The 72089-nt window shown below is 35.3% G+C and overlaps 1 protein-coding gene across 1 annotated transcript; it reads right to left on the reverse strand.

Moving 5' to 3' along the window:
* Positions 1-5233: 5233 nt before the first annotated feature.
* Positions 5234-8742, reverse strand: LOC131051884 (G-type lectin S-receptor-like serine/threonine-protein kinase SD2-5). The gene has a single exon (XM_057986472.2). The coding sequence runs from the start codon at positions 7875-7877 to the stop codon at positions 5418-5420; it is 2460 nt and encodes an 819-aa protein (XP_057842455.2). The 5' UTR covers positions 7878-8742; the 3' UTR covers positions 5234-5417.
* Between the last annotated feature and the right edge of the window lie 63347 nt (positions 8743-72089).

Here is a 72089-nt window from a genome sequence, read left to right on the forward strand (position 1 = left end):
TTTGATTTCCCTCCAGTTCCCTCCTTTTTGACGTGTTTTGTTTTATCATCTTGGTTTCTCGACTTTGTCATCATTAGGTTTACACTTCATCGAGTGGGCATTTCTAAAATTGCCACCATATTTTCACCCATCTTCTGAGCTTTCTAACCATATTTAAAAAAAAAAATTTGAACAACAATAACATTATTATTGAATTTCTTTTACCAGTGTATCTATAGTTCTCAGAGACATACGTGTACCATTTTTTTAATAACTTTTGATCGAATTATCCAAATTTATAAAACTTTATATATTATTGTAGTGCACTTGATTCTTTACAATTTAAAAAAAATAAAATTGTATTTTCGATTATTTTGGTACAAGTTATGCTTCACGCATGAACATGCACCTAATTTTCAGGATGTGCGCGATTGGAAAAATCATAAAAAAAATACTCAACAAAAAATTACAAAAAAATACACAACTTCTAGTGCTCACTCTTAACTATCTTTCTGCCAAAGGATTTGTCAAAATACTAAATCTAACTATGACTTTTTGCACACCATCTTTGTGCACTTACCCTATAATCAAAATCTAAAAATTATAACACTTAGGGGTAGGGTTAAGGTTAAGGTTTACTTAGGTTAGGACTAAGGTTAGCATTTAATTTGGCTTAAGGTTAGATAAGAGTTTAATCAAATTCATAGTTAGGATTTAACTAGGGCTAATGTTAGGGTTTAGTTATGGTTAAGGTTTAATTAGGATTGGGGTCCAATTATAGTTATGTTTAAGATTATACTTCAATTAGGGTTAGACTTAGGGTCTCCATTAAGGCTCAATTAGATTAGGTTTAGGGTTAAAATAGGATTAATGTTTTGATATGGTTAGGGTTAGAGCTAAGGTTTAGTTAGGGTAAAATTGTGATTATGGTTGAAATAATGTTAGAATTAGGGTTTAATTAGGGTTAGTGTTTAGGTTCAATTTTCGTTAGGGTTCAATTACGAGAAAATATTTTTAGTTACCTAGTTAGGGTTCAATTAGGATAACTATTCGATTAGGGTTATGGTTAGGGTTTAATTATGGTAGGGGTTAGAGTTAGTGTTAAGGTTAGTCTTGGTATTATATTAGTGCTAGGGAACAATTAAGGTTAGGTTTAGATTTTAGATAGAGAGTAAGTAGGGTTTAATTAAGGTTAGGGTTAGTGTTAGTGTTAAATTAGAGTTAGGATACAATTAAAGTTATAGTATAGTTAGGGTTAGGGTTATATTTTAACCCTAACTTTATCCCAAACCATAACCATAGTCCTAACCTTAACCCAACACCAACACCAACACCAACACCAACACCAACACCAACACCAACACCAACACCAACCTTCACCACAACCCTACCACTTACCCTAATTTTGATCTCTAATCCTAACCCTAACCTTCTCCACAACCCTAAGCTAGATCCTAACTTTAACGTTGATTCATCTGCAAGCTTAGCCCTAGTTCTATCTTTAACTCTAACCCTAAGGTTCCCTAATATTAAGCATAACTCCACTACTAACCCTAGTTATATGTGTGATCCTAATTTTATTTGTAATTAGGGTATAAGTATTAGGGTTATATTTCAATTAGGATTAGGGTCAGTGTTAGGTTTAGGTTTAGAGTTAGGGTTAGTATTAAGTTTAGTGTTAGTTTTAGTATTACATTAGGGTTATAAAATATTTAGGTTTAGAGTTGTATTTCAATTGGATTTTGATTACATTTAGTTTTAACTTAGGGTTAGTGTACAATTGGGGCACACACACACGCACACATGCACGCACGCGCGCGCGCACACACACACGCACACATGCACGCACGCGCGCGCGCACACACACACACACAAGTATTTAGGTTATAGAAGTAATTTCAAGACCATATTTATGTGAAAGCCTATCAAGATATTGTGATGTTATGACATGTAAAATAACACTTTTAATAACAATCCAAGTAGTACCTTTCTTTATTAAATTAGTTGATTATAAAACTTAGAAAGTTTGAAATATTTTTCAATATAAATAATTTTAATAAACAATAAATAAAATGTTGAATAATCATATATATTTGATTAATATAGATTTATTTAAAAAATGCTAAAAGATATTATTCTTAAGTGTTTATGATAGATCCATTATCTTATTTATACATATACATATAATTTTAACTTTTACCAAATAATTATTTATTTAATTTATAGTTTCTGAAAAATTATCATTTTATTATATCAAATGATTTGTCACTAATGATTTTTTAAAATTTATTTTCCTTCACAATTATGACAACCTCTAAACATAATTGGCATTAACCCTCATCCCAGTTCATAATACGTATATACTACATACATTATTAATTTTTTAATTGAATAAAAGCAAAAAAATATTGTTACAATTGTCTTGTGAATTAATATTTTTACGCTGAAGGGTCTCCTACAATGAAATGCACCGAGCTTATTTTTAGCATCAACTGTTGATATTGCATAATATCAATGCAAGACGATTCAAACGTTTTAAACCGTCGAAGGATTCGGTCGTTCGATTTTTGCGCGAAATAAGTAAGTGGAAGACCTGTTTTCTGCAGTGACGTGTTTGCCATAAGTCACGCGATTGACATGTCTTCTCACATATATAGGTGAGATAGAGCTGCGGGTCACCCCTACACCGATGAGACTGGAAGACTAAGTAAATGCTCAATAGACCAATGGGCATGCTCCTCCACAGAACTCAGTTTAGACTCTCATCTAGCCCTCCCAATTGCCTTCACCTATTATTATGAAAAACAAAAGTTTGATTCGATTTGCAATTACCATGAGCATGGATACAACGGTAGCAGCCACGACTATTACCAGAATCCTCCCTATTCTATAGTTGTAGACAATGCATCTTGCAGCATAATGTAATGTTATTCACTTATTGTACAGAAAGTTTCCCTATTTGGGGAACATTTTTATTTACAGAGTTCTTTTTCTTAATAACGAAGGAACTCAGGAAATGTGTCATTGAAAGAAGACATTAGAAAGCATAACGAAATGTGATGGTTCTTTATATGAAAGGGACATGCCATCTCATAGACTGAAATCATTGCAGGATACACACAAAATGGATGTGTTGATAAAGCTTTAGAAATTTTTAATCAGATTCAATTGGCAGGTGTAAATCAGAATTCCACAACCTTTGCCAGCATCCTCCCTGCCTGTGCCAAATTGGGAGCTTTGGAATAGGGTATGGACATCCATCAAAGCATAAGGGAAGGGGGATTTTTATCAGACGTTATAGTTGCGATTGCCTTGGTAGACATATAAGCAAAATGTGGAAGCATAGATAACGCATGTGAATTGTTTGACAGAATGTCTCAAAGAGATTTTGTCACATGGAATGCAATGATTGCAGGATATGCACAAAACTGATTTGTTGATAAGGCTTTAGAAACTTTTAAGCAAGTGCAATTGGCAGATACAAAACCAACTCTAAAATCTTTGCCGACATCCTCCCTGCCTGTGCCAAAATCAGAGCTTTGGACCAGGGTATGGATATACATAATAGCATAATGGAAGGGGGATTTTGGTTAGATATTATGGTTGGAAATGCTCCGGTAGACATGTATGCAAAATATAGATGCATATACAAGGCGCGTGAAGTGTTTGACAAAATGCCTAGCGAAAATGTGGTTTCATGAACTGCATGATTGGAGGATATGAACAAAATAGACTTGTTGAAAAAGCTTTTAGAAACGTTCAAACAAATGCAATTGGCAGGTATAAGCCAGACTCGACAACCTTTGCCACCTGCCTGCGCCAAAATGGGAGCTTATTACCATTTAAACTCATTATTTAGAATTCATAGAAGTAGGATTTAATAAGTAATCGGTGCCACATCATATATAATTTGGTCTTTGAGATCATCCTTTAAAAATCTACAGATTTCTTATGGCCTTTGAGATAATCCTTTAAAAATCTACAGATTTCTTATGGCTTGATTTTCTATTTTCACATCTCATCATATATAATTTGGTCTTTGAGATAATTCTTTAACAACCTACAAATTTCTTATGGATTGATTTTTTATTTTTACATCTGATCTCTACTAAATTAATGTTGTCTTTTACTGTGATGAGGATGGGTAAGAATTTAATTCAAGAAGCTAAGGAAGAAGGTAAGGAGGTGACACTTTTGGGAAAGATGAGGTATAGTAAAGAGTGTGAGACTAGCGATATGATGCTAAACGATTTCATTGCTTATTATGAGAAAGACATCGAGAATTTGAATATGCACTTGTGGGTCTTGAGAATCTAAGGATTAGACACAGAATTAATTGGCACCCTACACAAGGATGATTAAGTGGGAAATGAACATCAAACTTTCTGTCAGATTATCTGTCCAATGTATTCCACTTCATAAATATGAAGAAAGATAATGTTTAATCAAGGCATTTTGTATTACAAATCTCTCTCTCTCTCTCTCTCTCTCTCCATCTTTCTTCCTCTCTATTTATCTCTCCCCCCCTCTCTCTCTCTCTCTCTCTCTCACACACACACACACTCTCTCTCTCTCTCTCTCTCTCTCTCTCTCTCTCTCTCTCTCTCTTGTTTCTCCCTCCCTATCTCTATATCTATATCTATCTTTTAATCTCTCCGCCCCCTCTCTCTATCACTTAACACACACACACACACACACACACACACTTGTTTCTCCCTCCCTATCTCTATATCTATATCTATCTCTTAATCTCTCCGCCCCCTCTCTCTATCACTTAATTTCGTAATAACAAGATATTAATTGAAACAAAATTGGATGAACAATTTTTTTCATTGTAAGTGACATTCACACTATGCATTACAAACCAATATGCACACAAGGTATCATGGCAAGCACAACAACACATAGGATGACATCACCACTGCATCAAGCATGGTGCCACAATGAAAAGGGTTTCACTAATCATGTGAAAGGTAATTGTTAGCTTTGTTGCACAAACACCATCATTTTCTGAATGGCCTACCAATTGAACTCATGTGTTGCATAGATGTATGCAATTAATAGGCCAAATATTTTCTAATTGCTCTTCCACACCTTTTCGGCGTACCCATTTCACACCAAGATGCAATTGCTAGTTTTATTATCTGCAACTTTACAATTTTGTTTCAATATAGATAAAATACGCACATCCCAATGAATATATATATTTAAGAACATCCCAAAACCAGACAATTTATGGAACGAAAGAGCAATATCAAAATCAAATTATATACAAGCAGCCACAAGAACGAAACAGGTAATACTTTATCGGCTTGCGCCGCTCATAACACGGGGATTCTCTGCGTAAGCCATTACGACAAAACAAAGCTTACATATAAATATATATCAGAAGCAAATACAAAAGAAACCGAACAGAAAACAAAAAAACCAGTAAGATATCACGACGATGGTTGCTCTGCATTTCCATCCTCAACGGCGATCCAGATATTCCGCTGTTTTGCAAGCGCAGCTTGCAAAGGAAGCAATGGCGGCTCCTGGATTTTCATATGACCTTCCAGCATACGGGTGATAGAGCTAGCCTTGGGTCTCATGCCGCCAGCCTCCTGAATGCACCAAAGCGCCACCGCCACCACATTTTTTACCTCCTCCATGCCGATTCCGCCGCTATCCAAGCGAGGATCCAGAAGCTCCGCCAAGTTTCCTTCCTGGAACCCTCTAATGGCGGCGGCGGGAAGATAACAGTCTTCTGCCGGCGCCGTCAAATCCACGCAGCGGCGGCCGGAAACCATTTCGAGGAGAACAATGCCGAAGCTGTAGATATCGCTTTTGCTGCTCACGCCCGTTTCCATGAGCCATTCCGGCGCCAGGTAGCCTGGTGTGCCTCTCATGCCTGTCAAAATGCGGCTTTGTTGAGATCTGTCGATGAGCTTTGATAAGCCGAAGTCGGAAAGCTTGGCTGTGAATTGATCATCGAGAAGGATGTTTTCCGGCTTGATGTCCAGGTGGACGATGCATTCGCGGGATTCTTCGTGCAGAAATGTGAGGCCGCGGGCTGTATTTAAGGCGATGTTGAGTCTTGTGGTCCAGCTTAAAACCCTAGCTTCGTCCCTGGTAAATAACCAGGTGTCGAGGGATCGATTCGCCATGTAATCGTAGACAAGAAGATGATGCGCGTCCTCTGCGCAGAAGCCGCGGAGGCGGACGAGATTGACGTGGCTGAGACTGCCGAGGGTAGCGATCTCGGTTTGAAACTCGCCGTAGCCCTGGGAGCTGTCTTCGAGTTGTTTTACGGCGACCAGGGTTCGATCCTCGAGGACTCCTGCGTACACAGAGCCGAAGCCGCCGGATCCAAGTTTTTCGCTGAAGTCGCTGGTGATTGCTTTGAGCTCGGCGAAGGTGAATCTTGGAGGCAGCACCGGGAGCGCTTTGAGAAAACTGTCTTCTTGTTCAGGGTTTATTATTTTCCGCTTTGCTTTCTTAAGACGGGGAAAGATGATGCAGAGCAGGGCAATGAACAAAGCCCCGCCTAAAGCCACTCCGACGACATTTCCTGGCCGTTTCCAGAAACCTTTACTGTGTTTTGTAGCAATGTTTTCAGATTGGCCTTCGACTTTGAGAAACCCTAGCTGTGTTTGATCTGATGAAGCTCTCATTGACAGAAGCTCCTGGTAGATAAAACAGGAGCTTGAAGACTGGTAATAAAAGGCTGCTACGCAGGAGCAGTCGGCTAAGCACTGGGCCTTGCATTCGTCTAATGTTATGTTGAGCGGATCCAGGTAGCGGCTGGGAAAATAATCCACTGATTGGATCTCCACCATTGTATGGCTTGAATTGCAGCTTAAGCTTTTCTTTGGTTTGCAGGAGCCCTGAGAAGGAAAATATTGGGGAAATGCGGGACAGCTGCACTGAGCTCCCGGCTGGCTGCAAATACCGTAGGGTCCGCATATGTTGGGAAGCCTGCACAGATCTGTGAAGAAATCTTGGAAGAAATCCTTTTCGAGGATCAGATTTTCAGGCGACTGCAAATACAGCCTCAGGTTTCCGTCAGTCTCCATTCTGATGTAGCGAAAGCCTTCGCTTGAATTCGACGAGACGGTAATCGAGAATCCATTTGGATTCCCGCCGGTTTCTCGTCTGCATTCGTCGGAAATCGATCCCTCTTGCTTCCAGATCAGTTTCAGGCCGTCATCGGAGAACACTACAATAGTGTGATTGCAGGTTGAGTTCTGCAGACTGATGAGGGCTTCTCGGGCGTTTAACCTCATCGGGTTGAACTCGAGAATACCGTAGGGGAAAAACTGCGGCGCGTTGGCGAAAAACCCTGCTCCGCCTGGTAACACGCCGGCCTGGTAAGCGCTTTCAGATGTATTGGAAGATGAAATACTGGAGACCAGAAATGTTCCGGCCCTAACGATTTGCCCTGGGATGAGTGTATCGGTCGGATGATCGAAACTCTGCCACAGAATCCGGCCGCCCCTGTTGTACACAATCAGATTACCATTTTCGCCCAAAGTAACATTTGATGCCCCCGTGAAATTTGTAGACCACACCGATTTCCCGTCCGCATCACGCAGCACCAGATTGCTCTCTGCATTCACCATTAATGTTGCATTGCGAGAAACTGGGAAGTTCCTGTTTGCCGACCACACCGTTGTCTCGTTGTATAGGAGAAAAACAATAGCCAGCAGAAAAGACTTACCCACAGCATTGAATTTCAAGCCAAATTTTCCATCTGTGGTCTGAAGAATCGTCTCAGAGGCATTTCCGGTTGCGATTCCAATGGGATTTGCAGAAGATGAGAGGCTAATCGCATTGCTTGCACCACAGGCAGTGTACACAAAGCTTAACCACAAGCAGGCTACGAAAAACAGAGCAGCAGATCCCTTGAAGATCCCCATTGAAGATCTCTGGAGATCTTCAAATGAAAAATATAGCCTATCTTAAAAAAAGGTGGGAAACGTGGGCTGAGTCGAATCACCTCTTTAAACCATACTAAACCCAGGAAGTAAGTACCAGCAACCCCAAAAACAAATCTCAACCATAAGTGAAAAACAACCAATCAAAATATCATAATGAGATTTACAATGAGAGGCCGATTTCATTGCTAGCACCAGACAAAACATAAGCACAAGCAGGCTACCAGAAAAATACCAGCATTTCCCTTAAGAATCGCCATTGAAGACCTTGGAAGATTGTTTCCAATCAAACAAATCCAAAGTATGGGTATGAAAAACCGGGATTGAATAGAATTATGGTTCAAAGGTACACAGCGGCTAGACAGAAACAGTTACAACAACAAACTTCAGCTCTAAAAAGGAAACAGCTGATCACAACATCATAAGCTCCCCAAAAAAACCAAAATTTTGAAAAGAGAATCAGCCATTGGAGATTCTCAGTTAATATCAAAATTTATGGCGATCTGATATCAAAGAGAAAACCTCAGCCATTGGAGATTCTCAGTTAATATCAAGTTTATGATGATCTGATATCAATGAGCGAATCTCCTCTGAATCAGAAAGTATGTGATCTGAAATATCGATTCAAAAACATAATTTGAATCCTTTTGAAACAGCAAACCCATGCTGCTTAAGCCTGATCATCTATCCAAAGAGAAAGGACATTAATAAGGCAGGCAAACTTCGAACTTGCAGCTGGTCAACCGATACAGAAGGTAATTCTTTTCTGTCATGATGGCGATTGACGGGACTTTTTTAAGGAAACAGAAGGATTTGCGTTGAATTTAAGGCCATGGGCCCAGCAGCCGCTACGAGAAAATACAGGCAATGGGCACTGGTAAGCCTTTTACTTGTTTTCCATTAACGATAAGCTCAAAGACTTGGGATATCTTTTGGGAGAGTCAAAGCACGCTTAGAAATCATTTTAAAACTCCATGATCTGAGACGCATGATACACGTCTTCCTCTATAGATTTGTTCAATAATCCAGTGGACATGACGCGCAGCTTTGAAACTATACGGCCAAGTTGGCCACATGATTTTGTCACTGCTGGGCTTCGATGCTCTTTTCTTTGTCAGTGCTCGGTTTCGATGGGTGGTTGAAGGATTTGGAATATTTATATATATATTTTTGAAATAAAGAAACTAGGGAAGGGGAAAGGTGGCAATCCCCAATAGTCGTGGTGAATCCAAGTGCTTTATTTATTTTGCAAAAAATTAAGGTTAAGGTCTATTTGAATAACGACGGTTTTAGATTATAATATTTCTATTATGTCAAAGAAAATTTAGTGTCAATATATGGTTGATTCTTTAATTAATTTTAAAGTATTTATTTATTTAATTAATTGAAGAATGAAAGTTACTAGTTTTTAAGAAAAAAATTGTTTTGTATTTTCATTATACAAGGGCATTATCTTAATATTTATTCATTATTTAAGAATATGGTCAATAATTTATTTATTAAATCATATTTTTTTATTGCTATCAGATTCAACTGTGTAGTTTTTGAGTCAAACTCATTGACCCATATTTCATGAGTAGTGGTTCACAAGAACCCATCTCTTGTGTGAATAAATGGTCTACTTAACACTCATTGCATCTAGGTGATGCTCATAGAGGTGAAACATTGGGCCTTCCCGGGAGGTCACCCATCCTAATACTACTCCAACTCAAGCGTGCTTAACTACTTACCTTGCAACCCCATTTGCAAAACCTTTAGCAAGTGTTGCGCCTTACAAACCATTCATTATAGAACCCCTTTAGCTCATAAATTGATATCTCCTCCATATTTTTTAGTTAGTATATTCACATGTTTTTGTAATTATAAAAATTAATATTTATGTCTTTTTTATATGTTTTTTATAATTACAAAAAATGTTTATTTTTTTTCACTATATTTGAAAAGTAGACTCAAAATCCTCCATTTCATATTGTTGTTCACTTTTTAAAGATTCTATGTGTTAGTCCAACTGTGGCAAACTTTGATTTTAGGACAAAGACTTTCACTTTTTGGCCAAAAAGAGGACTCACTTTCTTGCACCTTCGCCCCATAATCTACCCAACTCATTTCCTCTATTTATCCTCCAAGTTATTTTCTTTAGTTTAATTTGCCTCTTTCCACTCTCCTCACTTAAGTGGTGGGCATTATTGTTATGCCTATCTCCCATCTTGAATTTTATGCACTAATTATTCTTCCTCTCATCCTACTATTGTCTCACCTACTTTTCATGATATTCCTACTATTCTTGTAACTCCCCATGTTCTTAGTATTCTCTCTACTACTTCCATTCCCTTCACAATTTTTATGTCTTCTCCCCCATTGCTAGTTCTATTCCTACAGGCCTACCCTCCCATAACTCATTCTGTAACTCCTTTTGTCTCTCAATGAATATACCACATTCCATTCTTCTAACTATTGCCATGTCTATGCCTTATCAACCTATCTTCTATCAACTTACCTATATCTACCTTTTATGTTTCATGATCCTACTATCACTACTCCTACATCTATGTTAGATGTGATTATTCAAAAGATAGATAAATTATAGCGTAAGGTTGGATGTTGTACCTAATGCTCAAGGTAAAAGTAGGCATGTTGGGGAATGAAATACACTACTTGCATTCTAGATTGTTATTTATCCTTTAGTTTTATAGAACCTCAATATAAAGTACATACAATGGTAGAGATGATCCTAATATACATTTGAGATTGTCATATTTAGACTATGCATTAAGAAAAAGTTTTGGCTAAGCTTTTTTTTAATGTACTTAGATGAAAGCACAATATTATATCACTTGTTAGCATTATTAGGCATAGTGCATCCCACTTATTAGCATCATTGAGCCACCAAAGTTACATTTGATTAATTATATCAAGCAAACTATCAAGAATTCAAAGCTTAGAAATAAACTAATATTTTGTGTCATTTTCTTTATAGATTCAATTTTTAATTTTTAATTTTTTAAAAAAATATCTATTATTATTTTCATACTTTTAAATAAAATTTATAATTACTTTTCTATTATTTTATCGTAATGCATATCTTTTACTACAAATAAAATATTTCCAATATTTCTTAGGATTAGATTGAACTTAAATTGAAATATTTAATGTATATTTTTCTTGACCATATATAATTTTTAATTGATACTAACAAAAACTTGGACCTAGATTTTACCAAAACATGTTTCTCTTTGCATATTTATTATGATTTTTTTTTGATGAAATTAAGACATTGTTATAAAAAATGTAATATATTTTTTTAATTTATTTTTAACCTAGTTTGTAAATTTTATTTGCGTCATGAATAGAGTTCTTATTTTTTTATATCTTTGGATTAGTCAAGGGCAATTTTTAAGGTGTCAAACACTATTTATATTCAAATTTGAGAGCTCACCAGCGTGACAAAAGTACAAAGTCTGCAAGCATAGCTATCCAATGGGGATTTGAGCCTTGGCGACAATTTCACTGAGCAAGTGTTTTAACCATTGCATTACATGGGTCACCCCATTGAATAGAGTTCTTATTATTCATAATGGATCTATCTATCTTATAACATAAAAAAAAAACATAATATTTGAAATAAATATTATATATTATACTTTTTAGTTCAAGTTAATTTTGAGGGCTATGTATTTTTAAAATGTCAACTTGTAGTGATTTTGTTTGACCTTCATGTGCAGATTGTGAAGTTACCTTTATGTCCTCTAAAATTGTGTCATGTGGACATGAGGGGACAAGGCTACCATGAGTGTGCCACACTAATAGGTTTGATCTAATGGGGTTTGATTGAACTCACTCTACATATTTCAAACACTACTCCTCTACCTTATATATAGCTTTCCAAGGGGTTTTTATTGAACCCCCTCATGCCATAAGTTAAAATGCAACATCAATATCATGAAGTTACTTCAAATTTAAGGTCTCTTAGATCAAACCTAAATGAGCTTGACATAATCTTGACCATATGATTCTTAATTTTGTCCGAAAAGTGAAATTCACTATTATGCTTCCACCCACCTTTAAATAAATTTTATTGATTTTTTTTTTCTTTACCTTATGGATCTCTTCATTATTTTACAGAATTGGAGATAAAGTATATGAAAGTTAACATGAACAATTTAAAACCTACTACTTCACATAAATGGGTTTATGGCTAAGGATTAAGGTAACGTGGTCACCAATCCAAGATAGTGTCTAGGTGAATAGTTTTTCTTCTTTTATACATGTGTGATCATGTAAATAATATTGAATTGAAGTTTCTTACTTCTAATGCACTTGATGGTTCAATTTTCATAGTTTTTTTACACCTTATCATTTTAAGTTTTAAAATTTATAATTTTATAGATGGTAATAATAATACACAAAAAAATTAATATTCACAATATTGTTAATGCTTCAAATGTGTCTAATTTTAAACCTGTATAATTTAATTACTCTTCAACCTATCCATTTAGTAGATCTAATTAGATGGATACCTAATAAGAATACATTTGTAACTTTCGTGAAGTTAATGCTCACCATACTCAAAAGATGCATTTCTTTGAAACATAAAGTATATAATTTGGACAAAAAATAATATGATTCATGTAGTGAGTAAATAATCCTTGCAATTATCCCATAATCAAAATTTCAATTAACATTTTTTTCCTAATCATGCTAGAACAATATTGATACATATCATTGATATGATGTTTCTACTTTAAAATATGTGCACATGTTGGCAAAGAGCTTATGGATTATTTTTATAGTAAGTTTCATGCATAATTATATATAAATGTTTTTTGTGGAGATGATGAATGATACAAATACAACTTATTCCTTTGATATTTCTCTATTGATTATTTTTTTTTGATGACCAGACTCCATATAAGTATTATTGTCATTTGCTATATGTTCTTGGTCATGTTCGTGGTTGATCACCTACATGATTTATCATTTATTCCACTTGTTAATTCAACATATTCACTAAATATATATTTTTTTAATTATTACAAAATGATTTGTTATGATGTTGTTAGATCTACTTTGATCATATGACATGTCCTACATATGAATAGAATGTATAACTATAGATCATGTGTGCCCTTTGCAATTGATGTAACATTGAATGAATCGCTTTCTTTAGAAGAGATAAGTAACAAACGATATTCACATATGATTGAAGTAAGAGTATCTAATAGAGGAGTGAAAGTAATTATCAAATCCCTACATAAAAAAATGAGCATTAGTAGAGATACAATTCTTCCATAAAAAAAGTGATCCCATTTGTATTATAGAATGTCATATAATTGAATCAAAGATAATGGATCATATGTCACAACTTGTATAAACATATCAAAATTAGTAAGAGAAGCACATATACATAGTATATGTTAAGAATAGAGAATCATGATAATTCATGATATAAAAATAAAGAAACATGATACCTTTTGACTTTTTGAATTCTCTAACAATTGATGGTAGATCCGATATGTTGATACAAAAATACAATCAAATTCAAAAACAATAGAAAAATAAAAATAAAGAATTATACTAAAATGTAGAGTTCCCAAGAATATGTAATGAAGATATATTCCAAGAGATGAAGCCCATTAATTAGGGTTTGATGAACTTGAAGTTTGCCCCGTTCCCACGTCAATGGACGGAAAAATGGATTTTTTTTTTTGTCCTTGCGACGGCGATTGACGTGAATTATTGAAGAAAGACAAGTATTCAAATAACCTACGGCTTGGAATACCACGTCGCTATCTTTCAGATTGAGTCAAAGTGGCCTTTTAAGAATTATAAATTTTATGTCAATTGATGTGAAACGTCTAGTTGACTACTACTCCTGTACAAAGTTCAAATGTTCAAATGAGACAATTCACACGCAACTTCTCATTACTTGGAAATGTAACGGCTAAGTCGGCCGAGGATTGACGTCAGTGCATAGCTTTCAATGTCCGTCAATTGACCGACTTTATGTACGGTAAAGCGACAAAGTAGTTGTTTATTCAAATAATTCTTAATTTATAGAGTTGTTAGACTTTGAGTAGGGCCCACCTCGCGGACAAATTGTTTTAGTTTAACATTTTATAATATTTGGTATTAATATTTATAAAGTCGTTCAATAATGTATACCAATCACGTTTTTCTCGGCACTTAATGTGGAAACATCTTACATTTTTTTAATCTTAGAACTTATGTAAATATTGTTTATTATTTAATTACAATGATTAAGAATAAAGTTATATTTATCAAAGTCTTTATGGATATGACTGCCTACCTAATGATTTGATATATTTTTTAAGAAAATAACTAATATATATAATATACATTGAGAGATTTTTTAAGGCATTTATTGTAATTTAATGTGAGAAATTGATTAAAAAATAGTCACTTGGAGAAGGATATCTTTCGACATATATTTTATATATTATTAGATATATATGCTAGTAGCAATCGCGACTCAACAGGTAAGACATTAAATAGATTAATATATAATTATATTAAAATATGCCATCCTTTCATGATCAAACTTGGCAGTGATTCCCACAAGCCAAGCGATGTAGTGTGCGTAATGGCAAGGGAGAGTAAAGGTTATTGTAGATGGAACCAAAAGAAGTGTAAGACCACGCTTAATGCTTCCAACATCAATCTATCTAATATGATGCGCAAGCATGGATATGAGAAAACATGGTCAAGAGTTAATCTAAAAGATGACACTAATGACCACATGTCCAAATGTGTAATGGTGAAGTGATGCATGGGTGTGTGCACCAAGATGGTGTGCAAAAAAGTGGTCACACCCCCCCCAAAAACTTGAAAAAACAACAAACACGTACGAGGTATTTCAAATTAAAAAACCCCGTATGCGTTTAGGCTCGTTTTGCTGAGCCTAAACGAAGCTAAACCGCGTACGAGGTTTATACTATACTAACCGTGCACGCGGTTTAGTTTATAAAACCTCGTACGTGGTATAGAAACTAAAACCGTGTACACGCTTCTCTGTCAATATATTTTTTTCACTGCGGCCGACTGGGTCATTTTAATGCACGACCGCAAGAATGAAGTAGGGCTTGTAATATGCAAAAGCACGCACGGGATCACCAAATTCACACAAAAATGCCACAACCAAACCCTTAAGATACACCTCGAGCTCCTCCTGTAGACCGTTCACAAGCTACACAAGAGCATTTGATAAACCAGTTAGCCCAAAACACTGCCAAAATAAATAGACTGGTGAATAGACTGAAAACATCCAAGCATGAGAATCATTCATCCCTTGCCACTACCCTAGAAACATTGGCTAGTAGTGCCAATGCAGTTTCCAGTCAAATTACAAAATGGGGAAGCTATAGGGATAGATGTCATGCTTTTTATACTGATGTCTTGTCATATAATGATGTGAAAAAGAAAAACATAGGTAAAGTACAAATATGTTCTCTTTTTGTTGATCCTAAAATGGGTGAGACCTTACCTCTTAATATAAAGAGGTTTCCTATACACTGGTGTAGCCATTTGCCGCTGAAAACTTCTTTTTGGGATAGGTGGTGGATGGTCTTTTACCAACCACCTTGTAATAATCATGAGGTTCCATTATATTTTTTGAGGAAACTATATTATGAGTTTATCCTCAATGAGCGGTCGAACTATTTTGATACGAGAGAGTTCCATGGTAGAGGTGGCGGCTCTACCAAGATAGACCTAGAGCCTGGAGGGTATTAGACCTGTAGAGTCGCATCCACCTAGCACCCAAACTCGTGGTGCATATGATGATCCCCGTAGCCCCGAAAGAGTCGATGGAGCTATAGACTCTTCAGGTAGCCACAACATTCACTGATTTCATCATTCAGCTCACACCCTCTTGGCCCAAACGATGATCCATTAGTTGAGCCACTTGGCCTTGGTCAACCCATTCAACATGTGTGTCCTAGTTGTTCAGGTATATGCTCTGGGATGGATGTCGAGGCCAGTGCAGATGGTTCCATATCCTATCTGTGTATGATTTGTGAGAGTAGATGTCACACTAGCATTGCAGAGGATGTGGCGCTAACCGATGATTTGATGGATATGGTGTTTGGTGGTCAGGCACAAATATAGGTGTGTTGATTTGAATTGATAACATTTTATTTATCAATCACTTAAAATTTGTAATTTTAGATAAATTTTCATTTATAGATCGATTTAAATTGATACAAACAATATGCATTTCAAGATGCAACAATGGGTGTTAATACACCATCTGATATTCCTCCCGCAGTTGTTGCAGCTGCAACTTCGACGCCTCAGGTATAATTTTGTAACATGTTAAAATAGAGTATTACTTTGAAGTTAAAAAAAATTATAAGATATACTAACTCTCTTTAATGCATATTTATTTTATGTTTTGTAGGCATTGTCAGGGGACCAAATGTCCCAGATTGATAATGTAACGCTCTCGATGATCGATTTTGGCCTAGAAAGCTATGCGGTATCATATTTTCCACACCTTATTTTATGCATTCTTTTAATTTAATATGCAAGTCATTTAATTTTAGATTTGTAAAAATATGTTTAATATTATCTACTAATATCTCTCGTGCTCATTTTGTTTGTTTTAGGGTACCCCACGCGTGTCTAAGACTCCTGCTAGGTGAAAGAAATCCTCGAGGACACCTAAACATCAAAATGTAATTGAACACATTTTTAATTGACACAATTATTTGTAAAGGTTAAAATTGTCTTAATTGGAACTTGTAGATTGATTAGTGTTTTTTGTTTGTTTTATATACAATGACAATTGGGATTTGTAGAATTGTTGAATACACCTGATACGCCAGAGGATCGAGAGAGGGAAGAGGTATGTATCTCTACTTTATTTTCTTGATTTGATGATTATATGCACGTGTACATGTGAACTTTAGATAAATTATAATCTTATCATTTTTCATATAGGAAATACCCATAGCTGCTTCATCAATGACGAGCCCTCCTAAATCTACTAGAGAAGCATCTTAGGCTCCGATACACTTTTGTTCTATATATTGTAGATTTTTAGTGTTTTTAATCTATATATATTATTACCTTGTATTAATTGTATTTAACCTACAATACTTATCATTATATTAATTGTATTTAATCTTTAATCATTTTTCATACAGGAAATAGCCACAACTGTTCCATTAATGACAAGCCCTCCTAAGTCTGCTGGAGAAGCATCTCAAGCTCCGATACGCTTTTGTTCTATATATATATTGTAGATTTTTAGTGTTTTTGATCTATATATGTTAGTACCTTGTATTAATTATATTTAATCTACAATAGGCCCATTCACGGTTCGGCCATAACTTGGATCCTTTGAAGTTCCATTTTAAGAAAACTCCCAAGTCTGACAAGGAAAAGAGAAAGAAGACAGTAGATCCCAAATTAGTAGATGAGATTTAATCTACAATTAAATTGCAAAGAAATTATAGTTAAATGCATAGTTATGTTGATAATTGTGAAATATTTTCTACAAAAGGATTCTAACTTGGCTTTTGAATTATGGTTGTGCAGCGATCTACAGAGCCGCATACTGCATCGAGGAGGCTCGATTTTGCTGATCCACCACAAGTATAGGATCATATAGTGTTAGATGTAGTCATTGAATGACCAATACATCTAGATATATTCTACATTTTTATTGTATATCGATTTGGACATGGCATACGCTACAATTTTGTAAAACTTGTATTGATTTGGCATATATGCTTTTTTTTGTATACATACACAATCATTGCGCATTTTGATATATATAAATGTTGATATTCGATCCAATAAATGTGTATTGTGTTCATTATTGTGCATTTTGTTGATATTGATAGGCATATTCGATACATACACAATTTGTTCATTGTGTTCATTATTGTGCATTTTGATATATATAAATATTGATTTATAATTGATATAGTTAATTTTTGCTCAATCTATTCGGTGTATTTGGTGGCTGCCCTTTTATAAAGTTAAATGAATATTTTCCTATGTAATCAACAATATGAATATAAACAACAAAAATCTATGATATAAAGCCTTGCAATTGTGGAATATGATTTGATAAGATTTCTAAAATATTGAATTAACCCTACAAAACCTCTTGCCTCAATCAAAATGAAATTCAATGGTAATGGTCAGATTTGATCCATGGTAATCATCACTGGATGCTTTTGATTCCTTTCCTTTATATTTATCATTGTGAGTGGTGCGAGAGCACCCTCATGCCCACAATGGTCAAATTTGGGTTTTTGCCTTGTTTCCATTGTTCATCTAAATAAGGTGATTTGGGACCATTAAGGATCATTTGGAGTCATTTGTGAAAGTTTGGGGTCATTTGGATAAAATATGTAAAAGTTGCTCAGTTGTTGTCAAAGTTGTCAAAGTTTGGAGCCATTTGTGAAAGTTTGGAGTCATTTGGATAAAATATGTAAAATTTGCTCAGTTGTTGTCAAATTTTGGAGCCATTTGTGAAAGTTTGGGGTCATTTGGATAAAAGATGTAAAAGTTGCTCAGTTGTTGTCAAAGTTGCAAGATAGGATAGATTTGATTCTATTCATCATGGGCACAAACCAACATCACGAGTACATCCAAGTGTGTAGGTTTACACTAGGAATGCTCCTGTTGTGCCTCCCAATGAGCCAGAACATTGAGAGACATACCCTACTAGTGCGATCTCTTAAGTGCCCTGAGTCCAAAAAATTGTCAAAACTTGATGGATTGTTTCTCACAATCCAGAATGTATATGATTTATTTGTTTGAACCTAGAGGGTCATATGAGGCTTATTTATAATGACCTATCTTAGTTTTTGACGACTCAGAGCCATTTTCAAATGGTAGCATTTTTTCACTTGGTGCAAAAACCGTCAATTACATGCAATGCAAAGTTGCACAATAGGCTAGATTTGATTCCATTCGTCGTGGGCACAAAATAACATTACAAGCATGTCTGGGTGGGCAAGTTTACACTAGGCATGGTCCTACATGTTGTGCATCCCAACAAGTTGTAATGTCGAGAGCCATACCCTACCGGTGAGATCTCTCAAGTGCCTTAAGTCCCAAAAAATGTCAAATTTTGACAAACTGTTTCTTGCAATATAGGATGCATATGATTCATCTGTTTGAACCTATAGGGTCATATGAGGTTTGTCAACAATGACCTATCTTAGTTTTCAACTACTTGGAGCCATTTTCAAATGGTAGCATTTTTCAACTTGGTGCAAAAACCGTCAGTTGTATGCAATGCAAAGTTGCACGATAGGCTAGATTTGATTCCGTTTGTCGTGGGCACAAACCAACATCATGAGAACATCTAGGTGGGCAAGTTTACGCTAGGAATGCTCCTATTTTTCCTCCCAACGATCCAAAACATTGAGATCCATACCCTCCCGTTGTGATCTCTCAAGTGCCCTGAGGCCAAAAAATTGTCAAACTTTGAAGGACTGTTTCTTGCAATCTAGGATGCATATGATTTATTTGTTTAAACATATAAGGTCACGTGAGGCTCATCTATAGTGACCTCTCGGGTTTTGACGAGTCAGAACCATTTTTAAATGGTAGCATTTTTTCACTTGGTGCGAACGCCGTCAGTTGCATGCAATGCAAAGTTGCATTATAGGCTAGTTTTGATTCCATTCATCGTGGGCACAAACCAGCATCACGAGCGCATCCAGGTGGGAAAGTTTACACTAATTATTCTCCTGTTGTGCCTCCCAATGAGTCAGAATGTTGAGATCTATACCCTACCGGTGTGATCTGGAAGTTGCACTTAATAAAATGGCCATAACTTGCAAAGTACATCATGAAAACACACAAGAATGGATTCATTGGAAATAAAATTTATTATATTATCATTCAAAAACCTTTTCCAACCTCTTATAAAATCATAAAAGGAACATTACAAATAGTTACAAATGCAATATGACCTTATAGGTCATCTCAATGGCTAGGTGCTCCTGCACCAAATAGTCATACAAAATTTGAAGTATAATAAAAAAATACAAAATGTGTCACAAAATATAGTCACATATATTCAAAAATTTGCCTCTAAATATGGACAAATCAACTCTTGGATATTTAAATGTACAAAAAAATATTTTACAAATCAGCTCATGGGCTTTTATACAAAATTTGGCATTTAAATATGTACAAACTAGCTCATGGCCATTTAGATATATAATTTTTGGCATTTAAATATGTGTGAATCAACTCATCCTTATTTAAATATACAAAATTTTGCATCTAAATATTTATAAATCAGCTCATGGCCATTTAAGTATACAAAATTTTGCCTCTAAATATGTACAAATCAACTCATGGGCATTTATATATAGTAAAATGAATATAGAACAATTCGATGACGATATATAGAGAATTCTCAAAATCATTCTACCTTGAACCATAGAATCAATCAAGTGAGCCTTTTGGATCGGCTCTAAGCCGTATTGTGTCAAGTATTATCTTGTGGTCAAATTCACAAACTTTCCATAGATTCTTGTTATGAGGTCTACCACGATACTTAATCAATTGAATATTTGTTGCAACGACAAGGTAAGGAGAAATGGAAAATATGTCTGTGTGTTTCAAAGTCCTCGAACAAGAAAACATCAAAATTATTGGTAGGGTATCTCCTAAGTGATGTGCCTGTCACGACAACAAACCCTACTGGATACTCAATACCCTCTCCATCAATGATTGTGGTTGTGAATTTTCTCTTAGGCTCAATACAATGACACAAAAAGTAATTCGTTCCTTGTTCCTTGTTCTCTTCTGCAACAACTGCGTACACATGAGCTACATTTTATAGAATGATAATTAATACCAAAAATAATGTTTGATGTAACAAAATGAGCAAAAAAAAAATCCTGCAATAAAATTAATCAAAAAAATCACCTAGTTCCACTAGATCGGATACATTGTTGAAATCAATTGATGCTTCCATCTGGTTCAACTGCAGTGCTTTGGGAATTTTATAGGTATCAATGGGAGCCAACAGTCTATGAGACCATTTGTCAACCCACTCTTGTGATTCACATTCTTCCCACAAAAAGTGCATACATGAAGAGAAAAAACATACAATCTGTCTAATATAAATTACTAGTGAACTTGCATTTGAACTTCTAAATGAGTGCATGTCACTCAATCCTGCAATTGTACAACAATATTGATAGTTTTCAATGTTTGATTCAGTGATCAACCAAAAATATCTATGAACCATTGACGTACCTGCATTACCTGTTCCCATTGTAGAGTTACACAATCATACAATTTTTGCTTCATCTGTCAACTTAGCACCACCTTCGTACTTCAATTCTTCTCTAGCTAGGACTCTTTTACTTACGCATGCTCCTACACCATCGTGGTCTCCCTTTCCATGTCAAACCTAAGTGAAATTTCAAAAATGTTGTACACTGCTTGTCACATGCATCCTAGTCAATCAATAGAACATCCTTGCATTCTTGAATTGTGAGGTGCAATTATTTGACCATATTATGTGTTGGTTGTATCGTATGTTCCTTTCCCTTAAATTATCATTAAAAAATTTAAATCATCCTTGCACAAATCCTGATGAATGTGTATGATCTTCACTTATTTAGAAGTGATACTCTCTTACAACCTTTCTATCGTCCTCTGTGCTATCATCTGCATGCATGAATGCTATGTCAAAAATAGATACTTATATAGAATGGTAATACATAGATTGTACTTCATTTTGAGGTTGTAGTGTATAATTTTGAGCAAAATAAATGATAGAGACAATGGTACCAAGAGGAAATGTGTCCTTACATAACTTGAATTGCTCATCTAACCACCGAGCTCTATGTGTATGCAGTATGTACTCATAAACTATTTTCTCTTGAAATGTTCTCATAAATTCAGCTACACATCATTTTTCACTAACTCACATCTCTTCAATTCTTTTCTATCTTTAACCCTATATGTAATTGTCTTATACTTTCCAAAAGAACTAGTTTCTCACCAATTTCATATGTGCTATCCAAATGTAGACATCTTGGCAAATGTTACAAACCACCACATGTAGCATAAGCACCTTTCAAACACACCATCTTATAATAAATGTAACCGTCATCTCTTTTACATAGCACACTTGAAATAAATTCTCTTGGTGACTTAGGAGGTGCTTGTATATTGCATTCTTGCAAAACGTCGTTAGTGTAAAAAATACAACATATATGATGATAAATATCATAGCGCATGGAAAATTCAATATGCATCCTACAACAACATGTGGTGTGCACATGATTAATCTTAAAAAAAAAAGGTTTTACCATTTCAAAAAATCTTTGACTAATTCTTATTTGAGGAAACTTTTGAAGGAATCTTTCATAAAATTTTGTTTGAGTCATATCCAAATAGTGTTTGGCATGTGGCTCACGATTTCTAGATCCAATTCGCCTTCTAACAACATCTCTTTGGCTAGGCGAAACCCTTGTGTTGCCATGCCAAAAATTTTCAATTAATGTTCTTAGTGCATCAACAACAACCTTGTCTTTGTGTGGTAGTCTACCTGAGAACACCCGAAGAGAATTATTGTTAGGATCCTCTATTTTCTCCTGCCTCTCTAATGCTTTACGTAATTTTGTTCTACTTATGTTTAATGAATTACTTGTTTTGCTTATCAAACAATCTTTTTTAATTTTCTTGCTCATTATGGTTGATGTAATAACATGTCGAGTAACATTAGAATCTTTAGTATGTGATTTTGAACCAATAACTTGATATACAAAAAATAGATTTCTCACAATATTTCTTTCACTATTACTTTCAGATGATCTTAGGCCTAGAATTTTCATTCTCTCCTAAATTCAAATTTTTAATCATTTCAACAATTAATTGGCATCTTGTAGTTTGATTTAAGTTTTCAAAATAATTTTGCCATATTCTTTTAACCATTCTTCTACAAGTTCGTTCATTTATTTTATTGGGCATTGGCTTCAAAATATTCTCATTGATGTCAATTAGATACTTTGGTTTCCTACGAATGATTCTAGAAGGTGTTAACATTGGTGCATTGTGTGCATTAGGTATATTCATTGCATCAAATAGAGTTGGTGTATGTTCATCATTGATTATTCATTGTGGTATCTTCTTCAATTAAATTAGGTTCATTCGGTAAATCAAATGTTGTTGGTGCATCTTCATCGTTTGTTTGATTATTGATTATTGATTTCTTCTTCAATTGCATTAGGTTTATTTGGTACATTGAATTGAGATGTTGTGGATGACGTACCTTCTTGTCCCATTGTTCTCAGGTCACTTAATTTCTTCATACGTTTCCTTTGTCTTTCCTTTTCAGCCTCTCGTTGTTCCGCTGTTCCTCACTTGTTCTTTCCCATCATTAATAACAGTTGTCCTAAATAGAATCATATTACATATATATGTAAAGAAACACTCAAACAATCAAATAACCATAAAATTGAGTATTATCATTATTTAAAAAAATCAAAACTATTAAACAATCACAATAACATTGACCAAACTAATTAGAACAACAATTCAATCATTTGAAATCATGCAAAACAAAAATTTCACTTAATTCCACATATAAAACTGTCACAAAATCATAGTATCAGTTGTAGTGTGGCCTTCAACAACTTCAAAAACTCCTTTTGAGGCCATTGGGAAACTAAGAGTATGTCCAAAAAATGCGTATGAGTTATGTTTAGTTAACCCATATGTACTATTACTCCCTAAAAATGCCCAGTAGGCCAACGTTCATATTTCCCATACCCTGTATGTGCTTTTACCTATCAAAACCCTATATGCGGTCTAATTTTAAACCTCGTACATGCTACTTATAGTAAAAAAAAAGGTGAAATAAAAGGGGGGGAGAGAGAGAAAGGCAAAGGGAAATAGAGTTGGGGAGGGAGGAGAGAGAGAGAGAGAGAGAGAGAGAGAGAGAGAGAGAGAGAGAGAGAGAGAGAGAGATTTGGGGAGGGAGGAAGGGAGAGAGAGAGAGAGGATGTAAAATGGAGGGAGGGAGATTGGGGAGAGGAGGAGAGAGAGGATGGGAAAAGAAGGGAGATAGAGGGGGAGGGAAAGAGAAAGAATGAGAAGGGAGGGAGAGGGAGAGAGATAGTGAGAGGGAGGGAGAGTGAGAGGGAGAGGGGGGAGAGAGAGAGAGGATGGAAAAGGGAGGGAGGAAGAGGGGGATAGAGAGAGGGTGGGGGAGGGAGAGTGAGAGGGAGAGATTAGAGAGAGAGATTAGAGAGAGAGAGAGAGAGAGAGAGAGAGAGAGAGAGAGAGAGAGAGAGGATGGGAAAGGAAGGGAGATAGAGGGGGAGGGAGAGAGAAAGAGTGGGGAGGGAGATAAGAAGAGAGAGAGGGATGGGGTATGAAGGAAGGGAGAGGGGGAGAGCATGTTGGTTTGTTATTTTTGCAAGCATTATTGGTACTGCTTTTTATATTGTAATAATGGTTCATTTTGCCACCTTAGGACACCATATGACCCCTTAGGACATCATATGCTCCTAAAGGGTCATGTGGTGTGCTAAGGGGTCACATGATGTCATTAGGTATTATGTTGGGTCCTAAGGGAGTGTGGAGGCAGGAAAAGCGAGATCAGGTGACAAGGACCTAATCCTACTTTTGTCAACACATTGGGAATACGAAAGAGCCTAGGGAGATATCTCACTTTGGCTAATTATTGTGAGAAAGAGAGAGCCAATGATTATCTCTTAGGGTTTCTATTCCTCTTGTTGTAAATGATGAGAAAAACTAGGGTTTGAATGATCAACTAGATTAGGAGATAAAGAATTAAGCATAAATGAACTTAGAATTGAACAAAACTGTAGATCTGAAACTGAGATACTGAAAGCATGAAAGGGGGAGGATTCTGGATGTGTACCTGATGCTGGAAATTGAACAAAATTGACCTAGACCAGGGTGCCACACCACTATCCTGTTTCTATAGACAGGAGGCTGCAACTGAGACATTGCAAACTGGAGGTCCTGAGTCTGCAACCTGTCAAATTTCATTGCAAACTGGAGGGACTAGGGCGCCATGCCCTTTTCCTTAACAAATTTATGCACTTTTGAGACTTATGAGTGGTGTTGATGCCTTTTCCAGATCTGAAACTACCTCCGAATGCCTGTTTCTATACTTGCAACTAAAAAGGGAAGGTTTGGCTGGCTATATGGGTTTTACCTTAGTCAAATCCCTGTGTTGGAGATTTCCACCTCCACAAATAATCGATCATGTACTGAAAATGTGTGTGCTAGAACCTTGTGTGTATGCAAGATTCTAAATGATAAGAAACTAGAGCTACCCTACGCATGAGAGTAAACCCTAACTGTAAATGTGAATGTAAATAACAATGCTTCAAACCAAATATGCTAAATGATCTAAAGCTTTAATGCAAATGTGTCAATTGATGTAAAGAAACTCATACAAAGACATGAAAATAACATGAAATCACACCAATCCCCAAGGGAGAGATATTGCCACTAGATCTCCTATTACTCTTCAATGTCTTCAAGGCTCCTAATTGATGATGAATGCTTGATGAAATATTATTGAAGACTCCACATAGGCCTCTCTTTCACTACATAGAAGGGTCCTTATGCTTGCGTTGGTGAAATCTCCTTAGATTAGATAGATCTTCGTCCCCTTCAAATGAAGAAAGAGAGCTCTTATGTATGAAACCCTAGATCTTAATTTTGACTTAATTCTACCTTTAGGCCGACCTAGGAATTGAATTTTTTGCCAATCTTTTGGGGTTAAGAATTATAATATCATCTAATTATGCTCCCAAAATTTCGGGAAAAAAGCCGAGGACCATGTGCACTCCCGCCATAGTCTGACCAACTTTTCAAGACCATTAGGTATGATGATATTAGAGCAAATCCCAAAGTTACAACTTATTTCGAGGTGTTTTGATATGTGAAATCGGGCCTTAAAGGTCGAAATATGACAAATTAGGGTTTATGATTAAATGATTTACTAGAGGAATAAAATAAAAAAGGGGCACACTTAGGGTAAAGGGCCCAATTTTATAATGTATGAAGTGATGAAATACGACTTTAGATTTAATTAAATTAATTAATTAAATGCTTAAAGGGAAATAAGAAATGCAAGATGCAAGACACACTAAGGCAGGTGCTAACCTAAGTGTGAAATTGTACCACCCTAGAAAGGGTGTACAACTTACGACACTATAGGGAGAGAGAGAGGGAGAGAGAGAGAGATATCATACGACTCCTTATGATATCTTATGGTCCTACTTGGAGTTGTATGGTGTGATAAGGGGTCATATGGTGTGGTTAGGGGTCATGTAGGGTCCTAAGGGGTCATGTGGGGTCCTAAGGAATCACATATTGTAATAATGGTTCACATTTCCCCCTTAGGACACCATATGACCTCTTAAGAAACTATATGACTCCTTAGGACACCATATGATGCCTTAGGACATTGTATGGTCCTAAGGGGTCATGCAGTGTGCTAAAGGGTCTTATGGTGTGATTAGGGGTCATGTGGGGTCCTAGTGGTTCCACACATTTATTAAAACACCATATGACCCATTAGGACACTATATGATCCCTTAGGGCATCATATGCCTCTAAAGGGTCATGTGGTGTGTCAAGGGGTCACATGATGTCATTGTTAGCATTTTCACAAAGGGAGATTGTTAGCATCTCAGTAAGTTTGTTGGTATGAGGATATTGAGAAGGTTGTTGGAGATTGTTGATATAATTGAGAAAGGATGATTACCATCTTAATAATATTATTTTGTCATTGATGTCAAGCAATTGATTTTCTAATTCAGTATGATGTTGCCATATCTTGATGAGTATGTTTTGATAAGTATAAAGATGTCGGTAAGAGACACAAAATGAATGTGAAAATAAAAGGGGAATAATAAGTTGTTCAATGGGCAACTATTACCGAGTTAGATAGTGATGAGATTATGTTGTTTTGATTGTTTTGATATCCTATATATGAGTATTCAAAGAATGAACAAGAAGGAGAAAAGATTTCAAGCTATAGAATTAGTTAAGGCTTGATATTGTTCTATGTTACCGAGCATGATGCTAGTCGGTAAACCCTAAGGTTATCACTATTGGTTAAAGAAGGCAGAATATCTACCGAGTGAAGTTCAGTATTTACCGAGTAACAACCGAGTAATAACAGAATGCACTGGATGGATAAATACATTATTAAATGTAGAATACCAATGAGCTGGAGTTGATCAGATGATTGGTATATCATGCAAGAAGTTTGTTGAGGATCTACGACATTGAAAATACAAGAGATAGATCTACAGCGCAGATTGAATGGTCATAACCTAGCACAAGTTCCAAGGCGAGGTAAAACATTTTCAGATCGAAGGATACAATGAACCTAGTCACGTTTGAAGATCTAATGGCTAAGATTGATCATGGGAAATGTGATTGAGGAGATTAAGCGGTTAGGTATTGTTCATAAATAAGAAACTGTTGATGAACAATATATGCAGGCAAAATAGAAGAATAGTGACACTACAGTAGTGATCACCGAGCACAAAAGATTGAAGATCTAATTGAAGAACAGATTGAGAAGCCCAACAAGAAGCAAGATAAGTCTTATGACAATATTGTTTTGAGCACATAGAATCTGCTTTAGCATTTCAGATGTGAAGTTGCAGATATATTTTATTACTGTTATTTGTTTTGTAAGTGACAGGAAATCTCTTAACCGAGTGGACTTAACAGTCTTATTTGTAAACCCTTTAGCAAGGTAACATTCTAAATGAGTGTTTGAAATCCTTTGACAAGGTCACTTCTAACAAAGTGCAAGACTCTAACAAGTCTGAGGGAAATCCCTTAACCAGGTCACATCTAGCAATGTGTTTTTGTAATCTGTAACTTGGATTGGCTTTTAACCGAGCATACTCTAGAAGGTATAAATCTGGTGTTAAATGTGTTATTATGTTTTAAGTGTATCTATTTATGAGTATTGAATGATTTACAGTCATAGTTGCATATCAGTAAAGGCTACCGAGGTTGAATTTGGTGAATATATTGTATTGTGAGTTTTTATGATTCACCCCCCTCCCCCTCTCATCTTAACTAATAGTCATTAGGTGTTATATGGGGTCCTAAGAGAGAGAGAGAGAGAGAGAGAGAGAGAGAGAGAGAGAGAGAGAGAGAGAGAGAGAGAGAGAGAGAGAGAGAGAGAGAGAGAGGAATGCAAAAGGGAGGGAGGAAGATGGGGGGAGAGGAAGAGAGAGAGGATGGGAAAGGAAGGGAGATAGAGGGCGAGGGAAAGAGAAAGAATAGGGAGGGAGGGAGAGAGATAGTGAGAGGGAGGGAGAGGGAGAGGGAGATGGAGAGAATGGGAAAGGGAGGGATGTAGAAGGAGGGAGAGAGGGAGATGCAGGAGAGAGAGAGAGAAAGAGTGGGGGGGAGGCAGGGAGATAGAGTGGGGGGAGGCATGGAGATAGAGTGGGGGCAAGGAGAGTGGGAGGAGAGAGAGAGAGAGAGAGAGAGAGAGAGAGAGAGAGAGGAATAAAAAGGGAGGGAGAGAGATGGGGGGAGAGGAAGAGATGTCACATGATGTTGTTAGGGGTTACGTAGGGTCCTAATTGGACCACACGTGTTAAAAGACCATATGACCCCTTAAGAAACCATTTGAACCCTTAGGATATCATACATGGTCTGAAGGGGTCATATGACATCATTAGGTGTCATGTGGGGTCCTAATGGGGCCGCACATGTGTTAGAACATCATATGACCCCTTAGGACATCATATGATCTTAAGGGGTCATATGTGTGCTAAGGGACCGTACATGATGTCATTAGGAGTTATGTGGGGTCCTCAGAGAGAGAGAGAGAGAGAGAGAGAGAGAGAGAGAGAGAGAGAGAGAGAGAGAGGAATACAATATAATAAGATATCAAAAGGCAATATATATGCATTTATTTTATTTACATATATGTATGCATACATGCATACACATATTATATACATATACATATACATATACATATACATATACATATTATATATACACATTATATATATATAATATATACATATTATACATATACATATATGTATACATACACAAACACATTTTAAACATATATATGTATTGTTTGTGTTAGGCTATCTTTATGTGGACATAATCCGTACGCGGTTTTGTTTATTAAAACCCCATATGTGCTTTATATTCAAAATAACTTGTACATGCTTTAGTTTATTTAGGCTTATGAATAGACTTGGATGACAAAGCTGTGGGCTGGAAGTTTTATTTCCCTCAATTTCCCTCCTTTTTGACGTGTTTTGTTTTATCAACTTGGTTTCTCAACTTTGTGATCATCAGGTTTACACTTCATCAACTGGGTATTTCTAAAATTTCTACCATATTTTCACTCATCTTCTGATCTTTCTAACCATATATTTTTTTAAAAATTTGAACAACAATAACATATTATTCTTGAATTTCTTTTACTAGTGTCTCCATAGTTCTCAAAGACACGTGTATCATTTTTTAATAACTTTTGATCTACTTATCCAAATTTAATTTTTTCTATATATTATTGTATTGCACTTGATTATTTATAATTTTTTTTTAAGCATTTTTGATTATTTTGGTGCAAGTTATGGTTCATGCACAAACAGGTAACTGATTTTTCAAAATGTGCTCAATTCAAAAAATCATAAAAAAAAAATACTTAACAAAAAAATACAAAACTTTTAGTGCTCACTCTTAACTATCTTTTTACCAAAGGATTTGTCAAAATATTAAATCTAACTATGATTGTTTTGATGTGCATGTCAAACACTATGTTATGTTTTCTAGAAAAAATTAGGATCTATTTTTTGTGCGCGAAGGATTTGACCCCCTTAATCTTATCCAATTTTAAATAACTTTAGTAGTTTAGAAACTAGATTCAAAGTACTACAATCTTTGTTCTTTGAGTATTTTCATATCTTGAGTGGATGACTCTCATCTTTCTCCTCCAATATCAGGTTTACCTGATTTTAGAAAAAAAGTGTCCACGTATACCCCCTTTTGGCACACCATCTTGGTGCACTTACCCACATGTAATGGATATTTTCGGGTTGATGTGACTCTTGCTAGCATATAAACAAACACAATCTTGATGTTGTCTTCAAACTGAGAAAGGAAATAATACCTTATTTTATGGACATGCCATCACTTCATTACACCTGAAAGTTGCTAAACTTCGACATGTGTAGGTTTGAAGTGTAGATGGCCACTGCATTAGTTGCTAAGTTGACAAGGTTGTCAGCTTCTAAGTTGGCCTCATAGAAAATGTGATTTATGAGGTAATTAGGGATTCACTTAAGGTAAGTGAGAATTTTGTCTAGGATAACTTGTAGTTTCCAACTAAGGGTAGAATGAATCCTTATGACATTTATGACAAACTATGAGTCTCTCTCTATTTCAAGTTGAGTCACCCATCATATCACACAAGGTTAAAGCCATGAAGGAGGGATTGAAACAAAAGTTAACATAAAAAATAAAACACTATTTATTAGGTATCCACATAGGGGTTAGGGTTCTTGGAATGCTACCATCCATGGTAGTTATGGTAGCTATTGAACACAATAATAAGAAATCATACTTGAATTGAGTATGATGGGCTAGGGATAAACAATTTCGACCAATGTGACATCTCCAATATAACCATCATCGAGGTATGATAAGATACATGGAACCACCTATGAAGTTGATACCTTGTACCTATAACGATTCCATAGATGTCAAGTGTAGGTGTACATATGAACATAATAGTTGAATCATAGAAAAATTACCTAATGGGGTCAAATATTACATGTATAGTATTGCATTTAATTGATCTAAATCATGTTATTAGTTAATTTCAACATCAATATTAGTATTTCTCAAGCATTATAAGTCTTAATCACATTTAGCTTGCATTTAAAAAATATCTCACATACAATTAAATTGAAGCATAATATAACAAAGCATAGGACCATATCATGAAAATCACATGGAATATCATCACCAAAAGATACATCAAGTCCCCACAAAGGACTAGGCACAATATCTAGCATGCATCTCAATGTTATAACATCGATGCTTGACATGTTGAGTGATCCTCATCTCAAACATGCAAGTAGTTCATACACATCATGATTCATAAGGGTGTTGGAAGAATGTGTTGTTGTGATTGTCATTGATGTCAAACATGTTGTTCATGATAGTTGTTGGCTCAAAATGTTTGTTGGTGGAGAGATATCTTGATGTGTTGATGTTGTAGTTGATCTATTAGTTGTTTTGGAAGTGTTCAGGTCTGGAAAGTCTTGCTAACATGGTTTGATGTTGTTATCTTTTTTGGTTATGGTTTTGATATCATGGATATGTTGGTTTTGTGGTTTAAAAATATCTTTGCGTTCTATGAAAGTTGTGGTATATTTCATAGCAGGTTGTGATACTCTATGCTAGACCTATCTTTGGGTCCGAATATGATTTGTGGAAGGTAATTTGATGTGCTATGGGTCTCACCATAACATGTGTAGATCTAGATTAGAATTGTTTGCATTGGATAATATGTTTAGATCGTTAATTGATTATATGGATGTGTAGCCTGTTGGTATGCTATTAGTTTTATTTCGATAGTTGCGGATCGATGATTTGATCTTTGGAAGATGTGTTTTGGTCCCCTCTTTCTTCTGGAGTGGATCAGTGTGTGTGTTTTTGGTTCGGAAGGTATACTTCAATTCAGGCTGACCTGGTTCAAGCTTTCATGATCTATCTTATATATAAGGAATGAATGTGATTGAGTTAAATAAGGCAATGAGGTGTTGAGTGTAGAGAGAGTGGGAAGAATAGTGTAGAGAAGAAGAGTTGTGTTTGAATGATATGCAAGCTGTTTTGAGACTATGGTAGATGTTTGAGACAAAGTGTTGATAATTGAGGTTTGAGTTGTGTGTGTTGATGTTGGTCGCTTGATGCAGAGTTCAAGGACAACTTTATGACCATGATATCCTTCTTTTTAGATCATTTTTTGTATCATGCCATGTTGTAATTAGCTTTAGGTTTTGCAAGTCCTCTTTTGTATCTTTCCCCAAGAGTAGTTAGCCTTGGTTTGCAAGTCTAGAGAAGTGAGCTCTTTTCATTGTAATCTGATATAGACAGTGGATATATTTTGTGGGCAGGTACTCACCATGGTTTTTCCCTGTTTGGGTTTTCCATGTAGAAAATCTTGTTCATGTGTTGGATATGTGTTGTTGTTAATTGTTTACATGTATTGTATTAAATTTCTGATTAGACTGATTCACCCCCCCTCTCAGTCCTACCCTGGGTTCAACAAAGGGCACCATAAACATGTTGAAGTAAAAACATAGAATAATCACTTAGAAGAAAATACAACCGTATCCTATGCATCCATAAATACATAGTTGGAATGCCATCAAGATATATACATCTCCAAACTAAAAATGGGAAGAGTATTACATGACTATATGTTTATGGGAAAACTTTGTAAAACATGAAAATTGACAATTGTAACCACTATTCACCAAGAAGGAATTGTTAGAAGGCATCCCTCTAATTCTGCTCACATATCCACTAGTCATGTTCCATTGGTACATTTAACAAGGTAAAGTGGATGAGTCTAATGAAACAACAATTAGTTATTATAATTTGATTACAACATATATACTTTCTTATTTGGGTGAGCCAACTAATTTCATGGCTACAACCATATTATATTTTAATGTATGAATATTAAAAATTAGTGTTGGTCTAGAATAATTAATAAGAAATATCTATTTGCAACAATAATGACTAAAAAAATAATATCAACTTACATATCCAAATGTTCAATTCAAAAGAATACGTTGGGTAATTGTGAATCATCTTTATTATTTTTTAATTACCACATTGGTAAAATTTTCTTACCATGATGAATATTAGTGATTCTTTTAGTGGAAAATACCCGTGAATTGATTAATAATTAAATTTTTGGAATCAAATTTTGCCTAATAGTTCAAATTATAAGGTGATTTGAATATAAACTTATCTACACAATTTTATTTCAGTCTTATTTAAATTTTATGGATATGGCCTGCCTAATGTTTTTATATAATTTATAAGAAAATAACTTATATATATATATATATATGTGGAGAAATTTATTTCTGAGGTATTTATTATATTTAATGTGAAAAATTGATTAAAACACAGGCACCTTGAGAAGGATATCTTTTGACATATATTTTATATATTATTAAATATGCATATGCTAGTAGCAGTCATGATGTAGAAAGACATTAAATAAATTAATATATAATTATGTAGTATTATATTATTATATATAATTATATTAACATATAATAGTACTAAATTGTTTTGATAGGTAAGCAATACTTTGTATTGATGAATGTTGGTCCATTTTTGAACTTGGCAAAATTAAAAATTTTCAGTCCTAGTTCATAGTCGGCCTTTTTCAAGTTTTTAAGTTTCAGAGTTTCAAAAAATGTCCGATTTCTCTATAGTTCCAGAGTTCCTAAAATGATCGATTCCTCGATAATTCCAGAGTTCTTAAAATGGCCGATTTCACAATAATTCCAGAGCTCCTAAAATGACCGATTTACCAATAGTTCCAGAGTTCCTAAAATGACCGATTTCCCGATAGTTCCAATGTTCCAAAAGTTCTTGATTTCCCGACTTGACTGATTCACAAGTCCAAAAATGCATCCAAAAAAAGTTGCAAATCACTTAAATCTATAAGCGACCCACCTAATATTTTGGTCTCAAATGCCCCCAGTTTTAATTTTATGGCCATATGAGCTCACATGATATGTTATTTTGATATTTTCTCTATAGAGCGATATGGTTGGCAGGGCCAGTTTACAAAGGAAGTACCTCAATTTTGTGAGCTGTTAAAAAATGGTTAATAAAACCCTATTTTATTTTAATTATCATTAGTTCTTACAAAATTTCATGGCCCCAAGATGCCCGGTTAATCCACAATGAATTTACTCAAAAGTTTATTTAATAATTTAAAACATTTTAAGATGTTGTAAATCATTTTGAGAGTAGTAATTTCATGTGAATGTGAAATGGTTATTTAATTTTTTTAAAAAGAAGCAGTTACAAAAACTGAAAAAAGGTTAATTGGAGAGTCTTTAAATATGTATTTAACAAATTATGGAAAGGAGGGAAAAAGGGGGAGGGTAGCATAGTTTTATTTTTTACATAGTTTTATTGTATAGGGGTGTTGAGTATGTGAACTCACATTTTGACATTGAAGGAATAAAAGAATATTTCCGAGTCTTTGAATTTATTAATGTTTTCTTTTAATTGCAATGAACTATGCTTCTTTGCAATTACTTTCAGTGTCATTATGTTATATCGAACTATGTATGTATTTAATTTTGAAGCTTTGAATTTAGATTAAATCATCTATTGAAAAGGGTCTGTTGTTCTTTCTTTCCCATGATATCATTTGTGAGTGTGAGATAAGTAAACTTTGTGTTGTTTGTCTACATTCACTTCATTCTAAAATCAATCTTTTGCATCTACTTTCATGGTTATGGGTAGGTGTTAGTTTTTTCTTTCTTCTTTCTGGTGAATAACATACGTTGTGTTTTCATTCATTGCATATCATTCGAAGGTAGCTCTGTCTTGTAAAATAAGTAGAGAGCACTTAAAAATACCACTGCAAGTGACTCATATGTTGGTCAGATTGTCATTGACATGGGCAAAAGAGTATAAACTTGAAGTGAAAAATTTGTTAACCAACAATTTTTTGGCCACTCTTCTCCCCAGAAATCTAAAGGTACCTCCCCGAGGGTGGAGGTTGGTGAATCTATCATTTGGAATCTGCCCAAATTATATTTTTGGTAGAAGATCCAGCCTTTTTATTTTTAAATCTGAATTATGGCATTGGCTTCAACCCAACCATGGTGTGCTCGATTTGGGCCTTTGGCACTACCACAATATTCTGACTTGCCTGCAGGTTCAAGAAGGAATTTTCCAAAGTTTAATGGAGAAGAATCTCAAGTTGCAGATGATCATATCCGAGCCTTCACAGTAGCTTGTGGAGTTTTGGGGGTAGAAGAAGAAAATATTTTTGTCAAATTATTTGTTGAATCTCTCATTGGAGCTGTACTGCTATTTGGTTTCAATCCCTAGAAGATGGATGCATTATGAATTGGGATAGCATGGAGAAGAAGTTTCTTGGAAGATTACAACCAGAAGAGGACATGTGTGCACTTATATCTCAGTTAGATTTAGCATTAAAAAGAAAGAAGATGAACCAATAAGGGAGTTTGTGGAACGGTTTGATAGATATTTAATAAAGTTTCCTCATAATCTCCAGTCGAGTAAGGAGCTACAAATGATCACCTTTACTGGAGCATTACATCCCAATCTCCATTTCCTCTTGAAGAGAAGTAAGGTAAATGATATTGAGATTGTAAAACAAGAAGCTATTAATATTGAGGATGATTTTATTTTATCAGGGGTATGGAAGAAAGATAAAGTTGAAAAATATTCACAAAATTGCCCGATTTAGAAATATAAAACCCCAAAGTTTCAAAAGATGAATTCATCAAATCTTTACGCCCTTCAGCTGAGTGTTCCAATCTCACAATTTTTTATCAGAATATTTAAAAAAAAAAATGAAGTAATGTGAGGACGAAATCTTTTAATGCTAAAATATATAGCTTTGATTATGAAGATGGTTCTAATTCTTCTGGGGACGAGGAAAATTACTCTCTTTGTAAACAATCGATATGTATGACATCTTCTACCTTGGATATAATAAATATTGAGGATTCACTTACTGTTATAGATAGTCCATAATTAAACAAAATTGAACAACTATTGACACCTTCTTATGCTCCAGAAATCGAAACTTTCAGATTTTAAAGTATTGATGTAAACTTATGAAATGATTTGGTTAATGTGAACATGGAAGGTCAATTTAAAAAAAAAGAAGATGCCAACAAATTATCAGAAATGAAATCTTTCATTTTTGGAGATGTTAATGTATGCTATGCAGCTGAAGGTGAAAATAAAAATCATCTTAAAGAGGTAAGTGAATCATCAAGCATTCTTTCTTTTCACATGCAACCTAAATTTGATGCATTTTTGTTTATTGATGAAGCTCATGAAGATGAGGTAGTAGATGAAGAGGTAATAAATCATTCCATTCTAGAATATTTTCATTTTGAAGAGAATATTGGTTCAAGTTGTTCCAGCCAATTGTTCGAATCAATGTATGGGATAGATAAAAATGGAAAAGAAGCTGAGATAATTGAATCAAGGTTTGAATGTGACAAATTTGTTGGAGTATATGCTACAAATTGAGGCCCAAATTTTTTAAATGATGCAATTATTCCTAAACATAGCAACCAATAAGTCTCTTTTACCTCATTATTTGTATGTGGGATGTCCAATTTGAGGGCTGGTTTTTTTTGAGAAAATCAATTAAAAAGGGATATTAAATTTGATGTGGTACATGAAGCTTTTGGTAACCCTATGCAAGGCAATAATAATGTGAATCATTTAGTTGCAGAGGCATATAATAAAGAGGGGCTTATTGAGCATCAAATTTTATTCAGAGAATTTTCACAAGATGCTTGTTTTATCTTTTTGATAGCAGCAGTCATAAGTGGGTAGTTAGCTGTGCATACAATTCTCATTAACAAAACATTGTTTCGCACATGCAACTACTTCTCCCAACATGTTAATGGATTTGTATGACCATTTTGGAGCCACTTGAGGTAGGGTCTTCTCGCCATGTACATGTTAGGATTTTTTGTTGTGTTGGTAGTTTAGTTTTCTTTCCTATCTTGTCCCATTTTTTTACTTTCCCTTGCTCCTTTTTCATCTGTACTCCTTGACTCTAGTGCCCAATCGATGATGCACTGGTCTTGCTTGAGATTATAGGTCCTTTAATTCGTCCTTCCAATCCTCATCCCCAATCAGAGCCTGTTGTTGGTCCATTTTTGAACTTGGCCAAAATTGGACTTTTCAGTCCTAGTTGATAGTTGGTTTTTTTCAAGTTTTTAAGTTCTAGAGTTCCAAAAATGGCCGATTTCCTGATAATTCCAGAGTTCCTAAAATGGCCAATTTATTGATAGTTCTAGAGTTCCTAAAGTGGCCGATTTCCCAATAGTTCCAGAGTTACTAAAATGGTTGATTTCCTGATAGCTCCAGAGTTCCTAAAATGGCCGATTTCCTGATAGTTCCAGTGTTCCAAAAATTCTCGATTTCTTAACTTCATTGATTCACAAGTCCAAAAATACATCCAAAAAAAGTTGCAAATTAATTAAATCTAAAGGCAACCCACCTAATATTTTGGTCTCAAATGCCCCCACTTTTAATTTTATGGCCACACAAGCTCATATGATATGTTATTTTGACATTTTCTTTATGGAGTGATATGGTTGGCAGGGCTAGTTTACAAAGAAAGTGCCTCAAATTTGTGAGCTGTTAAAAAATGGTTAATAAAACCATGTTTTATTTTAATTATCATTATTGCTCACAAAATTTCATGGCCCCAAGATGCCCGGTTAACCCGCAGTGAATTTACTCAAAAGTAGTTGCAGGAGAAATTAAGGATTTCCTACTTTCTCTATTGTTTATCTACAATAATTTAAAACATTTTAAGATGTTTTAAATTTTTTTGAGAGTAGAAATTTCATGTGAATGTGAAAGGGCTATTTCATTCTTTTAAAAAGAAGCAGTTACAGAAACTGAAAAGGCCGATTTGAGAGTATTTAAATATGGAATTAACAGATTATGGAAAGGAGGGGAAAATGAGGAGGGCAATATAGTTTTCTTTTCTACATAGTTTTATTGTAGAGGGGTGTTGAGTTTGTGAACTCACATTTTGACATTGAAGGAATAAAGAGGATATTTTTGACTCTTTGAATTTATTAATATTTTCTTTTAATTGCAATGAACTGTGCTTCTTTGTAATTACTTTCAGTGTCATTCTGTTATATCGGACTGTGTATGTATTTAGTTCTGAAGCTTTGAATTGATTTTAAATCATCTATTGAAAATGTTCTGCTATTCTTTCTTTCCCTCGATATCATTTGTGAGTGTGATATAAGTAAACTTTGTGTTGTTTGTCTACATTCACTTAATTCTAAAATCAATCTTTTGCATCTACTTTCATGGTTATGTGTAGGTGTTAGTTTTCCTTTCCTTCTTTCTGGTGAAAAGAATACCCTATGTTTTAATTCATTTCATATCATTCAAAGGTAGTTGTGCCTTGTAAAATAAGCAGACAATACTTACAAATGTTAGTCAGATTGTCATTGACATGGGCAAAAGAGTATAAAACTGAAGTGACAAATCTATTAACCAATAATGAAAAAGGAACAATTACATAGATTGTTACAAAAATTTGTTATTGCACTATGTGCCAAGAGTTCAATAACTAGACAACTAAACTAAGATGTACCAGAAGCTCATTTCATCAAGCAGAATACAAAGTTGTAATGCTTTAAACAATTTTTTTACTTAAGACAAAATGAAAAATGATAGAACCAAAAAATATTAACGTGCATCTAAGAAGTTATATTATTAACAATATTATATTAAGGCTCCACCTTAGCATCCAAGTCTTCACCAATGAGCTCAAGTTGGTTCTCTTTCACCACCTTCCTCATGAGGTCAAATATCTAGTCCGCATTAGGGGTGATTTCAATGCCCAAGAGTCATTTGATAAATTGACAACCTTTAGTCACATGACTATGATGCTCCATAGTAGAGATTGCCTTAAATTTTCCTTAGAAAACTGTGCCAAATCACTAGGTCAGGTCAACTAAGGAAGCACAAAAGGTCTGATGGGTTGGGAATTTTGACCCCTAACCAGATTGCCACTAACACTGCACCCAAAGTTTACCAAGAAGTTAGAGTTAACCATCATATGAACTAGCTCTTGTACAATTACCTTTAGCTCCTCTAAGTCAACAAGCGAAGCAACAAATCTTGACAAAATGTATGTAATAACATGGTGGCAATCTTTTGCAACCATGAACTCCATCCCTAGAATCATCTTGATGGCCTCCAACATTAGTTTGCTAGGAACCAGAAAGAGTACCTTCAACCTTAGGTTTATAACAAATCCATAGAATGTTATTTGTCTAGGGAGACTAAGCAAACAAATTGGAGTATCCATCGTAGAACCTTGATTGACCTTATCAGAGGATAGAAGCCTAATGCCAAAAACCTATCAATGCCATCCTTTTATGATCAAACTTGGTAGTGATTCACACAAGCCAAGTGATGCAGTGTGCGCAATGGCAAGGGAGAATAAAGATGATTGTAGATGGAACTGGAAGAAATGTAAGATGACACTTAATGCTTCCAATATCAATCTATCTAACATGATGCACAAGCACGTATATGAGAAAGGATGAACATGATTTAATCTAAAAGACAACACCAATGAGCACATGTCCAAATGTATAATGGTGAAGTTATGCATAACTAGATATTTTTGGATTGATGTGACTCTTTCCATCATATAAACAAACACAATCTTGATGTTGTCTTTGAACTAAGAAAGAAAATAATTCCTTATTTTATGAACTTACCATCACTCCTTTGCACTTAAAGTTACTAAAATTATACATGTCTAGGGTTTGAACTGTAGGTGGCTACCCCATCACCTACTAAGTTGAAAGGTTGTCAGCTTCCAAGTTGGCCTCATTAAAAAAATGATTTGTGAGGTAGTTAGGGATGCACTTACGGTAAGTGAGAATTGTTGAATATTGTTGGTCATTGTTGCTGCTAGGATATGTTGTTTTCATTGATGTCAACATATTCCTGTGTATTGCTCCAGTGATTGTAGATTGAGAAGATCTTATGATTCGGTTTGTTGTTTTGTTTTGCTGATCACTATTTTGCAGAGCTCGGTATATCCTCTGGTATATTCCAGTGTGATAAGACCTTGTGCTGATTTTTTGGGATATTTCTTGGGATGGTCTTGTGTATCTTCATTTGAGATGGATCATGATTTGATGCTCTGCAAGTTATCTTTCTTCGTGACAGTTGCCGATTGGTTGTGTTCTTGAGCTTTCAAATGTTGATCGATGAAGATTTGATAAGTGGTATTGGTACAGCTAGTCCTGATGTTTCTAACGTGCTTGCTGGTGTTTCCTAGTTGTGTCTTATTTATTTTGGTTATCCACATTGATTGTTGTGTGAGTTTTTGGTGGTTTAGATCAATCGGTGATGATTTTCATGTTATGCGGTTTTCCTGGTGGTGTAGCATGTTGCGGTTGATCTTGGCGTGATTTTCGATGGTGTTGTGCATTTGGGAATTTGTTTTAGGACCATGTTATGCAATGTAAAATATTGTATTGGTTCGGTGGTCGATCTTTGTATCATGTGCTATAATTTTGTAATTGAGGGCTAAGGGTTTAGTCGACCTTGTTATCAAGGTTGACGATATATATATATAGGTGATATATTCATGTAATTTAGGTGTCGATGTTATGTCTGCATTATAAGAAAGAGGTTTATGTATGAACAAGTGCCTTATCCTTAAGTGTTGAGTTTGAGGAGAGATTGGTGTTGTAGAGAAGACATTTGTGCTTAACTGGATATGTAATTAGGTATTTGGAAATGCTATCCTTTCAGTTCATTTCTTTCGGATTGTAGTCTGAATCTTATTGTAAGTCAGTGAGACTTCCCTGAGGGTTGTAGCCTTCTGAGCCATTATCATGTGAGAAATGAGCTCTAGGTAGTGTGCTTGAATGCATGCGCATTCCCCATTGTAACATTTTCACATACTACTGTAGAGTATCATCTTACTGTGGGTAGGTTCCCATCGTGGTTTTTCCCTTAATCGGGTTTTCCACGTCAAAATCTTGGTGTTGTGTGTTGTGCTTTCAATTTTCTTATCTGTCTTATTACTGTAGTTTATCAGATCTATATTTCATGTTTAAATTAAGTTTAATTTTGGTATTCTGGTGAAGACTGATTCACCCCCCTCTCAGTCTTCCTTCTTGGCTGCTGCTAACAATGGGTATCCGAGCTAGATCCTCCGGTAGAAGCTTAATCGCTTGAGGAGATTTGGGATGGCAGCTCAAGTGTTATCTTTAAGAAGGATAGTACAAGATTTGATGGAAGTAACTACGCTATATGGAAGGACCAGATGGAAGTGCACTTGAAATGTCTTGGTGAAGACTATTGGAAGATTACAAAGAATTCCTACACTGTTCCTCTGAATGGAATGTCTCCACCTAATGAGATCAAGGAAGTTGAACATAATATTAGAGCAAAGGAATCATTTCTTAGTGCCCTGACTGATTTTGAGATGACAAATGTAATGGGACCACATATTGCACATGGGATTTGCGTGAAGCTTGAGATTCTATATGAAGGTGATAAACAGGTGAAGGTTGCTAAGTTGCAGAGTTTGAAAGGAAAGTATGAGACATTGAAGATGGGAGTTGATGAGAACATAAATTCTTTCATGGTTAAGGTGAATGAACTTGTTATAGGTATCAGATATGCTGGTGGAACCATTGAGGAAGATAAAATTGTTGCTAAGGTGCTGAGATTTTTTCCTCTTGCCTATAAACATAAGGTTAATTCTATTGATGAGATTTGGTGTGTGACTATAGTGACAAGAGATTTAATGGTTGGAAAGCTTGTTGCATTTGAGCCGAGTGAGTTTGTAGAATCACATAGATAGTTTGAAACAACATTTAAAGCATCTGTATCTGTATTCAGTAAGAAGAGATATAATGCTAATGAGTTTAGAATATCTAGATATGAAAGAGAGAGAAGAGGGATGGAAGAGAAAGAAAGGGAGTTGGATGAGCTTGAAGCACTGATTCCCTGAAGATTGCCTAAAGGTGCTAGTAAGTATGATGGAAAGTTGCCTTTGAAATGTTTCTCTTGTAAAAAGATAGGACATTTTGCTTCTAGATGCCTAGAGAGAATGGCTAAGTATGATAGGCATGATAAGTTTGATAAGCATGATAGGAATGATAGATATGAAAATCATGAGAAGTATAGTAAGCCTTACAAGACTAACTGAAAGTATAGAATTAAGAAGAACTATTACTATTCTATTGATGAAGGTATTACAGATGAAGTTGTATATCTTGCCATTAAGGAAGATGGACATGTACCTGTTGATTCCACTAGCTATACCATTGAGGAGAAGGCTTTAGTTGCTAAGGTTGAAGCAAAAGGTGAATGGGTGATTGACAATGGTTGTTCACATCATATGACTGGTGATAAAAGAAAATTTGTGACAATGGAGAGGTATCATGGTGGAAATATTTGGAGATGACAAAGCCTGTGTAATCCTTTAGAGAAGTTATATTTCTTTTGATGATAAACATAACACTGATGATGTCTTGTATGTTGAAGGTTTGAAGCATAATATTTTGAGTGTTGGATAGATGGTTAATAAAGGTTATGATCTACAATTCAAAGATGGTAAATGCAAGATCTTGAATGTCTCTGGTATAGAGATTGTATCTCAGACTAATACTAAAGGTAACATTTTTCATTTGAATGTTGGTTAGAAAAGCTGTTTGATTGCTCAAATTGATGAGAGTTGGTTGTGGCATAGGAGAATGTTTCATGTAAATTTTGATTCAATGATTAGGATCAGTTCTACACATTCTGTTAGAGATCTACCTAAGACTATTAAGCTTGCTAATCCGGTATGTAAGGAATGCCAATTGGGTAAGAAAACAAATATTTCTTTCAAAAGAAAATAGTATACATTAGAAGAATTGCTAGATCTTGTGCATATCGACCTATGTGGACTGACAAATGTTAGAGGTGTGCAGTAAGATAGATATTTTATGTTGCTAATTGATGATTATTCTAGGATGACGTGGGTTGTCTTTTTGAAGGAGAAATCAGAAGCATTTGATAAATTCAAGATATTCAAAGCTAAGGTGGAGAATGAGTGGATTGAAGGTGAAGTGTCTGAGATCTGACAGAGGTAGAGAATTTTGTTCTGGTGAGTTCAATTCATTATGTGAGAAGCATGAAATTAGAAGACAATTATTTTCTCCTAGAACCCCTCAGCATAATGGAGTTGTTGAGAGGAAGAACATAACTATTCTGGATGCTACAAGGACTATGCTGATTGAAGGAAATATTTCAAAGATTTATTGGAGAAAAGACATTAGCACTGTTGTTTACACATTCAATAGAGTTCACATCAAAGGTGATACCGATAAGACCCCTTATGAGTTATGGTTTGTTCATGTTCCTACTTTGAGATATTTTAGAGTATTTGGTAGCAAATGTTATATCAAAAGAGATGAGGACATAGGGAAGTTTGATGCTAGAAGTGATGAAAGAATTTTCCTAGGATATTATTTAAAGAGAAAGGCTTATCGGTGCTACAATAAGAGGCTAAGAAAGATTTTAGAAAGCGTGAAAATGTGAAGGTGGATGAGAACCTTGGGAAAGAGATAAAAGTATGTGGTTATGATGATGGACAACATATTGTTTTAATGCCTATTCAACATAAAGAACCTAAGCAGAATGATCCGGTAGAGACAATTAATCCAGATGTTCCTGCTACTGGTGAAGGAGTGTAGGAGCATGGTAATCAAAACAATCGGAAGACTCCAAGGTATATAAGACTGAATCATTCTGAAAAGCAAATTATTGGTGATAAGAACAAGGATTTGATGGCTAGAAGAAGACTAGCTATTGAAGAAGTATGTTTGATTTCCAAAATTGAACCTAAAGATGTTGCTGAAGCTTGTAAAGATAAAAGTTGGATGAGATCTATGGAAGAAGAATTAGATCAGATTGAGAAGAATAACACTTGGGAATTTGTGCCTAGACCTAAGGATAAGAATGTTATTGGTACTAAATAGGTATTTATAAATAAATTGAATGAAGCTAGTGAAGTTGTCAGAAATAAAGCAAGACTAGTTTGCAAAGGATATTCATAACAAGAAGGAATTGATTATGAGGAAAATTTTGCTCCGGTTTCCAGACTTGAAGCTGTTAGACTGTTTCTTGCTGATGCTGCTTATAAATATTTCAAGGTATATTAGATGGATGTCAAATCTGCCTTTTTGAATGGTGATCTCAAGGAAGAAGTCTACATTGAACAGCATGATGGATTTTCATTTTTAGATGATGGAGACATGGTATGCAAATTGAAGAAAGCTCTTTATGGATTGAAACAAGCCCCTAGAGCCTGGTATACTAGACTAGATAAATACTTGTTAAAATTGGGATTTACTAAAGGTGCTGCTGGCAGTAATCTGTTATTTAAGATTGAAAATGATAACATCCTAATTGTTGAAGTCTTTGTTGATGATATTATCTTTGGTGGTGATGATAACTTGAGCATGAAGTTTGCTAGTGATATGCAGAAGGAATTTGAGATGTCTATAATTGGTGAGAGAAATTTTTCTTAGGTTTGCAAATTTCACAGACACGAAAAGGTATATTCATATCTCAAACTAAGTATGTGAAGGAATTGTTGAAGAAGTTTGGGTTAGATGACTCCAAACTGGTTGGAACTCCTATGGCGACTGGTTGTAAACTGTCTAAGAATGATGAATCTCCTAAAGCTAATAAATTTTTGTATAGATCTATGGTTGGTGGACTGCTATATCTTACTTAGACTAGACTAAAAATTATGCATGTTGTGTGTATGACTGCTAGATATCAAGCTAATCTGAAAGAGATTCATGCCACTGCTGTTAAGAGGATATTCAGATACTTGAAGGGAATTGTGGACTATGGTTTATGGTATCCGAGGAATGATGATTTCATGCTTTGTGCTTATACTGATGCTAATTGGGCTGGTGATGATGACCGAAAGAGTACTATTGGTGGAGCATTCTTTTTGGGTAAGAAGCTGGTTTCATGGGCTATCAAGAAACAACATTCAGTGTCCTTATCTTCTGCTAAAGATGAGTACATTGTTGTTGCTAGTAATTGCACTTAGGTAATTTGGATGAAGTAAATGTTGAAAGACATTAGTTATTCATGATGAGCCTACTATTATTTACTATGATAATTCCGGTGCTATAAACATGTCAAAGAATCTGGTACAACATTCAAAGACTGAACATGTGTCAATCAAATATCATTACTTGAGAGAGCAAGTCATTGAAGAGAAGGTGAAGCTGGAGCATGTATCTACAAAGGAATAAATTGTTGATATTTTCACTAAGCCTTTTCCTACAGATATATTTTTCTATTTGAGAGACAAGTTAGGGGTATCGACCACTCCTGATTAGAACTAGATGCATTTAGTTGCATCAATCTGGTAGATTTCAGAGCTTTATCTCTTTATCCGGATTGGTGTGTTGGTGTTGCGCCTTTGCTGGAGTAATCTATGTTTTGGGGAGAGAGATTCATGTTTCTATTTTGGAGAGTTTGGTTTTCTATTTCTTTGGCATTACTGTCAAAGGGGGAGAGTGATCGTGTGAAAAACTTCTTTCTAAGCCCCGATCTTAGGGGGATTTTTTGGAGTTTGTTGGTGATATCTTCTTTCTTTGCATTGACTGTTTTTCACATCCATATGTTGCCATCAATGCCAAAGGGGGAGATTGTTGGATATTGTCATGCATTGCTGCTACTAGGATATGTTGTTGTCATTGATGCCAACATATTCCTTTTATTTTCTTCGTTGATTTCTGATTGGAAATATTTTTTGATCCGGTTTGTTGTGTTGGTTTGCTGATCACTGTTTTGTAGAGTGGTATATCCTTTGGTATATTCTAGTGTGATTAGATCTAGTGCTGAGATTTTTGGATGATATTGTGTATCTTTATTTGAGATGGATCGTAATTTGGTTCTCCAGAAGTTATCTTTCTTTGTGACAGTTGCCGATTGGTCGTCTTCTTGAGCTTTTAGACGTTGATTGATGAAGATTTGATAAGTGGTGTTGGTGCAACTATTACTGATGTTTCTAATGTGCTTGTTGGTGTTTCCTAGTCATGTCCTATTTGTTTTGGTGATCTATATTGATCGTTGTGCAAGTTTTTGGTGGTTTCTATCAATCGGTGATGATTTTTGTGTTATGCGGTTTTCTTGGTGGTGTAGTGTGTTGCGATTGATCTTGGCATGATTTCCAGTGGTGTTGTGCATTTGGAATTTTTTTTAAGGACCATGTTATGCTATGTAAACTATTATATTGGTCCAGTGGTTGATATTTGTATCACGTGGTGTAATTTTTTAATTGAGGGTTGAGGGTTTAGCCAACCTTGTTATCAAGGTTGATGATTTGTATATATAGGTGATCTATTCATGTAATTTAGGTGTCAATGCTATTTATGTATTATCATAAAGAGGTTTATGTACACAAAAGTGACTTATCCATCGGTGTTGAGTTTGAGGAGAGATTGGTGTTGCAGAGTAGACATTTGTGCTTAACCAGAACTGTAATTAGGCATTTGGAGATGCTATTTTTTAGTTCATTTCTTCTAGATTGTAGTCTGAATCTTATTGTAAGTTAGTGAGACTTCCCTTAGGGTTGTAGCCTTCTGGGCCATTATCATTTAAGTAGTGAGTTCTAGACAGTGTGCCTGAATGCATGTGCATTCCCTATTGTAATATTTTCACATACTACTGCAGAGTATCATCTTACTATGGGTAAGTTCCCACCATTTTTTTTTTCCCTTAACCGAGTTTTCCACGTCAAAATCTTGGTGTTGTGTGTTGTGATTTCAATTTTCTTATCCGTATTATTACTGTAGCTTATCAGATTTGCATTTCATTTTTAAGTTTGTTATTCTGATGAAGACTGATTCACCCCCCCACCCCCCTCAGTCTTCCTTCTTGATTGCTGCTTACAGAAAACGTTTACCAGCATAACAAAATTTTTAGCAAGTACCAAGGGGGGTAAGGCCTCCCTTGGAAAACAATGAAAATACTATCATGTAATGTCAGTGGCCTTGGGGCCTTCGACAAGTGACGCTTGGTCAAGTGTCAATTTTAGATTTTCACTAGTGATATGGTCTTTTTAAAATAAACAAAGCTGTTTGAGATATAAGGCGAATGGTTTTTATCATACTGCAAAGGACTAAATGATAGGTTAGAGGAGACTAATGGTTCAACTGGTAGAATTGGCATATTATGGAGACAAAAGGAGATCTCAACAAACTTATTGGAGGCACATTCAAACTAGATGCCAGTTAAAGCATACAACATTTCCTTGAATATAGAATTGAATGGTGTCTACATATACGGGCCTATAAAGACTAAAGATAAATAGAGAACTGGGATCTAGATTCTAGATTTCATTAATCTATAGGGGCATAGGAAATTGATTATGGGGGGAGACTTTAACTCAATTTTGGAAGCCTCAGAGAAGCTTGACGATAATAATAGGATCACTCAAGGAGTGATAGATTTTTGGAAATTTATGCAGAACTTAGGATTAATGGATATTCACACTGAAAATGGTGTATATACATGGACCAATCATAGGAGGGATTTTTTGAATATCTCTAAAATGCTGGATCAATTTCTTATTTCACTAGAATGATTACAAGATAGTCTCACCATAAGGGAAAAAATAATTCAATGTTCTATTTTAGACCACTTTTCATTCGAACTACATATCGAGGGAAACCATAAACTCTGATAACTGTACTGACAGGATATGGGATAATGTCCCCCCAATCATTCTCAATTTTCATGAGTGGCAACCTTTCCTTTGCTCTTAAAAAATCATGCAACTGCGTGGGAATACTTGGTGGATTCACTGTCAATCTTTGCCACAATATAGAAGAAAAACCATTGTCAAATCTCACAAAACTGGCCTCCTTCTTGTCCCATGACATATCCATATTTCATAGCTGCACTGGTATCTCAATATTATCAACTGTTCTTCAAAGATTCATGGTACCTTCAAAATAATTTGGATTTCTATATAAGAACATATGCATTAACAATGAGTACCAATAAAAATGAGTGTTAAATACATCATTCTTAATACCTAGCAATCCCTCATGAATCTTTTCTTAAAGATACGGTGCAAAGTCAAAAACCACTATGAAATCAAAATGTTGAATCCGAATAGCCATATACATGAAATCCGATGGCATGACTCTCATAGGGTTGAAACATAAAATCTCGCATAGAGAAAAGAAAGTGGCTTGCAAATATTTGGTGAAAGCACCAATAGTAAAAGGCTCCACTGAACTTGGACCAATGTGGTATGTTGTGTCTCCTGCTTTCACCAAATGGGTTGGGAGGAGGTTGCCTCTGATCAAAACTTTCATTCTATAGTATTCAACCTTTAGTTCATTGAAATCCACCTGAGCCAATATGGTATAAGGTTCATACAAATCAAAAATTTCTTGGAACTCCTCCCTTCGGATTGTCAACAAAAATTCTCCATCATTCCCCCTTCTTACTCTTGAAATAGGGTCATATCTATCTGCAACTGCCTTGAGAAGTTCGGCGTCCATGAATACAATGGGCACCACTAACTTGCCCAAGTCATATTGCCATGCACTTGAGAATGAATATTGTAAATTCCTCTATCCATAGCATAATTTAAACATCTCCACCCCAGTCATGGGTACCCTAGCATCTGAAATAGTATATGCTTGAGTGGTTTCATAAGGGAGCCATCCTACTTGATTAGGGCCTTTTTAACAATTACCAACAAATGGAGGAGGGAAAGTAGGGCTTAACACAAGACTTAAGAATCTCAACATAGAAAAATAAAAAATCTCACCCCTTTTATGCCATGATTTTTTAACCCTATAACAATTCACAATCCTTTCACCACAATCTCACACAATTCATAACTTTCAACAGTTTTGAAAATACAGAAGGGGAACTGAACAACTTACTACTTTATATGTACTAGGTGAACCTCAATTCTGCACTGCAAGAACTCGTTCAGATCTTCTTTGGCTCTGGAATCACCTTCTGGTCACTACTGAATTGCTTTGTGAATCGAGAATGATGTTGAAAAGGTTTTTATTATCATTCTAGAACCAAGAGTCATTGTCATGTCCGCCATTACTGCTCTCGTGAGTGGTAAATGACTCGAATTCATATTTGAACAAATTTTGAAACTAGACTATTGATTCTCTCCATGATGAGATGTTGCATGATTCATACTAGTCAATTTGATATTGACCATCTCTTGTGGCAAGCAGACACATCAAAAGCATGATGTGGCACCTCCAACTCATCATCCTCTTCATTTTCGTTAGCAACCCCCACCATTTGACTTATCTTGGCCCGTCCTAGACACGTGGCATCATCTTGTGATGCGGCGATCATTATCCCATGAGCATGTTCGAGCGCGGGGTAGTGAGAGTCGACAGATCTGTTGAAGGTTTATCTTGCTGGCCATGGTGCCTACCTTTTTTAGGCATTTAAAGACCGAACATCTTTTGATCAAGATTTAAAAAATCTCCATCCATTAACATGTGCTAATAATAGGAAACTTAGTAGCCCAACTGTTATCACAAAGGTATCAGCAACAATACTTGAGGTCAGACAAGAAAATTTTAGGCAGCTGATGAAATATTTAAAGGGAACTTGCCTAGGAGAAATAAAATGTAGACTTAAGGAGAAATAAAATGTAGACTTAGGAAAAAACTAGAACCACTGAGCAAATTAATGCCTAGGACAAAAAGGCCTTGCCAATGTTACTAGAACCCTCAGAATTAAGTGAAAAGGTAATGCAAAATTATAACCAGTTTAGGGGTTTTAACAAAGACTTAAACAAAAAATGCATAAAACCCTAAACCCTAAGCCTGAAGCGTATGACATAAAACAAAATTTATCCAGAAATGACCAACATTTTTCCTGAGGCATGAAGATTTTCACTAGGTCATTTTTCAAAACTATCAATGGCTCTAGTTGGGGGCAATCATCACTCAGGGATGATACAAGAATCTTGAATCTTTGGTGGATCAGACCATTCATAGAGCAGACCAAAAAGGGAAGCTACTTAGACATAGTAACTTAGACAAGAAAGAAAACTTATTCTAGTTATATACAAACCTATTTTAATGTTCATGGAAAAGAACTACTTTAAGAAAAGTAGGGCTTCAAGAATTATCCATGAAGAGGCAATTCAAGAATTACCATTTATATCTTGGAGAAAATATGAATCTTCTCCCCATGTGCTTTGGATCAAATATGGACCAAGACAAATGACATCAAATTTGCCATGTTTTCCTTTATCCTCCATCCTGGCATTCCATATCAGAACCAAGTCATCAATTTGAAAATTTCTTACAATTGTTCTTTTATCATACAAGTTTTTTACTTGCATTTGCAATTTTTCTTTTGGTACTAGCTTCTCTTCTAGTTTCATCTAGCTCTATCAAAGCTTCTACCCTCAACTGCATATCATCATCATATGTTTGGACAAACTTATACATTTGCATCAAATTATTTTGGGGAAACCTTGCATGTATACCATATACCAAGTCAAAAGGAGCACATCCTATTGCTTTTTTAACTGTCACCCTATCTACCCAAATTGCCAATTTCAGCTTTGAATCCTAGACTTTCTTATTTTTATCCAGGATTCTTTTGATTATTTTCGTCAAGCTCTTATTGCTTGATTCAACTTTCCCATTCCATTGGGGGTGGTAGGGTAATGAATATGAGATTTGGATACCATATTTACTGCAAAAATCTTCATATTCCTCTGACCTAAAACTCATAGCATTGTCAAATATTATTCTCTATGGATATCCAAATCTGGTCAGTATATTATCAGTGATAAAATAAATCACCACCTTACTTGTTGCCCTCCTAGTTGGTATAGCTTCAACCCACTTAGTAAAATAATCAGTGGCCACTAAGATCCAATAATGACCACCATTGGATTTACATGCCATTTCTCCAATAAAGTCTCTACCCCATTGTTGAAATGGAGCCTGGACACTTACAAGTTTCAATGGTAGATTTCCTGAAAATTTCAACTTCTCAGAAAACCTCTGGCATGGATCACATTTTCTAACTAACTGATGTGCATCTTTGAAAATTGTTGGTCACCAAAATCCAGCACTCAATATTTTGTGTGCAATTGTTTTGGCCATATAATGCCCTCCACAAACCCCACTATTCATTTTTGTTAGTAATTTCTGAGCTTGATCTTGGTTGACACATTTCAACATGACACCGTCATTGCTCCTCCACCAGATTTTTCCATTCACATTAATGTACTTTATGGCATGTAACTTCAATGTCCTCCTTTTGTTGTCACTTATGCCTTCAAGACATTTAATCTTTTGTAAATAGCATAGTATGCCCGCATACCATTCACATTTATCCATATCACATAGATAAGCTCTGTGCTCTTCCTCTATAACATTTATTTGATTGGCATCCAAGTTGCTTTGAGCCATTAATTTGGCCAATCCTCATCCTCTCACTAGCTTAGTGGTCTGGATGTCAATATTGAATTCTTGGATCTTATTGATCCATCTATATCTCCTCTCGAATACTTCGTGTTGTATGAAGATTTCTTTGATTGCAACACTTGGCACATATGCAACCATTGTTTCTCCCATCAGGTAACTCCTAAAAGTCCTCACCACCTTTACTAGTGCATAGGTCTATTTCTCATTTATATCATACTTTAACTCCGCAACTTGCAAAGATTTGCTGAAAAATAATATGGGTTGTTCAAAACCCTCTAAGTTCTTTTGTAAAAAGACTACATCAACAATATGAAAAGATGCAAATGAAAATATTTGCATAGGTTTGTTGTAATCAAGTGTTTTCAAAATAGGTGCATTCTAAATAGCTTGTTTGATCTCTTGGAATGCCTTGGTCGGCTCTCCTTCCCATTCTAACTTTGCACCCTTTTTTAACAACTTAGAAATGGGTCTACTGATTTATGCAAAGATAGTAACAAACCTTATGAGGAAATTAATCTTCCCAAAGAAAGTCTGGATGCCTTTCACTATCATCTTTGAACCCAGCAGTTTACCCTCCTCACACCATCTTTTGAAACAATGTGACCAAGCAGTTTACCCTCAATCACCCTAAAAGCACATTTCTTTGGGTTCAAAGATATTCCATACTCAACAACCCTATTGAATTTTTTTTTAAGATGATCACAGTGATCACCTTCCTTCTTAGAATATGCTGTTAAATCATCTTGATACACAACCAAGAACACATTTATAATATCAGAAAATGCAACATCCATAGCTCTTTGGAATGTTTCTCTTGTGTTTGTCAATCCAAATGGCATTCTTACGTAAATATAAGTCCCCCACGATGTGGTAAATGTTGTCTTGAACTGCTCTGACTCTTTAACCATTACTTGGTTATAACCCAAAAAATCCATCCATCATAGACGAGTTCACAACCTGTGACCATTTGCAACATTAATTCCACATTAGGCAATGGATAATTGTCTTTTAATGAAGATATATTCTGGTTCCTAAAATCAACACACAATCTAATATCTCAATTCTTCTTTCTCATAGGTAACAAGTTAGACACCCATGATGAATGTCTGATAGGCTTAATGATTCCAACATCCCTTAGCTTAACCAATTCTTCTTGCATCTTGGGCACCAAGGTTGGATTAATTGGGCTTTTATTTTGTTTGAAAGGCTTAGCACCTTGCTTCAAAGGGATTTCATGTTGAAACATGTCTTCCCTATAAGCTTTTAGATCATCATACAATGAAGCAAAGACATGCCTATATTTTCTTAATAATTCAATCAACATTTTCCTTACCTTTGGTGACATCTTCTTTCCAATGTAAACCCTTTCTGGGGCTCCCTCTATTCCAAGGTTAATTTCTTCTAAATCATCAGGGTGTGGGGTAGTAGTAGAAATCTTTTCCTTATCCTAATTATCAAACACCCTTTCTAATACAACTAAGCCTTTAGGAATCTTATTTCTCTTTAATTGAATTACCTCATTCCCAAAGACCGTTTCCTTTCCATCCTTTGTTTGCACAAAGGCACCAAAATCAATCTTCTGAACTTCATCATATTCTACACAAGTTAGAAAACTTAAGATATCATCGTCATCATTGAAAACTTGCAAACTTTAAATGTTGTCAAGGATTGAAGGCTTGGTTTGAACCTCAATTTTTAAAATTCGTGCAAAATTTATGTCCTCTGGCCTTAAAGTAATGTTATCCAACAAGTTTTCCATCATATTATGGCTTCTCTCTTTCCAGTCAATGCTAAATGCATCAAAACTCTCAATCTCATCCCACACAACATTCTTGTACCGCTTCAACCTTTTATTTTTTGATGCATACTTTGACCTAATTTGGGATATGACTAATTCAGAATCTCCAATAACTTTGAGACTCTTTATCCCATGTTTTACAACTAATCTCAAACATAATAATAATGCCTCATATTCAACCACATTATTTGTACATGAAAAAGGCAGAGTAAAAGAACACTTAAAATTTTCCATTAGGCGAGATGAATAATACACCTACATCAAAGCCTTCCTTAGAGATAGCTCCATCAAAATACATTGTCCATAAACTATCATCATCTGATGACTCCTCTACTTCCCTTTCCAGTGGTGTAGGTTGTTCTCTCTATTCTGTTGGGAAATATTTAATCCTAAATGCATTGATGTCTGTATCTTTGAAACATGCCATGTCTTCATTAGGGTCCTTCTCATACACCATCATATATGGAACTCTTGACTCTCTGTCAATTTTTACATTATTACCATCAATACAAAAGGTTGCATAAGATAAATCACATTGAAAACTTCCTCCCATAGAAGCACTCCACTTCCTTGACAACAACATCTCGTAATGAGGCGGGATATCTACAACTAGGACAATCATGGTTAACTCCATCTTTGAGTAAGTTGCGAGTTTATAAGGTAGTGCCATTATAGTACCTATCATAGGTACCTCTCTTGAATCCATAACACAACATCTGCCCTGAGGGGTATCTACATTTAAACCCATAGCTTGCATTATCCTCATTGGCATGACATTGTTTGAGGCTCTGGAATCAATCATAAAATTCTTTAACACCCCTCCATTTATGATAACACTAAAAAAGAAAGGATCTACATTCTCCAAGATCTCATCTATTGTGTCTTCTAGGTAGATTTGGGGAATCTGAGAAACCAATCCCTCTAATTCTTTATCCTTTGTCTCATTTTTACTTACTTTTTTCCTTTACATCATGAGAAACACTCTTATGTTCCATGTTAGAAGAAACACCCTTAACACAAGCCATAGATTTCTCCTTATGTTCATCTATTCTTAACATTTCTTGTAAAGGAAATTTGACTGTAATCTGAGAAAGTAATTGAAGCATATCAACAGGTGTGTAATCTGGCAATTCAAGAGACATACTTGATTTCTCTTCATTTATCTTCATCTTGTTGCTTTCAATGTTTTGTTTCTTCTTCAGGTCTTCTCCAAGAGGCACGATAGATTTTGCAACTATCTTTGTCTTCACTTTGGGTGAAGAAGTGTCCTCATTGGGCTTTATAATTTCAGCCTTCTTAGCACACTCTTTTCTCTTGACCTCTTTGATCTTGATTTTACCTTTCTTTGGTTTGTCTTCTTTGACCTCCTTACCTTTATTTTTAATTTCTTTGATAAATAGGCTAGAAGGATTGCCTTTATATTCACCAATTGTTTTGTTTCTCAATTGATAATTACTTTTGACTTGAGCCACCATAGCAACTATTATTCTATCAATCTCTTGATCTGAAGGTCTTCTCAAGGATACATCATCTTCTCCTTGTTCAATGTTACACATTTGATCATCAACACATAAAATCATCTTCAGAAAAAACTTGCTGGTGGTATGACTCACTTCTTTGCCTTTGATGATCTACATCCAAGTCCCGAGTCTCAATATCAGAAAAGTATTCTGCTCCTCCTAGGCAAGAAGTAGTCATAGACAATCAACATTGTCATCCTCAAAAGTTTATTCTTCTTCTTCTTCTTCTTCTTATATCTCACCCTTGACATAAATGAATTATACAACAACACAATATTCAAATGAATGAGGCTATTGACAGGCAACACACCAAGGTGTATCCTCAATAACATTCACTATGTGTTTCTGCAATGGATCGAGAGCTCGTTGCTCCTGCTTATTCTTTTATTTTTGCTGCATTGGCTTTCCATCCTTCCAATTTGTGTTGTAAGGATAATCTTGCAATCTTGGAGGTCTATTAAATTTATTAAACAGTTTCTTTTTTGATGTATAACCCTTGTCATTCTTTGCAACAATTAATTTGAGATCCTTCAAGGTATTGAGCACTTTGTCCCATTTATCTTCTTCTTTTGGTTTTGATCCCAAAGGCTTCTCCACCTTATCTTTTGTACTCATGGAAAACCTAGGATCCTCCCTTCTCCCAAGCTTACCTGAAGCTCTCCTATTTCGTTCAACATTTATGGCTATCCTAAATGCATCCCTTAGATTCTGAGGATCTTCATCCCTAAGGATATATTCCATCTTTGCATCAAATGCATTTACATATGTAGTTCAATAAATATTGTCATCTAACGTTAGAGCTTGAAATAATTTGTGCATAACCTATTGGAATTTGATATTAAAATCAGTGACAACTTCATTTGCTAACTTATTGATATTATTAAACTCATTCAACATAAAACATGCATTAGTTTTGTCACCATACTGCTCTTTGAAACTCCTTTCAAATTCTCTCAGGAATTGATGCTTGCAGTTGGCAATCCTCTATACCAATCCCTAGCATCCTTAGTAAGGGATTGTATAAAAAGTTTCATGACAACATCCTCATGTTCTACTTCATAATCATTTAACTTATCCGTGAAAGGTCTCAAATTTTATTCACTAGTGATAGCATTATTTCCTGCAAACTTATTGATCTTATCCCTCAATTCATTCAGGACTGCATTAGGATGTCTTGGTATACCATCAAAACCCAATTGCCTATACCTTTCTAAATGGACAGGCCTTCTCTGGAACTGCTCAGTAGTAGATTGTCTTGCAACATTGGTTGTAGCACTAGTTCCAGTGATTTTTGTTCCAGTGATAGCCCCAACAATAACTCCAATAGGTACTTTAGAAGCTTGGGACTGACTACTACCCTGAGTAGTTGTTTGGACTTCTTGCCCAGTGACTACACAACTCTAGTACTCTGAATACCTTGAACACTTTGGATAGGAACACTTGCACTGATATTTTGTGATGTTGTAGGGACCAAATTAGTAACGGCTTGAATATTAGATGGGCCAACAGTAAATGAAGCATTATTTAGTGATGACAATTTAAGGAAATCAATTTTCCTCTTCATTTATGCTATTGAAGCTTCCATCTCAATTCTTTTTAACTCTTTTTCAAGAGTTTCACTCTATATCCTAGCCTTTTCCAATTCAATGTCAGCTTGAAACAATCCATGACTTAGATCTAGGATGATTGAAGTTTTCTGATCATTTCTTTAACAATTGATACCTTTTGCTTCCCTTTATCCTGATTTGATTTGGGGATCTGAGCTCTTGGCTGACTGGGATCTACTAACTTTTGGCTATCAACTTGGCTCTTAGATTTTTCTTTTACAACATGTTCATATTTCCTATCTAAGACTTCTCTTAAAATAGTGCCCTTAATATTAGGCTTAGCTTTTTCTTCCTTCAAAGCTTTTAGTGTAGCCAATTGCCTTATTAAACTATCCCTCTCTATCACAACATTTATAACCTTAGTTTCCTTCTCTTTTTATTTTTTCTTTCTCAAATCCATTTGTTCTTTGAGTTCCCTTTTTAATATGTCTATGTCTCCAAAAACCTCTTCAGGATCTGGCAGAGTAGACGTATCACCTAAATCTATTAAGTTTGCTTCTCCTTGTTCTTGAGTTGACTCAAGATTATAAGGAAATTATGTTGTGAGGACAGGAGGAGGAGGTAAACCAATAGTACTACTGTGATGACTTCTACTTCTACTCCGACCTCTTCTCTTTTCTGAATACTGAACCTGAGTAACTTCCTTATTCTATTGTTGTACTTCTTGTACATGTGTGTTAAACAAAGAGTCAAAAAATCCCAAGCTATCCGACTTAGAACTCTTAGAAGAAATTTCATGAATTTCAAGAACATGATGTAAAGATGACTTGTGTTCTTATGCTTTGGTTTCCCTGACGAGGGATCATGATTTTTCTCTGCATTTCTTCTTACTCCACTCCTCTATGGAGCTCTAGGAATCTCTTACAGTCTTTCTTCAGGATGAAGCCTCATGTAACCTCTGGTGTTCTTAGAATTACTCATAGTGACAAAATATTTCAAAAATTTATTAGAAATATTCAAAATATAAGCATTGGCGTAGAGACTTTAGAGTCGCCACCCAAATTACTAGGTGATACCAAATAAAATGGTATTCGATAGTCTTTGAAAGAGATTTGTAATCCTTGTTCACAAAATAAGAATACCTTTCTCTTGAAAATGCAGAACACCCCTTACAATAGATAACATAAACTAGAAACACAAAAATACGGGCTCAATTATCAAATCATAGAAACACAATTTAACCTCGACACAATTTCCCAAATGGATGACACAACTGACTCCAATCATGCATTACTCCCCAACAGAGTTTCCATTTTTGTTGGTGCCCCAAAATGGGGTTTACAATGCAAGAGGTACAAACCAAGTTGATTCTTTGAATTATTTATAGAGAAGCCAACTCCCACTATCAAAATATCCAAGAACTTGGACCAACATATGACAAGGTTCTGCAAACCCTTCTACACTTTGGGCTTTGAAAAAACCGGGAGGGTGATCCCTTGGTGAACTTATAATCTCTATGCCATAATTACAATTTTCACCAAATTTAAGCAGAACATCTCATATATAGGCTGAACAACATGGAGAATGCTCAAGGATGGAAAATCCTTCAGTGATCCTTAACCTAAATGGAACTTTATATGGTCAAAACATACAATGGCATACATAAAATGAAAAGTATTATGATAATCAACAATTGTATAATAAACACAGATGAACGAAGCATAAAACTGACTATAAAGACTTGTAATAAAATGTGACCAGTGCCTTATTCCATTGGGCGCTTGAATTCAAAAGATATAAATGAATTATAACATAATTAATCTTATAGCATTTAGATATTAAGATAATATTGCTTTACAATATTTCTTATTTGCAATCCCAACCTAGACTACTTATCAAATCCCTGAACAAGCCTTATCACTTTGCAATTTTTTAGTGTTTAATTGATCCCCTAGATCAAAGCATTAACAAAAACTACATACACCATAACAATTCACTAAATGAAAGAAATCCTTGATTATATTTCATTCAAAAGATGATAGAATTGCGCAATGGAGAGAAATAGATTAGAATTATATTTCCTTTTGAATAAATTTGTTATTTCTATCATAAAGCAATTTACATATAACTCCTTCAAGAACCTACAAGAAACTAGACACAAGACTCTTATCTATTGCTCTACAAAATCCTTACAATTTCTCATTTCCACCTAAAAATTTCAATAGGAACCCATGACTCTGAATTTTAGAGAATACTAAGTATATGGACCAAATTTGGAACCTTGTCTCCTAGCCTTGAATTCCCTTTTAGAAATAAGGGATCAAAACAAGCTATGGGCCAGATGAGACACTTATCATTCAAAAGTGATCGGTTACCATAATTCAGTTACAAAATATTCCATTTAAGGAATGTCACAACCAAGACCACATATCTGCAACTGATTCATCATATCACTTTATGCACCTTTTCTTACCTTTTACTGTTGTCAATGAAAATCTATAACAGGCCCACCTTTTTGCTGCTCACATTCAAAAAGTGAATGCTGCGAAGAATCAAAACTACCTGTTAGATAGTCACATCACATAGTTAGCTAACTATTTGATGTCCTCATTCATCTTTTAAATAAATATGATTCCATCCAACATATTCCTCATCTGACGACCATTTGAAACTCATAACCTCATCAAATTTTGCCCTATATGGATTATACTTAACTGCCACTTGATTTGCCTCCCTTTCAAAAGAGTCAAAAAATGTTCATGTGCATATTATCTTGTCCATGCTGTCCTCCAAGATGACAATATCTAAATCATCACAAATCAAGTCGACCTGAGTGTTGATGACTCTTTCTGCCTCTTCTTTCTAGAGTTGTAAAGGCTTGATTTCCCCATTTTCATCCTCAATACCCAAAAAAAGTGTTTCATTAAATTCACTAAAAGTTATCATAAACTCTCTTATTTCTCTTTTTATATTGTTTGGTAGCACTTGGCTTCCTACATTGACTTTACTAATAAATAGATTGGCTGAAGTGTAAGTGGCCTCTCAGCATGGTACTTGGAAGCCATTGACATTATTCTGAGTTTTTTCCCTTTTTAACCACTTTGTGAACAAATGGATTTCCACCTCTTTATCTTTGTCATAACTTTGAATATCATTAAACAATAAAGAATATAAAGAATGAATGCTATTTAATCTATTGTCTACTTTCTCATTTAAATGAGTCAACACAAAGCTAACTATCTCCCTTTTCTTATTGGCAGACTGATTTTTTGACTCTTTTAGCTTCTTTTCTAACTCATTGTTTCTCTCCAAAATTTGAGCTCTTGTTGGGTTAGTAGATCTAGTGGGCTCAGGTTCTTCATCAACATATGGCACTAGTGGTGTGATTGGAGTATCAGTAACACTGTCAAACTAGACTGATCAACTATATGCGAGACTGGTGGAGACCTAGATGTTGATGGGACTAATGCAATTGCAAGAAATGAAGAGGGTGCTCCTACCTATTTCTGCTCAAGGAGATGAACTTTAGTCTCTAGCTCCACACATCTCTGTTGAACTGCATTGTAATCAATAAAAAGCTTCTTAAATTTCTTCATTAGTTCCTGCTTTTCTTTGGCCTCCCTTTTTAAAGTTTCATGGACCAATTTGGCCGCATCAACAACTAATTTTGAGGCCTCAACATTTGATGTATCAAAGGCTCTGTTTACAATGAGGCTTCCTTTCAAGTTTGGATTTATATCATTTATATTAGGCCTCCTAGGCCCCTGTTCTAGTGACCGTATTGCTAAGGTTGCATAATCATCTACAAATTATGATCCTTTTAATGCCAACCTTTCTTCTTCTTCTGAATTGAATTGTTGGTCTTTTGATTTTCTGATTGCATCAAAAGCCACTGCATCAACTATGTCCCAATTCAACAAAATTAAAATACCAGCCTAATTTACAATCATCCTTCCTTCATTTGCATTGATTCCTTTCAACTCCTCCATCATTTCACTCTTGACTTCTTCCCAATTTTATTGGTCAGACCTGTTTGGCCTTTGGTCAATTCTCTCAGCACTTCTCCTCTTATATTCATCTATCTTCATCTTCCAAACCAATTGAAAGAATGTCGGGCTTTTTATAAAATCTTTATCCTGAATAAATTTATCACATGCCTCCCTCTTGGCATCTATAAAATCTCTTCCCTGAATATCTAGAGGAGTGAAGTCTAATTCCAGAGTGGGTGGCACAAGAGGAATACCCATCTGCATTTCTACATTTTTAATTTCAATGGTATCCTCCTCCTATTGTTCCTCCACATGTTGCTCTTCTCCTTGTTCTTCAACTTGTCTTGGAGGTGATAGAGGCACATGTGGTGGTGAGAGACTCATGTCTGAATCTTCAAGATCAATGATCTCGATCCCTTTTAAAGGTCTAATCTGCACCTTTGGGGTTGGCTCTACCTTCATTATTTTCTTTTCTTTCCTTCTCACCAACTTCCCACTATCACTACCACTGCCACTCTCTTCTTCACTACTCACCTCATCTCTTATTCTTTTTATCACAACACTACCCTTTGGAGGGCACACATAGCTAGGTATAATTTCTTCTAGCCCATTTTTCCTATGAGGTGGAGGAGGAGGTGAACTTGGTTGTTTCATCCTCATCTGGCGAATCAGGGCTACTTCTTCAGGTGTGATGGGTCTTTGTTGGTGCATTATTCTTCTTTCAAATTGATGGCTATGGGTTTCCTCAAGTCTAGCTTTCTTCTCCTTTAATGCAATAATTAACTCATCAAAATTGTTCATAACAAAATCAACTTTGGCATAGAATGGAGTGAATTTTCTTAATGGATCATAACTGGGATCCATTTTTTGTACAATAGTCCATAGGTTCCTGAAAGCTATCCATTTTTACTTCCTCCAATCTTGGGTCATGGAATTAAATTCATTTCTAATTATATCTTTAGGAAAATTATGCTCATGAGGCAATGAACCTCCTTTTATTCTTTTCTTGAAAAATATTATAGAATCGCTCTAGGTCATCGTGCCTGATTGTGCTGACCCCCAATTGATATGGTGCAAAGAATTTGTCAAAATTTACATATCCCACTTTTATAATTGCAAAGTATGGACTGACAGTGTAATCAGGGAAAATAGTTCCCTTGTCCCTACCCTTCAATTCCTTGTCATGAATACAACCTATTTGCCATATTACTTCAGCAAAACCTAATCTCAAAGGAACATTAAAAGGTAGTAAATGCGGTTGACCAGGGAAACCATAAACTCTGATAATTGTACTGACAGGATAGGGGATAATTTCCCCCCAATTATGCTCAATTTTCATGAGTGACAACCTTTCTTTTGGTCTTACAAAATCATCGAGTTGCATGGGAATCCTTGGTGGATTCACTATCAATCCTTGCCTCAATATAGAAGAAAAACCATTGTCAAATCTCACAAAATTGGCCTCCTTCCTTTCCTATGACACATGCATATTCTATAGCTGCACTGACATTTCAATATTATCAGTTGTTCTTCTAAGATTCATGGTACCTTCAAAATAATCTACATTTCTATTTAAGAACATATGCATTAACAATGAGTACCAATAAAAATGAGTGTTAAATACATCATTCTTAATATCTAGTAACCCCTCATGAATCTTTTCTTTAAGATATGGTGCAAAGTCAAAAACCATTGTGAAATCAGAATGTTGAATTTGAATAGCCATATACATGTAATCCGGTGGCATGACTATAATAGGGTTGAAACCTAACACTTGGCACAGAGAAAAGAAAGTGGCCTGCAAATATTTAGTGAAAGCACCAATAGGAAAAGGCTCCACTAAAATTGGACCAATGTTGTATGTTGTGTCTCCTTCTTTCACCAAATGGCCTGAGAGGATGCTGGCTCTAATGAAACCTTTCTTTCTATAGTATTCAACCTTTAATTCATTCAAATCCACCTGAACCAAGATGGCAGAAGGTTCATACAAATAAAAAATTTCTTGGAACTCCTCCCTTCGGATTGTCAGCAAAATTTCTCCATCATTCCCCCTTATTACTCTTGAAATAGGGTCATATCTGTCTACAACTGCCTTGAGAATATTGACATCCATGAATACATTGGGCACCACTAACTTCCCCAAGTCATATTGCCATGCACTTGAGAATAGAGATTGCAAATTCCTCTATCCATACCATAATTTAAACATCTCCACCCCAGTCATGGGTACCCTAGCATCTGAAATAGTATATGCTTTATCAACTAACCCTTCTCCTAGGGTTTTGCCTTGTATAAGCCTTTGCCCCTGATATATATCATTTATTGAGGGTTTCAATTGGTCAAGAAAGTCATCAAAGATATTCCTCTTCAAATACTATGTCTGTCTTGAATGGTTTCGTGAGGGAGCTATCCTACTTGATTAGGGTCTGTTTAATAATTACCGACAGATGGAGGAGGGAAACTAGAGCTTAACACAAGACTTAAGAATCTCAACACAGAAAAATGAAAAATCTCACCCCTTTTATGCCAAGATTTTTTAACCCTATAACAATTCACAATCCTTTCACCACAATCTCACACAATTCACAACTTTCAACAGTTTTGAAAACACATAAGGGGAATTTAACAGCTTACTACTTTATATGCATTGGGTGAACCTCAATTCTACACTGCAAGAACTCTTTCAGATCTTCTTTAGCTTTGGAATCACCTTCTGGTCACCGCTGAATTGCTTTGTGAATTGAGAATAATTTTGAAAAGGTTTTTATTATCATTCAGGAACCAAGAGTCACTATCTTGTCCACCATTATTGCTTGTGTGAGTGGTAAATGATTTGAATTCGTATTTGAACCAAGTTTGAAACTGGACCGTTGATTCTCTTCATTATGGCATATTGCACAATTCATACCAGTCAATCTGACATTGACCATTTCTTGTGGCAAGCGGACACATCAAAAGCATGATGTGGCACCTCCAACTCATCATCCTCTTAATTCTCATCAATGGCCCCCACCATTCAGCTTATCTCGGACCGCCCTAGATACGTGGCATCATCTTGTGATGCTATGATCATTATCCCCCAAGCATGTTTGATCGTGGGGTAGAGAGAGACGTCAGATCTGTTCAAGATTTATCCTACTGGCAATGATGTCTGCCTTCTCTAGGTATTTAAAGACTGATCATCTTTTGATCAAGATTTAAAAAATCTCCGTCCATTAACACATGTGCAGATAATAGGAAACTTTAGTAGCTCGACTGTTATCACAAAGGTATCAGAAACAATACTTAAGGTTGGACAAGAAAATTTTATGCAGCCGATGAAATATTTAAAGGGAACCCGCCTAGGAGAAATAAAACACAGACTTAGGAAAAAACAAGAACAATTGAACAAATTAATGCCTAGGACACAAAAGGCCCCACCAACGTTACTATAACCCTCAGACATAAGTGAAAAAGGTAATGCAAAATTATAACCAGTTTAGGTGTTTTAATGAAGGTTTAAACAAAAATGCATAAAACCCTAAACCCTAAGCATGAATCATATGACAAAACAAAATTTATCCAGTAATGACCAACATTTTGCCTGAGGCATGAACATTTTCACTAGGTCATTTTTAGAACTATAAGGATGGAGGTAAGAAGCCCCTCAAGAGATAGTTTGTCTATGAAAGAAATGAATGATCTCTTGAAAGAAGAGAAGAATGTTAGATGAAAGAGGAAATATAATGAAAGAGAAAAAAAAGGTTAGCTAGAAACAAAAGAATTAGATGACAAACAATTAGTAGTGATGAAACCTTTCTTTCATTTGTGTACCTCTAACGGGAGAGAGATTTATTTGATATGGCAAATGGATACATCACATTGTGACATATGAGGTTAGAGTGATATTAATGTGATCCATTTATGGAAAAAATGACATAGAATAGACAAGGAATATGTTAAATTCATTCTCAAATGTAGGGTGTGCATGCCAAAGGTCAAGGTATGTGTGATAGTCATAGAGTGAACGTACCAACATAGATACCCCATACATAGTTGCCCCAAAACATCATGAAAACATTCCACAAGCATAATACAAAGACAAAAAGATCATAAACCATCCCGACCACTCTCATCACTTGTGGATATCCTTAAGTAGAATAGGAACATGATCAAAGATAAATCAATAAAAGATAAGACTTACTAGACCAAGCGAGTCAACAACCTTTCTAATCTTGTCATTAAAGTTGATAGGTTCTGTTTGAGGGCGATCATGATGTCTGGTTTCAAGAATGAAGTACCCCATATAAGACAAAACCTTGTATAAGACATATGATAGTTAGACAAAGGACATGTTGATAGGTTGATTGATTGATTGATGCGATCAGTTTATTTGTTTGACGTATTGATTTGATTGATAGTTTTTTTGTTGATATGCGATTTGATAAGTGTAGTGTTACAAGTTTTTTGTCCGTGTCTAGTCAAATATCTGTCCATTGCAAAGGATAAGTTTATTGATGAGCTGAAATATGATGATTATTTTTGGATTTTGATTGTTTTCAATTTTTAGGATTTTATGGTTATTTTATTTTTTTTGGGGATTTTTTTAGGATCTTTTCTAAATATTTTTGGATTTAATGTTTTTTTCAAGATATTTTGTGATTTTTATGATTTTTTCAAGATATATTGCATTTTTAGGATTTTTTTAGGACATTTTATAATTTTTAGGATCTTTTCAAGACATTCATAAATTTGCCCCTAATGTCTAGCATGATAGGGACATTATGAATGGATGAATGAATTGACAAAATGGGAATGGATAGGGGAAAGATAATGGGAGCTTATGATGACACAAAAGTTGCTTTGATTGTCAAGGACTATTCAACGATGGGATAACATTTTGTTTTGAAGCTAAGGGATTGGACATGATAAGATAAAATGATATCATGGTGCAGTAGATGGTGTGTGGTCTATACAAAGGGACATTTCAAGAGAATTTTGAAATTATGGTGTTTTTTTGCATTTTCCTTATTCTATGTCAAGATGAAGCGATGGATATGGAATATGGATAGAGATAGGATAATAATAGGCAATGGGTATGATAAGAAAGACCAAAAATGGATAAGGGATATGAATAAGATGAGGGTGTGATAAGGGAACCAATATGGAAAAAAGGGATGTGGACAAGGTGAAGCAGATAGGGCATGTGACACTTAGGAAGATCCTTAGCCTTGTCAATATCAGAGATGGGAAAGGGAATATGGATAAGGATATAGGACATGAAGGACATACCAGATAGGATGTGTTAGGATAAAATGAATGGAGTTTGTCCCCAAGTATAGAATACAAGAAGATGAAATATTACACATGATGCCTATTTGCCAAGTTTTGATCATGGTACTTGCTCAAGGTGCCTGTTTGCCAGGTTTTCGCCAATGGACGAATTGTTTCTCCTTACAACTTTTTTTTCAAGATCCCTTTTTAATTATTTTGTACTTTTTTTAGGATTATATTTCATTTTTTTTTTGTTTTGTACCTTTTTAGGATCCGAAGACAATGGACATATGATAGGACATAGAGGAGGAAATCAATCATCATGTTGTTTGGATGGAACCCTTGAAACATGTGTGCCAATAGACCACGTCTATAAGGGTATGCACAAAGACGTTGATAGGGTAATGAAATGGATGATTGGATGAAATGGGATAGGAATTTATGCAAAGGATTAGATAAGAGGGATGGAAAGGTGGAAAAGAGGTGTTGGATAATAGATTGGGTGTTGAAAGAATTGTGCATGAGTGGAGGAAAATGCTAGCAAGATCAATAGTGGCACACACCTTGAGGGGTGGTGGAGTGATGGAGGAAAAGTGATATTTGAATTTTGAGATTTCGATGGAGCAATGACTATGGATTTTGGGACATAAGGACCCATAATCGATTTGAAAGGTTGAAGGAATTTAGAAGGAGGGCTAGAAATTTTGGATGCCAAATTTGATTTTTCTTTGGGATGTTGTGCTTTGAGGAGCCTCTTGGGAATCCACATAGTTTTTGACATTTTTTTTTTCTTTTGTGGGTCCTTGGAACAAATTGTATGTACAATAGAATTTGGAACCCATATGGATTTTGAATTTCCTTTATAATGGGCCTTTATAGAAATCTAGATTTTTTTTTTTTTCGGATCACTTTTTAAGTGATTTTTACATGTCGATTAGATGGGACACGTTGATCCTTAAATGTTTGTGGATTATTGTGTTTATGAATTTTATTCTTGGAATCCAAATTGATTTTAAATGGAATAGAATTTATGGATGGATAGTAATGATATGAAGGTCTTTTAGATGGGTTGATTTAAGTAGATGGTGGGAAGGTTCTCAGAGATGTGTGCCTTTGTTGATCCAAAATAGGGAATGAAGGAATATACAGACCTAAGATGGATGGAAGGGATGAAGGTTTTGATATCGGGATATGAGGACCCAAAATGGATTTGAAGGATGAGGAATGTGCATGTTTGGACTTAGATGGATATATGTGGGATTTAGCAAGGGTATCAAAGTCTTGAGAGTGAGCTATGTAACCAGAACATGACCATCAATATTTTCTTTGATATGGAGGGGTTCTAAAATGCCTTGTTCATGTAAATTTAACCCTTTGCCTTGACAATGCATGATTTGACAAATATTTTTACCAATGCGGTACTTTTAATTTTTGAAACAAGACACGAGTCCATTTTGAGAGGGATATGGTATGGAAGAAATGATAGTCTCACAGAGTAAGTTGGATTAGATGAAGGTGGCAGAGCCCATTTGATATGTTAGGGGTTCATGAATAAATTGCACATAAATTTTTGGCTCATGAGGGGGAATAGGAGGATCGATGGGATTATATAGTGAGATGGAATTCAGAGGGATGATGGGACCTTGTTTGGGACTAGGAGGATCATGACATGAAGATGAATGGATCCAAGGATATTCATAGGGTTCTGAAGGGATGATGGGATCTTGTGGTAGATATGGAGGATTAAGACATTGAGATGAAGGGATGGAGGGATCTTGATAGGGATCTAAAGGGATAATGGAATCTTATGGTAGATATGAAGTTGAAGGGATACTTTGATCTTGACTTGGTAAGGGATCATTGGACTCTATTTTAAGGGTATTTTGCTCCTAATTCTGAATGGAATAATTAGGAAGGATGGAAGGGACTCAATTATCTTTCTTGGGAAGAAAAGTGTCAACATGACTTAAAAGGACAATGTGTTCTTCAGTAAAAAAAGGATCACCTTGGATAGGATGATCAAGGACAATGGGATCATCAAAGGAAATGAGATCTTGGTTAAATGTTTGATACAATAGGAAAGTTTTAAGTTCTTGATCTTGATCTATTTTAGGACTGATTTCTTTGTGTTTTGAATCATTCTTTTGATATGGGATATAATTTTTAATATGTGCAAGGGATTCCGGGAAGGAATAAAAGTTTGACATGATGGTGATGGAATTTGCATGGGACTCTCTAGAAGGGGAGCATATGGTGTGATTGGGTCTTGCATTTTTGAAGCATGGAAGGGACTTGCATCATGAATTGGATTAGCTTGGAAACCTACTATGGATATCCCTTGGGGGGTTATCATTGGATGTGTCGTTTGATGGAGATACTGTGGATTGCTCTTGTGAAACTTTAGAAGATGTAAAAATGGTGAGAGATATGGAGGGTACTTGAGAGTCAATTTTTTTATGGGAATACGAGTCATTGCTAGACATGGGTAGATGATCATGTTCAAAAATAGTCTCTTACGCATGGACTAGTATGTGAAGCAAAACATCAAAAGTTTCAAGTTGGTCTTTTCACTATTTGGGTGATCTTGTTTGTGATATAGCTCCAACATTTGAGTGTTGTAAGGTTGTTGTTGATTGGCCTTGTTGCATGATAGGTGACAAACTGACTACTCTTGTTTGATGTCCAAAGAGTGGTGTGTTTGTAACCATACTTATATTTGTTTGGGACACCCTTGATGGTGTATTTGAGGATATAAGTGGATATTCATTGATATGTGATGTAGCTAGAGGCAAATTCATTTGTGTAATTGTATATGATCCTAGTAGGGGTTGGTTTGTTTATACAATTACTTGTGGTATTGGGGGTTGTATTTTTTGTTGTATTGGTTGTTGGAATTGCATTGTTGGTGAAGGATGATGTTGTCGTGGCCCATGTTGTTACACCAACACTATTAGTATTTGTTGTTGTGCCTCTGGTTGAGTCATTTGATATTGAAATATAGGAACTTCTAATATTTGTTGTTGATATTGTGATACACATTGTTGTTGTACTTGTTGAAATTGTGGATCTAGTTCATATCATTGGATGGTGGGCTGTTGTTGTGTCATTTGGTGTGTTGGCCAAACATTTTGATAAGCTTGGGGTTTCTGAGGCTGATATTGGATATCTACTTGCATAATTGGATGTGCTTGTTGTTGATATTGGTTTCTCATTTTTATTTGTGAGAGGAGAGCTGGTATGTCTGATTTTGCAATGAAAGTTTGTACATAAACTGGCTATAAGTTTGTATTTGGACCTCTAAATTTTTAGAAGTTTGGAAATTTGGGATCTAGTCTCTTCACTTTTTTTTAAAACTTTTTATTCCAAAATCTCTATTTCTCGAGATAGTTTCTTCAAGTGATGGAGAAGTGTGGATGAAATTTGTTTGGTCATGATAGATTTGATCCAAGTTTTGGGACATGTACAAGTTAGGTTAGAATGATTGATTGCTTGATTGTAATGACATGGTATCATTAAAGTTGGAAGGTTGATAGAGGGAATTCCATCTCCTAGAAGTTTGAGAGCTTGTTTCAATCATTGCACTATATGTCATTTTTTTGAATTTTTGATGTTTAGGGATGAAATGTGATGCAACTAAGGGATGAAAAATGCAATCCTATTTTTTTTGGATTTTGAGAATTTTGAAAATGAAAAAATGTAACCTAAGTTTTTTTGGATCTTTGAGACTTTTGAAAATCTTAAGACTACAAGTCTAAAGGTATAACCCTAAGAATTTGGTATGAAGTCACAACCTTGATAGGACAAAAGGAAAAACTAATAATTGAGGATAAAGTATCCACTCTCGCTAGACTCATGAGCTAGGGTTTTGACTAGATAATGACTGATAGTGGATAAACATTCTTGATAAGGTAGAAACTTCTAGACAATGACTTGATATTTTTAAAATTTTCAAAAAGTCTAATTTTAGGATCTAAGTGCAATATGGAAATTGATACTAAGGGAATGATTTGATTTAAAATGAGGATAGTAATGCGATATACTAAAGGGAAAATGTGAATGGACTAGTATGACAACTTTTGATTTGGACTAGGGAACGCCCTAATTTTGAAGATAATGCAGAACAAAGATGATGATTTGACCCTATGAATTATGAGGATAAAGACCATGTAAAAGATTATCCTAAAATGATATGGGATTGATATTAAAAATGATTTTTAAACAATGCTAGGATTGACCTAGATTCTAGGGAGGATAATGATCACTAAAAGGCTATACTAAAATGACATGGATTAATATAAAGATGAGTCTAAGACTTAGGATAATGGATAATGACAATGATATGTGAATGAAACCATCTAAGGATATGGAAATGAATCATAACCCAATGGTAATGAAAATGATATGGAAATGAATCCTAACCCAATGGTACTAACAATAATATGGAAATGAATCCTATCCTAAAAATAATGACATTGATATGTAAAAGAAAATAAGCCAAAGGATAATAAAAATGATGTAGAAATATAAGATGAAACCTATGTTTGGTTGAAACAATTTTGATTTCCCATGTGATCCTTGACACAGTTTGAATTTGTTGGACAAGTTTTTTGTTTGACTGTTTGGAAAATTTGAAGTGTTTTGGACAAGTGTTTGGATTTTGAAGTGTTTGTCATGAAAAATCATAGAAGACAAAGAGAATAGAGATGGCTATTTTTGAATTGACTCTAAAACACAATCAAAGTTTGAGAGAGGGGCCTGAGATAGACCATATTCTTGATTGGCATTAATAGATAAAACACTTTGATGCATGCACTGCCTAGGCTGGAAAGATGATTCTACTTACTGAGACCCCACTTGGATTTCTTTAAATATTGAATTAATGTAGATAGATAGATATTTGGCAGCATTGGATTCCCCTTCCATGACATACACTTCTTGGGATACCAAAATCTCATACCTCAAAGATCTAAAGTTCTTATGAAATGAGGGACATCTATATTTACACTTGAATAGTAGCAATGGCAAGATTCAAAAGTCTAGCCTGCTGCACCACCAAGTGAAGGGATTTTGGGAAACTAGAACATTGGTTTGTAATATTTATCCGACAGAACCCAATCCACATAGATTCTCAAAGAAAGCCACTTAAGACTTTAACTAAGCTTATTACTTCAAAGGGGGACTTTGCATAGCCAAATTTATTGAGCACTTTGGCTGTGTAGCCAGTTGGAGAAGATTTCACTTGCTACCCATTTGTATACTGGCTTAAAAAATGTTGCTTGAAACCCATTGGAAGAGACGATATCTCCAATATTTCTTAGCTCTAAGTACCTTTGCGATGTGATAAAATCCCCAATCAAAGATATCCCTCCAATAAAAAAAATGTAGACTTCTTGTTATCACCTTTCCCTTTCTCCCAAGACCTTGAAGGTGGGTGGAAAGGTACTTAATGTAATAGTGGGCCCACTATACAAAATAATAAATTTCTCTAGAGATGGAAAACAAAGGTCCATTCCCTTAATCAAAGTAATTGTGAGATAATCTAATTAGAAGGAAATCCACATCCATCACATTAAGAAAATTGAAGCATGAGTTATGCTACTGAAAAATCAACCACATAAGTTTGTTTGATCTTTTGATCTTCGATAGTCGTCCTACATCAAACAAATTAGTAGTTTGATTAACTTCAACCTTTGTCTCATGGATGACACAATGCTTACAAAAACTGACCAGGAACCCCAGAAACTTATGTCAAAATTGAAATGAAGTTAGATCAAACTGATTGGAAGAAACAACTTAGAAAACAATGTATACCTACCGACTGTGTAAAACAAAGATTCACCTATGCAAAACTAACGACCACTTGTGTAGGAACAATGACCACTTACACAGAAAGGATGACCACTTGCATAGTAGGAAGACATATAGCTTAAATTCACAATTTGATAAGATAGAAACCCTAAATCAAGCGTAAAAAGATAGAGAATGAATAAGAGAGAGTTAGATTATATTGTGGAGGTGCGAGAGTTGTCTGATTTTGTCATTGCTCATGTTGTTCAAGCCTTCTTTTTTCTTTCTCTTGTTCTCTTTGTAGAGCTTCTTCGATGCTTTGCGGTTTCTATTCTTCTTCATTTAAGGTAGTTGTTCATCTAAACTCGACCTAATCAGTATTCGTTCTCCAAGCTAAAACATGCAATTCAAAGATTATATCCTCCTGCTTGTCATCAAACCTTAAATAAGGTTGTAGTACAAGTGTTGAATTGTTTCTTCCTCGCTGGGGAGAACCATATCAATTCATCAAATTCATCCATATATTTTGGGTAGATGGGGTGGGATGCATGCGATATTATTGTGTAGAGAAAAAGACACATGTCTCATAATATAAGAGCAAACTAGTCAGGGTTGGTGAATAGTTCATCAACTCTTTGGATTCTTTGAAGGCTCTTGTTCAATCTCTTATGCTTTGCTCTCTTTCAGTATCCTAAAAACCTAGACTTCACTCTATGAGGCATTTTATTTTTTGGTTAATATTTAGAAATCTAAGACAAAAACCTATGCTAAGGATGTGGAACACTTTCTAAGCTAAATATGTAGGACACTTAGGACTAAGACAAGGTTTCCTACTGGGGTTCAGGAGGAGGTGGTTGAAAAGCTGGGGATACTTCTTCTTCTCTCTATTTTTGTTGTCCTCTCTCTTGCTCAATTTCTTTCTTTAAAGCTTTCTCAAAATATTTG

Source organism: Cryptomeria japonica, chromosome 7, assembly GCF_030272615.1.
Source record: "Cryptomeria japonica chromosome 7, Sugi_1.0, whole genome shotgun sequence".
NCBI classification, from domain to species: Eukaryota; Viridiplantae; Streptophyta; class Pinopsida; order Cupressales; family Cupressaceae; genus Cryptomeria; species Cryptomeria japonica.

Excerpts from the sequence above, each read along its gene's own strand:
- LOC131051884 (XM_057986472.2), bottom strand. The coding sequence starts at position 7,877 with ATGGGGATCTTCAAGGGATCTGCTGCTCTGTTTTTCGTAGCCTGCTTG.